General features: G+C 52.9%; 1 protein-coding gene across 1 annotated transcript; it reads left to right on the forward strand.

Moving 5' to 3' along the window:
• Positions 1–27,528: 27,528 nt before the first annotated feature.
• Positions 27,529–28,718, forward strand: LOC116624607 (G2/mitotic-specific cyclin-B2-like). The gene is given in 2 exon segments (XM_032392688.1): positions 27,529–28,408; positions 28,411–28,718. Coding segments are annotated over 2 exon segments (1,188 nt in total).
• The last annotated feature ends 42,406 nt before the right edge of the window (positions 28,719–71,124 follow it).

A 71,124-nucleotide genomic window follows, 5' to 3' on the forward strand; every position in this document is an offset into this window, starting at 1 on the left:
TTAAAAAAAAAAAAAAGACAGACCCAGGCTTCGGTGGTGGGACGTCTTTCCAGCACCGCTAAAGCCCCGTGGAGAACGGTTTGACCTTGCGATTAGATCTCAGTTCACAACTGCTCTCCCCAAATCTAAGGCTGGTGTTTCTGATCATTTCCGTGATGTTCTAAGAGGATAGGAAGGTGTGATTTTTAGCCTTTGTGATCGAACGACTGAAACCCCAAGGACAGACTAGGATCCCCAAAGCAGCTCAGGTGGCTTCCTTGTTTTCTCCGCTGAGACCTTGCTTCCCTTCCCAGTGAGATCCTCACCTTGCTTTCGTGCTGCTTCTTGGAGCTGACAACCAGGAGCTCATGCCGAACCACAGGAGCCGCGACGGGCTGCGCCCCAAGCCCACAAAGAATGAGCCGCAAGCTCCCTTCTTACCGCGTGCTGTCGCTGTCGGCCTGCCGGGCTGTTAGGGGTTCTGTCTCAGAGCTCACCCTTGGGGCTGTTGTTCACATTGTCCCCTCGCCCCCCAAGAGGATATGTTGAAGGCTGAACTCCTGGTATCTGTTAATGGGACCTCATTTGGAAATAGGGTCTTTGCAGATGAGGTCACACTGGGTGAGGGCCGGCCCATAGGAAGTGCCCTGTAAGAAGAGAGCAGTTCGGATAGCGATGCAGAAAGGAGCCACGTGAAGAGGGGGACAGGGAGGGCAGCGAGGCAGCTACACGCTGAGGGACAGCAGGGACCGCCGGCTGCCACCAGAGGCTGGAGGAGGCACCGAAGGACTCTCTCCTGCAGGTTTCAGAGGGCACACGGTCCTGAGGCCACCTTGATCTGGGGCTTCTGGCCTCCAGAGCCGTGAGACAGAGCATGTCCGTTGTTCTAAGCCCCCTGATTGGTGCTGCTTCGCCACGGCAGCCCTAGGGCACTGACAAGGACGGTAAAGAAGAGAAAAGGCGGGACAGCGTCTGTGATGGTGGCAGACCCTAACTAGCTTGTGGGAACCCAGACCCCGCCCTCTGGGCAAGCAGGTGCCTCCAGGAGCTCCACGGGGTGGGGGCGGGGCTCCTGCAGCATCCTTCCTCCCAAACCACAGCCTGGGGGTCACTGAGCCCCACGAGGCCCTCCTATTAGCAGCAACGAGCCTGTGTCAGCCCTGTGACTTACCTGCTTTCACTGTCATTTCTCCAGTGTCCGGGGCCGGCTGTGGAGGAAGCAGTCAGGGTAGCTGGATCTCAGGGTTTTGACCCCCTCCATGGGCCCCCAGGAGTGTGTGCTGGGGTGGGAACAATTCCCAGACAGGGGCGCCTGGGTGGCTCAGTCGGTTAAGCGTCTGCTTTCGGCTCAGGTCATGATCCCAGGGTCCGGGGATCGAGTCCCGCCTCGGCTCACCTTGCTCATGCTCTCTCTCGTTCTCTGTCTGAAATAAATAAATAAATAAATAAATAAATAAATAAATAAATAAAATCTTAAAACAAGAACAAGTCCCAGGTGAGCAGCTTTGGGGGAGGAGAAAGCAGCAGCCTGGGAGGGAGTGGCCTGCGACAGGCGGGCCTGACGGCACCATGAGCCTTGCAGGGCACGCCCCTCGTGGCCATGTCCTCAGGCCCTGGCTGACCTGCTTTCGTAGGCCACTGTAGGAACCACAGCCTGGAGAGCAGGACCCGGCCCAGGATGCAAAGGGCCCGAAATCACAGTCCTGATAGGATTCAAACTCACACTGAGCCTCGGGGTCAGCGTGCCAAGCTGGATTCCCATGCACGGGAAGCCGAACGTGGAGCACTCCGGGAAGGCAGCCCCAGACTCTCTGTGCCTTGGCTTGTTCTGGGTGGGGGTGGGCATGGTGGATGTCTTGATGCCGCACAGAGTATGCCAGGAGGAAGGGAGGAAATGGGTGCTCTCTGGGGTCCTCTGTGGATCCCAGCATGTGTCCTCACCTCTGCCAATCCACACCTGCTCCCCCGTGGGTGTCGAGGGGCCCGAGGTGCCCACCTGGAGTGGGGAGGCAGAGGTCAGAGGTGCCCCGAGCCTGGCAGCACAAGCAAGGGCAGCCCTCCACCCTGCAGTCACCGTCTGGGGAAGGCTGGACGGTGCCCCCCCCAAGGGACCCATGTCCTAGTTCCTGGAACCTATGAATGTGTCATGATAAGGCAGAAAAGGACCTTGCAGGTGTGATTAAGTTAAAGATCTTGAGATGGAGAGATTGTCCTGGATTATCCAGATAGGCCCTAAATGCCTTTTCAGCATCCTTCTGAAAGAAAGGCAGAGGGAGGTTTCTCTCACACACACACACATACACACACACACACACACACACACACACACACACAGGACATGGGGGAGGCCATGTGACCACAGGGACGGAGATCAGAGCGAAGCAGCCACCAGCCAGGGATTTCCGGCGGCCACCAAAAGCAGCAGGAGGCAAGGAACAGAGTGTCCCCTCACCAGCCCCATGACACTGATCTTGGATTTCAGTCTCCAGAACGCTGAGAGGGTACTTTTCTGTGCCTCCCAGCCAGCCATCTGTGGTGCTCTCCCGTAGCCGCTCCGGGGAGCTCACCCCCTCTCACGTCCTGCAGGCTCCGAGCCAGGACACTCCGCCGCACACACGGAGCCCCACCAAACGTGCAGCCCAGAAGAAAACTCTCTAGATGGGACCTTCACTGCCAAGGTCAGCCTCACGGTTTCCTGACCCCAAACACCGTCTCGTTGTTCCTGCATGTGATCCAGAGCAGTCTGTCTTCTAAGGGGATCTTCGTTCATCTGCAGCGTGCAGACCCTTTAACATGTAACAGTGGCAAGAAGGGTCCGCAGCGGGGAGAAGGACTCGCTGATGTGGGGCTGGTGGGCAGGTGCCGGCATTCACGTGTCTGGGAGTGACAATGCAGAGTTTCGGCGGCGAGGCCGCTCTGGCCCAGGGGAGGGCCCCTCGTGGGGTTAGCGTCTTTCCTCCCCATCCTTGCGCGATTCTTGGTCGTGCCTTTGTGGGGCTCATGCCTGTGTACAGAGGAGCCCGGCCAGCAGCGGACCTCGCGGTGATGCCTCTGGGAGGGCCCACGACAAGAGGATCCCTGGCATGTTGTCATAGTAGCTCGGGCACGGTTTGGTGTTCTGTCGCCCGTAAACCCAGGCTGCGGGTCCTTTTGCCAAGAGCAAACCCTGGCTGGTGGCAACAGGGTGTTCTCAGGAGTGTTAGGGCAGAAGCATGTTTCATACGGTAGAGCTTCCAGAACGTGCGGTGGAATTAGCAGCCTGAGGACATGCTTTTGCCTCCTCATCCCAGCACCGAAATCCTGCTGCTGAGGTCAGGGGAGCCCAGTCTTGGCATCTGGCATTTCCCCAGTGAGAACGTCCTTCATCCAAGTCATCAGGCCATAGTCTTTTCCCTCCTTCACGATTGCACCCGGTACCGCCTCCTCCAGGAAGCCTGCTTGGAGTAAATCATTCAACGCTGAGAAAGGCTGAGATCAGGACGCAGTAAGCTTGAACCCATGTAGCCAAGACAATCAGGGTGAGCACCAGGCTTAGTCCCCCGTGAATCATCATGGGAAAGTCACTCGCCGCCCCTGAGCCTCTACGTTATCAGATGATAGCGGAAGACAGCAAGGGGATGGGCCTCTGTGGTTGGAGGTATTTCGCGTAAGGCCCTGGGCCTGGGGCGGACACGTAATTAGCCGTGGTGAGTATCTGTTGTTGCTGCTGCTTCCGGTCAGGTCCACCCCATTGCTCAGGGCTGGGCAGCAGGCAGGCTCTGGGCGGGGCGGCCCTCGGTGATGCTGCCCTGGGGTGTTCACGTCCTGCACCATCCCTCCCCCTTGAGTGGGGGCTGGTGCTAGTGACTTGCTTTTTACGAACAGAATACAAGAGCGATGGAGTCTCACTTCCATGATTAGGTGTCAGGACTGGCTTGCATCTTGTGGGACTTTCTCCACCACCTTCTCCGCCTGCACGCTCCAATGAAGCGAGCAGCCCTGTTCGAGAGGCCCGAGCCGTCGTGCCAGGACCTGAGGGAAGCCTCTGACCAACAGCCCGGCTTCAAGCAGCCGAATCCTGCTGACACCTGCTGAGTGAGCTTGCAGGCAGACACGCCCGGCTGAACCCTGGGACAACCCGTGGCCCCAACCGACCTTGCTGCAACCTTGGGAGGGGCTCTGGAGACATGGACTCTCCCAAGCTGTTCCTGGATTCCCGCCCCACGGAAAGTGTGAGATAATAAATGTTCTGAGCATCCTGGGTAAATCTGTTACACAGCAACAGCTAACGATACAGAGCCACACCCTCTTCATGCACAGTTGTTTATTCAGTCGACAAACACATCTCTTCAAGTCATTCCTTGCTTATTAACCCCAGCCACGTACAAGGCACACGTGGAGATCCACAGACAAAAACAAGAGCCAGTCCTACTCTTTGAAGAAGCCCCCATGGTGTCTGCAGAAGGGGTGACGGGGACCACAAGGAACCGCAAAGTGCAGTGTCTGCCCGGGAGGGGCCGGCAACCTCGCAGACCGAGCTGACGGCGGAGACAGTGCTCTTGTCCTGGAAGCAGGTCTGGTCCTTATATAGCTGCTTCCCAAGACCCTCCAAGTGGGCACCTCCCTAGAGAGGTAAGCCCTGGCTCATGGAGTCCCCAGGGCCCTGGACAGTGTCCATCTCATGGGTCCATGCCTGGTGGCATACAACTGTAGGGGGGCCGAAATTTCTCTCGCCCTCAGGATCTCCAGCTGGGCCCCAGAATTCAGCAATGTAAGGCAGACGAATAGGAGAAAAGCACACAGTCATTTTAAAAAAATTTTTTTTTCAAGATTTTATTTATTTAAGAGAGAGAGGGGCGCCTGGGTGGCTCAGTCGGTTAAGTGGCTGCCTTCAGCTCAGGTCATGATCCTGCGGTCCTGGGATCGAGCCCCACGTCTGGCTCCCTGATCAGCGGGGAGTCTGCTTCTCCCTCTCCCTCTGCCTGCCACTCTGCCTACTTGTGCTCTCTCTCTGTCAAATAAATAAATAAAATCTTTAAAAAAAGAGAGAGAGAGAGAGACAAAGATAGCCACAGAGAGCAAGAGCGAGCACAAGCTGGGAGGAGAGGGAGAAGCAGGCTCCCTGTGAGCAAGGAGCCCGATGTGGGGCTCGATCTCAGGACCCTGGGATCATGACCTGAGCCGAAGGCAGACGCTTAACTGACTGAGCCACCCAGGCGCCCACATGCACTCGTTTAATGCAAGTTGCATGGGGCATGGGAGCCTTCATAAGGAAATGAAGACCCAAAGAACGGGCAACACCTACATGCATTTAAAGCAATTGGTTGAGCAAAGAGGCGAATGTGAACATAGCTACCGTATACGGGGAGGGAAAGGGAGGTCGGAGGTCTGTTTGTATAGAACTTCCTACCTCTGCTGATGGGAATGCGTCCTTCTTCCTGCCACAGAGAAGGGACCATCCCGTGGGACTTTCATCTCCTGCTTTTAGGAAGGAAGGGGACTCAAGAGAGCCTGTCTTTACACGCTGTTTTCAAGCACCTTTAGCTCAAAATCATCCGTATGCCAAAGTGGGGAGGCATATCCTGCCCCCCATCACAGCGGTGGGTTATTAGGAACCTCATCCTGGTTTCAGTGAGCCACACAGCCACCCAGAGGTCACCCCTGTCCTTGATGCACCGGATTTGAGATGATCTGGTGTGCAAAGACCCGGTCAGACTACCTTCTCCCCACTCCACCCACAGTCCCGAAAACCCGTTTGTCAAGTAAGAGAAGACAGCCCTCCCCAGTGCTAGGTCAACTGGTGAGGGGTGGTGGGAGGGATGGTGAGCGGGTGCTCCTGCCCCCCCCAGCCACGTGCTGGCTGCCCAGGCTCGGGCCTGGCATCTCGTTCTTGGCCCATCGGACACCCACCAAGCCTTCAGGAGACTGCACGGAGTCGCTGAATATTTGAAGAAAGAAAATCCTGGTTTCGGTGCCCGGTCTGCCTGGCACGAGGGTGCCTTGGGAGAGGCCCCGACCCACCGGGTGGCTCCTGAATGAGGACAGCTCCCGGTGACTCCGCTGGACCCCTGCTGGAAGCAGAGAAAGCTTGGGGCACATCCAAGCCATCTTTGGCCCTAAGTTCCCTCGCTGAAGGTCAACATGTCTGGGAAGACTTCTGTTTTATCTTTAAAGGCTGCAAAATATTGCTGTTCCATGACATAGACAGTCCCTGTTCGCTTTAAAATAAAAATAAAACTTTAGCTCTAAGGAACGTCCACTCTGAGATGCCCGGCTTGACCATGTGGTGGCAGGTGCCCCCCTCACCAGCCCCCGACTCTGCCCTAAAGCAGTTCCTGCCCTCTGTCCCTCCAGCCAGGAAGGGAGGCGAGGGAGGGTCAGGCACTTGTAAGCCTCCCATCCTCCCCCCACCAAGCTGAGGGGTCAGGGGCTGACGTCCTGGGCTGGAGTCCCAGCTCTGTCACTATTGGCCGTGTGACCTTGGGCAAGTCTCTTGACCTCTCTGTGCCTCCCTTTCCTACTCACAGGGCTGTTGGGAAGGTGAAGTGAGCTGTTACATGTGGTCTTAAAATGGCGCCCAGCAGCTGACAGCACGCCGTAGGCCAGGTTAGGGTTAGGGTTCAGGTTCAGGTTAGCTGGCGGTCCATTTCCTTTACCCCGAGAACCACTTTCCCTTCTTCCCACTCATCACCTTCACCTCTGCCTCCAGACTCAATAAATTTCTCTGCCGCTCTATCTTCTCTTTCCCCAGCTCTCTTCCCCGCTTATTCTCTCTCTCCCTCTTTTTATGTCCTATTTGTGACCCTAGGGTGACTTCAGGGGTTGGGCGCTTGGCATCAAAAGCCTCAGAGTCCCGCGGCCCCGACTGTTGGGCTTCCGGTCCAGGAACGTCTGCTCGCCGCGGCCGCAAGCACCCTCGGGCCCTGTGTGCAGGGAGGGGGCACGTCCGTGAGACGGATGGTGGCCTCCTCCTGCCAGCTTCTTTCTAGTGAGATGCATGAGGAGCTCCCTCCAAAGCACCCAGGGTCACCTGCGTCGGAAGTGATCAGTCACCAACATGTGTCACCGCGGGGCGGGTGGTGGTGCTGGAGCATCAGCCCACCCCGGTGCCCCCAGTAGCCGCCCACTCTGGCTCCCAGCCTCCTTGGGCTGAGGCTGCAGATGCATAGGAGATGCGGGGATGGCGCAGGGATGGTCCTGCTGTGCTACCCAGTGAAGGAAGCAGGACCCGAAACCTTACCCTTTCATCTTACACGTTAACACAAGGCACACTTACTGGCTCAGCCCCCAATACCACAGGCCGCGAGCTTGTGAACAATGGAAATGTGTCCCTCACACTTCTGCAGGGGGCCTGGTTGGCCGGGGGTGGGCACCGGCTCTCACTGTGTCCGCACTGGGGAAGGCAGGCGGGAGCTCTCCAGGGTCCCTTTTATAAGGAAGGACACTGAGCCCTTGGCCCCACCCTCCTCACCCAAGCACCTCCCAAGCGCCCCGCCTCCTAATGTCACATCGGACTTCAGGATTTCAAGATGTGAATTTGGGGGGCACACAAACATTCAGACCACAGCACTTACCTACAGAAAACACTGGAAAGACACCAACACGTTACAAGTGGTTTTTTTCTGGATGGTGAGAGTACAGGTGGTTTGAAGCTTTTGTTTTTCCCTTGGAATTAAAAAAAAAAAATCAGCATGAACATATATTCATTTTGTATTGAGAACAGACAATAAAAGTATGTCCAGGGATCGTGTGGGGATGACTGTAGCTGAGGGGAGTGCGAGGTGAGTGGGCTCCCCGGCAGGGGCTCTGGAGCTGGGGAGGGGGGTGGGGGGGCTCACACAGAGAGGGATGGACCGTCCCCTTGGGTACACTGGGGAGGATACATGGAATACTTAAGAGCCAGGATAGGAGGACCACTTAGAAGACCGGGATGACTGGGAACGACGGGATGGTGGTGGGACCAGCCGGGTGCATCGCCAGCCTGCATTCCACCGTGAGAGCCTTCCCGAGCCCCCCCTGCAGAGAGGATCTTCATGCACAGTCTGATCTGCATTTCCCTTTAAGGAGCCAGCAAAATGAGCGTGGTGACCACCCCAGGTTCAAGCACTCCCTTGCGCCATCCATGGAATTGGGACCCTGCAGCTTGCTCTCCTTCCAGGCGCTGGCAGGGAGGGGGTGGTACAGAAAGGGACAGGGCTGGGGAAAGGGGGTGGCCAAGCCGAGGTCAAGCGTGTGGAGGTGAAGACTGCTGAGCAGTGGGGGTTGGGGGAGGTGACCTCCTGGTGGGGTGGCTGGAGGAGGAGAGGAGGTCAGGGCGGGAGGCCAAGTCTCCAGGGAAGTCCTGGGGGCAGCAGGTGGAGAGGGATGGCATGTGGCAGTGCAGGGGTGAAGGGGTAGGGGGTAAACAAATAAGAGCCTGTGCTATCATTAAAGAGAAGCCGAGCCCTTCCCTCCCAGGTCCCCGTGTGCGGTGAATCGTGTCCTCCGAAAACACATGCTGATGTGCTAACCCCCAGTACCCATGAAAGTGACCTTCTTTGGAAATAGGGGTTTTGCAGGTGTCATCAAGTTCAGTGAGGCCCCCCTGAATTAGGGTGGGCTCTGAGCCCATGACTGGCGTCCTTACAAGGAACTGGAGACACACAGATGCACGAGGAGGCCACGTGACCCCCGAGGCTGGGGCGAGGCGCCTACAAGCCGAGGAAGGGGGCCAGGCAGCAACGACGCCCCCCCCCCCCACGGCCCTGCAAACACCCTGGTCTCAGACTCTGGCCTCCAGACCACGAGGGAACACATTCCTGTGTTTAGGCCCCGGTGCGTGGCCCTTCAATACGGCAGCCCCAGAAAATGAATGTGGGTCCTCACGGACACTGCCCACCGTAGGGGGCCCGCCCAGTCCCCGATGGACACGCAGCGAGCCCCTGGCCCCCAGAAAAGCCTCCCTGCAGAGCACCTGCACCCCCACCCCCGAGACCTGCCTGAATAAGGCAAGATCGCAAGGCACGGGTGGGGGAGGTGGGGTGAGGTTGGGATTTAGTTGTATCCATGTAAACCTCACGCTGTCCTGTCTCCGGGGGCAGGGTCAGGAGACCCTCGCTCCTCCTGGCCAAGTTCCTGCTCCAGGATGAGCCAAGCAGCCCAGTCCCCGTGGCCGATGCAACCAGAGAGTCCCCGATGAGATGCTTTGTCTCCTCCACCGCCGAGGGCTACTTCCTACCGCAGTGGGGGGTGGTGGGGGGAGACCTTTCCAGGCACATTGTTAGGCTCTTCAGTGAGGCCCAAGCCCCCAGGCATGGCCCTGCAGGGGGCCTAGAGACCCCCTCCCAGCAGCCACTGGGCGAGGCCAGGCCTCTCTTTGGGCGAGGTCATGTTGAGCATTCCAAGCTGTGACCTTCTGTCCTCCCGGGTCCCGGGTGCCCCTGCCACACCTGCCCCATCCCCTTTCCTTTCACGTCTTCCCTGTTCACCTCATAGTCCATGGCTGACAGCGCGTTTGCCTGCAGACCCCCAGTCCCCGGCCCCAGCCCCTCGCTCCTTCCCACCCACCTGGCAAAACCCTGCGCCCCCCGGGCCCCACAGGAAACCCACAGGCTCAGGCAGGAAGCACTGAAAGGTCACGCTTGCCGGCTCAGCTAGCCTCAAGTGGCCTCTGGGCTGACCCACGCCACCCTCCGTGCGGGACAGCAGGTGTCAACCCCGGTCCCTGGTGGCAGCCGTCTCCATGCTGGGTCTCTGTCCTGCACCACCTCCAGCCCACAGCAAGCGGCCTCCCTCTGCAGTGGGGCCAAGCAAAGGGGCCTCTCAGCTTTCTGCCTTCCAGGCTCAGCCCCACCCCCACAAGAGCAGAGAGGGGAGGGGAGCTCCTCGGTCACTGCCCCCTCCCCCCGCACTGCACTCCCCTGGCCTCGCTCTGGGAGTCAGTCTCTCCTGTGTCCTCCCCTCCGGTCCCTGCCGGCCCTTTACATGCTCAGTCCTACCCGTCTTTAGTGGGGACCCTCCTCCCTGTGCTCAGGAGCCCCCCGCCCCCACCCTGCAGCCAGGCCTCCTCAGATGAGATTTTTGCCCCTTCTTTCATGCCCAACCCCTCCCGTAAGCCCAGAACAGCCGCTCAGGGACTGGGGTCTGTGTTGTGTGAAGGTTTTCAGCCAGGTCTCCACATCTCCCTTCTCTTCCTGCAGGTACAGAGGTCACATACCTTCCCTGACGGGGCCTGAGTCTGACAGAGGGAAGCTCTCGGATCCCTTTAGAGGGGGCAGCGCGGCCCCATACTTCGGGGGGCCCGGGACAACATGAACATTCAAGTAGTAGTAAGACCTTCTGGATGGCAGCAGCAGAGTATGAGCCTGGCGCAGGGCCCTCTGGGGGCAGGCCCTTTTGAGCCCGGGGCCCTGTGACCTTGGGGCTCTGTGAGTTGGGGACCCTGTGACCTCAGGGTCTTTGGACCTCGGGGCCCTGTGAGTTCTACCCTGGGAGATGGTCGAGGTCACGGCCTGTGAGGTCGGCCTGGCCAGGGGCTTGCCCTAGAGAAATCACTTGGTCCTCACAGGGCAGAAGGGGGCAGGGTCACCTCGGGGACGGGGGTGTCCCAGAGCAGGTGTTAAATGAACACCGAGGTGGCTCCAAAGTTGTGGTGGCCTGCCTCTGCGAAATGAAACCCGAGTCTGGAAGTCCCTCACAGTCACCGAGCCAAAGGTCGAAGGACAATGCACCACAAGCGGCCAGTGGGGCTTTGAGCTACAGCAATCCCAAAACTTCGTTGTCGCTTCTGCAGTTTGTAAGTCTTGCCCCCGGCCTCTGTCGGGGAGCACTCCAAACACCTCTGCTTGGCACAGCCCGATCAGATTGATTTTCGATCAAATAAGTCGGCTCCTAAACGTGTTAATAGGTCTCCGTTTATCTTTTCAGGCAGGAGGTGAGAGTTCTGCCTGTCTGCAAGCGTGGGCACTGCCCTGACCCCTGGAAGGGGAGCGGGCGGGGCAGGGACCTGGAAGGGGCCCGGGGGGTTCGGTCACTCAATATGCAAATGAGGAAAGAAAGGCCCACAGTGACAAGGCTCCAGGGTCCCTCGGGGAGTGGCGCTAGGCTCCACCCTGGTGCATTACGGGCACAGTGCCGGCTGACCCCACACGGCCTTGGGGATGGTGCTCCTATTAGCCCACTTTACAGATGAGGAAAGTGAGGACCTTTGCCAAGTCCTTGAGGCTGCGGAGGCAGAGCTGGGCTGGAACCTGGGTGGAGGCGGATCCGAGGCAAGGGGTGTGGCTCTAGCTGAGCCTGGATGGGCCAGAACCCACCCCCTCCCTGCCACAAGCCCAGGGACAGGCCAGGACTGCGACTCACCAGCTCCTGACGCCAGCTCAGCCCCCTCCCGGGCTCAGAGCCGCTCCCCAGGCTGGTCAGGCCAGCCTGCCCTCCGGGTGCAGGAGGGCAAAGGCTCGAGGAACAGGCCCCAGGTGCTTGAGAAGGAGCTGTGTCACGAGAGCAGCCCCAGGCCGGCAGCCCTGGGCCAGGGTGGAGCTGGGCAGGTCGCTGCACACACAGAGCTGGAGCCCCCGGCCTGGTGACTTCGGGGAGGGGGGAGTCGGGGGAGCCGGAGAAGCTGGGGGCCCGGCGCACGCGGTGCTGGCAGGGGTTAAAAACAGCGCTGAGAACCTAAGCGTGTTGGGGCCTGACAGGAGACACCGCGGGCTCGGGGCATTGTTCTCAGGATGCTTTGATCTGGGACTCTCACTGTCTCAGGGCAAGGAAGTTTGGGGCTCTGCATTCTTGAGGTTTCTCAGCTATTCCCTTGGAGCAGCGGGCTGGGTTCTCACCACCCCACTGTTCCCTGGGGAACACTTCTGGTTTTGGCAGAAAGCTCCCGAAGGGCCGAGGGGCCAAGCGTGAGGCCCTGCTGCATGTGGGCTTCTCTCCCATTATGGTGGGTTCCCCGTGTCCCACAGAGAGCTCAGGCTCAGTCCCAGCCCCGAGCGCCCGTGCCTGTGCCCGGATTTGGAAATCAAAGTACAATGTGGTCAGTCTGGACAAGGCTGAGCCCCAAATCCAACAACGGGCGTCCTGGAATTAAAGAGACACACCAGGAGACAGGCAGAGACTGGGGTGATGCATCTGCAAGCCAAAGAACGCCGAGGGTCACCAGCCACCCCAGCAGCCAGGACAGAGGCCGGGAGGCATCCTGCCCTCGGGCCCTTGGAGAGAGGCGGCCCCGCAGACACCCCCCTCTCTGGCTTCCGGCCTCCAGCCTGGGAAAGGAACTTCCTGCTGTTCGAGCTGCCCAGTCTGTCCAGGGACTGATACCCTGATCCGGCCCCACCTCCACCAGGCTGTCTGCGGTGTTCCGCCCCCCTGTTACATTTCTGTGACCCCCCCTCGGAAAGAAAGTGGAATAGGGAAGGGAAAGCCACACGGAGTGGCAGGGCCTGGGACCCCCAGAGAAAGGCCCGTGGGTACAGGGGGAGGAGGGGAAGCCAACTCCGGATTATCTGGTCGGCCCGGCAGGCCATCCCCGTCCCGCCAATAGGCCCAGGAGACAATGTCCAAGCAGAAGGGCCGAGACCGGAGGCAGAGGCCAGGAAGAGAGTTGTGGGCTCTCCCCGGCCCTCCCATCAGCCCCCTGTCCTGCCAGGGCCTCCCTAGGTTCGGGTGTCCCGGCTCCACCCTGGGGGGGGACTCTCCGCTTGCCCAGAACTGCATCCTCTCCCCTCACCTGCTGGATATTTCCACCAGGCGTCTGTCCAGGCTCCCTTCTCCTCCCCAAACCCTGCCCAGCTTTGTTCTCCTCTGTCCTGGGGCATCTCCAAGGTCAGAAGGGAAGGGGCTTCTCTCCCGAGGCTCTGGAGCTGCCCACTCATTCCCGTAGCCCCTCCTGGCCAAGCCAGGCCTTTGTCCTCTGACCCCATGCTGCTACCCACCTCCCCACTCGGCCCCCCGCAGCCCTGCCCGTGGCCTCCAGGGTAAAGACCTGCTTCAACCATATGGGCCGGTGCAGTGTCAGCCTCCCTCTTTGCCCCGCCTCCCGCCACTCTCCCAGGGGACGCTGCCTGCCCGCCAGAGCCGTGCCCCCCTGCTAGCCTGTGCCCGCCCACTCCCTTTAGCCTGCTCTCCAGACCGGGAAACCCCCGTTTTTTCTGTTGCCTCCTCTAGGAAGCCTTCTGGGAAGCCCCCATGTTCAGAAGGGGCCCTCATGCAGGTGTTCACACACGGTAGGGTTAATCGCGGTTCGTGCACCTGTGTCCCCTGCTGTCCACAGTGGCCTCCCCGCACGCAGGGACTGCGGTTCCGCACACGAGCCCCTGCTCAGCACGGAGCTCGTTCTTGGCGGGGGAGGTCAGGCGAGGAGACAGAGGACTCAGCAATGGGCCAGGGGCTAATTCTCTGCTGTGGTCCATGTCCTATTTCCCCTGCCGTCAACCCAAGGCAGGGTCTTCCCTTGCCCCCGGGCTGCCGTGCATTAGGTAATGATGGCGAATTCGGTGACAATCACTAAACGCCTATCTTTGGGGTCTGAAACAGCAGATGGAGGAAAGCGGGCTGTCCCCAGAGACGGAGTCAGAAGGGCAAGGTGGGGAGGCGTGGGGGCCGGCATCGCTGGCTGGGATCAGGCCTGCAGGAAGGAGGAAGAAGGGAGGTAGCGGGCGGGCCAGAGCCTGGCGGGGCCAGCGGGCCTCCTTCCCAGAAGCTCGCCCACCATGCGGCCCCCTGGGGAGGGGCACCTGAGGGCCTGGGGAGCCCCAGGCCCCACAGGCAGTTTCGGCTCTGTCGTCCTATAGTGACTCGAGAATCATCGAGCTGCTCCTCGCTACCCGCTCTGGCTTGCTTTGTGGGGAGAGCCTGATGCAAGTCCTGTCCGCATCACTGCATGGCCACACGGGGATTGCGAACGCGGCGAGGAGCCCACAGTCCACGTGAGCTGCTCGGAGTTGGGTGCCGCCGAGCGCGGACAGCACCCACTTGCTGGGGTCCAAGCCCGACCTGCGTCCTGAGGATACGGGGAAGTGGCGCCTGTGTTCCCAGAACCTCAGGTACCTGCTGGCTTCTCTCTCCCGGCCAACGGCAGCCCTCCTCACTGGTCAGCAGCTCTCCCCTCAAGGTCCCTGCTGCGCCCCCCAGCCAGCTCCCACACTTCAGAAATATAGGCTAAGAAAAAATCTATTGCATTATTACCTTTCTAAAAAATGTGTGTGTGTAGGGGCGCCTGGGTGGCTCAGTTGGTTAAGCGACTGCCTTCGGCTCAGGTCATGATCCTGGAGTCTCGGGATCGAGTCCCGCATCGGACTCCCTGCTCAGCAGGGAGTCTGCTTCTCCCTCTGATCCTCCCCCCTCTCATGTTCTCTCTCTCTGTCTCATTCTCTCTCTCAAATAAATAAATAAAATCTTAAAAAAAAAAAATGTGTGTGTGTAAACATATATACGCAGATAGTTATGGGCTGAATTGTGTCCCCTTACAATTCATATGTTCAAGTCCTAACCCCCAGGAGCTCGGAGGGTCACCTTACTGGGAAAGATAGTCATTGCAAATGGACTTAGTTAAGATGAGGTCATCCTGGAGTAGAGTGGCCCTAAACCCAATGTGACTGGTGTCCTTAGAAAAGGGACATTTGGACAGAGAGAGAGACATGCACACAGAAGGCCATGTGATGCAGAAGGCAAACGATGCATCTACACGCCAAGGAACCCCAAAGATGCCGGCAAACCCCTAGAAGCCAGGGAAGGAGCTGGAGCTGAGTGCCCGTCACAGCCTCGGGAGGAGCCGGCCCGACCCACATGGCAGTCTTGGACTCCTGCCTCCAGACTTCAAGACGAGACGTTTCTGTTGTGTAAGCCCCCCAGTCTGTGGGACTTCGTCACAGCCGCGCCAGGACATTACTACATGTACATACATGCACAAAATGCATGCCTCTTGAATACATATGAAAAATATAAAAATTGTAAAGAAGAAAATAACCCTACCTCTCAGGGATGCACACTTTTTGGTATAGGCCCTTCCATTTTTTTGCCCCGTGTGTGGGTACCAAGCTTAGTTTATACTGCACACTTTTCCTGTAAAATATTATCACTATTTTCCCATGTAATTAAATGTTCCTTGAAATGGTTCTATAATATTCTATCAAATAGCTAAGCAATTTTATTTAGATTGGTTCCAACTGTTTGCAATTTAAAAGTAATCCAAAATGAACATTCCCTATGCATAAACAATTTCCTACATTTCTGGGCATTTCCTTAGGATCATTTCTAGAAATGAAGTCGGGTCTGATGTAACCTCCAGACAGGGTTTCTACAGAGACATACTTCCAGAATCCTGAACTCCCCCACGTCATGTAATGGTACAGGTTTGAGGATGATGACTTCAATTGTTTGAACCAGCCAGATGAGTCTAAGAGCCCAGGGATTAGTCAGTGACCTTGGCCTAAGGTTGTCAGTATACAGAATTCCCATGACCAGAGAGATGCTTCAGAAATGAGCCTGCAGCCTGCTTACTGCTATGAAGACTCGGGGGACATTTGTCCTCACAGAGGCCTAAGGGAACAAAAGGCTCTTTGCTCTTTGAGAGACATTCTGGAAGCCAACCTATTCTCCCAGATGGCACAGTATGAAGATGTGATACTTGGAACTGTGGCAGCCTTTTTGTCACCATGAGGGAGGCCCTTCGGGCAGAGCAGACAGAGTATGTCAGCAAGTTCTCAATGACACCGTTGAGCACGTTGGTCAAACCAACCCATTCCCAGACTTCACAGGAGTGAGAGCCCAGGAATCTCATATTAAAGCCAGGTTGAGTTAATACTTGCATCACATAGTCGTGAGATGCGGCCTCTGCCAGTGGCCACATACAGGGGAAAACGCTAATAAGGGCAAGCTAGCCCTTTCCGTTCTCATTGGGCCCTGCACGACCTGCTTTGTCAATGCTCGTCTCCACCATCCTGTACAAGTTGGTGATATTAGTAAAAGGAAAGAGCTCTGGGCACAGCCTGCATGCGACCTGGAATGTACTCATCCTGGATTATCCGGTGGGCCTTAACCCCAGTGACCGGCGTCCTTATTAGAGGGGGAAAGGTCCCAGAGAGACAGCCATGTGAAGGCAGGGGTGGAGGCTGGAGGGTTGGAGGGGTGCAGGGGTGCACTCACAATCCAAGGAATCCCAAGTATCCTTATAAGAGAGAGGAGAGACCTGAGACACACAGACACGGCAGGGGGTGGGGGGGCACACGGAAACAGGGGCAGGGGTCCTAGTGCCGCGTCCTCAAGCCAAGGAACTACTCCAAGGGTGGCCGGCAACACCAGGGCCCGGAGCGGGGCTTGAAGCAGATTCTCCCCCGGGGCCTCCAGAAGGAACCAGCCCTGCCCACACCCTGATTTCAGAATTCTGGCCTCCAGAGGGGTGAGAATACCTTTCTGTTGTTTCCAGCATTTTTTGTCTTTTGTTATAGCATCCCCAGCACCTGATATGTCTGGGCATTCTCTTTGGCTCTGAATCTAAAGCAGCCCCCCAACAGAAAGCCCCACGGCTATAGCCACAGGGACAGCGTGTCTGTGGGACTTCCCGTCCAGCGCCCCTCATGCATGTTCCGTGGCACCCAGTGCCCCTTAAGACGGGAAGTGGGGCTTGAGAGAAAAAGTGTCAGGCCCGGCAAAGCTGGGGACCCCCTCGTAACACTCCATAGTCCCCTGTTGTAGGGACAGTCATAGGAGCGGGTCACCGGATCTGAGATGCCCCAGAGCAAACAGAAAAGTTAAAGCCGGAGTTTTTAATGGGTCGAATTTCTGTCAGTAGGATCTTCTCTTTCATTAACACTTACCAATATGTCAAAGAAGAGGGGGTGCAGACACATGCAGGCCATCCTGGGCTAGTCCGCTGTGCTCAGCTTCTAGACGTTGAGACTAGCGGGTGGGCATGAAGTCCCGTGGTGGGCGCTGGCCCGTGGGTCCCAAGGCCGGTCTGCCTGGTGCCACACTGTCTTCCTGGGAAGGGAAGGGGACGCTGGAATTTCTGGCAGATCCGAGCTACGTTCTCAGACAAAGGAAAGTCACACCTCTTTTTCCCTGCACAAAGCTGAGCTGGATGCAATGGTGTAGAGTTTATTTTGTGGGGAGGGGTGTGCTGGTGGGGTCTGCAGTCTTTTCTGTCTAGAACGCTGTGTCCCCACACGCGGCCCTCCTCGCTGCTCCCAGGCCGGGAGGGAGAGCTGCGCCCTCGGACCCGGACCCGGGGCCGGCGAGCGGCTGCTCGGAGCTCACGCCCCGTCGTGGAGCACTCAGCAGTCTCCCAAGACGGCGCAAAGCGGAGAATGTAACATGGGTCATTAATGGTTTTTTATCGTTACATGTTGAAATGATAGTATTTTGGATATATGGGGTTAAATTATACTATTAGAATAAATTTTACCTGTTTCATTTAACTTTTACAAATGTGGCTACAGGCAAGCCTCACACTACATCCGTGGCTCCCTCTCGTGGCCGGCATTAGATTTCCGACAGTTTCCTGACGTGCTTGACCGAGGCAGGAAGGGAGGCCTCACCTTGGCCGCCCCCCTTCCCCTGGCTTCCTTGGAGGCGAGATGTCAGCTTGCTGGGCCTGAGACTCACAGCGTACGCTCCCAGAGCCTTCCCGGTGTTCACTCTTTGGGTCCAGAGTCGAGATTGGGGCCATGTGAGGAGGGGCCGTTCATCAAAGTGTCTTTGGTTTTGATGGCTCACGGGGTGGGTGGGGAGCCTTCGCCCCTTGCCAAGGAAGACAATGCCCACGTTTTCCCTCTTTCCACTCACTCTGCTTTATGGAGGGTGGCGGTAAGAGTCCACACAGTCTTTGGGTGGACCATATGGGGGGAGCAAGGTGTGTTGGGCTCATTATCCTCCAGCCTCTGGTAGAAACAGGTCCGTGTCTGCACTTGGTACGTGGAAGGCCAGGAGTCATCTGTGGGTTCTGGAAGGACAAGGGCTGGATTCGGGCTTTCCAGGACCCCACGTGGCCCAGCACAATGCTGAGCACCAGGTAGTGGGTGTAAAAATGCCTGCTGATAGAAGACAGGGGGCCCTGGTGGCTTTTTTCCCAGAACAGGTCCCCCTTACAGCCTCTGCAAGCTCACTCGCTTCCCAGAGGCCTGGGGATGTGTTGAGGGCCCGCTGTGATTATGTCCCACCCACGCATGCTGCAAAACACGTTTCCTTTAGCTGCTAAAGGGCTATAAGGAGGTAGAGAAGACACCGGGCAGAAGTGGGGTGACTTGGTGCGCTCTGGCCAGCAGGGGGCAGGGTGGCTCGCGCCTTCTCCCCTGCGCACTCCCAGAGCAAGGATGTTCGGCAGGGTCCCCGGACCTGTGGCCGTGAACCCTTGCTGAGGAAGGTCAGGCTGTACTTGGGGCTTCATTTCTGCTATTCGTTGGAGGCCACCATGGATGGACTGGAGGGCTCTCAGGGACTTGAGATGATGTAAATTCATTTTCTTAAAAAGATTGCTTCCTTGTTTCAAAATGGACGGAGCCATGCTCAAATAATAGGAACGCATTGAGAAATGGCCATGGAGAGACACCGCGGCGTTAGCTCAATATTAGAAAGGAGAGGTAAGCCAGGAGCCGCAAGAAACCACCAGCCCTGGGGCATGCGATCCAGAGAATTAAGGTACATGCGATACATTATAAATCAGATACTGATAAATATCATGTGTGCGTCTCTTCAAGGACTGAGGTCTAAGAGTCATTCCACGTCGTGGAAGCAAAGGCCCGTGACTGCTCCTCTTCCTCTGCCAGGACATTCCAGAAACTTCCCTGGGGTTTGTCTGCTTCCTTTTATTGACACCTGTTTGTGTGCTTTCAATTTCTCAAGTCAGTGTTGCAAATGCCTGCTTTGGAAGATGCCCTCCTTGCCTCCCTGGTGTTTCCCTGCAGGGTTCATGAGCAGCCCCAAGGCTCAGTGGGCCGGAACGGGGACAGCTCCCACCCCCCTGAGGAATGAATCCCCTGGGCACAAGGGTGCAAATGTCGGACCCTAGGTCCAGAGAGTTAAACAATATTAAAATTCCTGCCCACCTTTAGGGATGACTGTCTCAGACGCATTCGTCTCATCCTGAGCCTCTTCTTCCATTCTGGCTTCCCTTCCTTCCAGCGCGGGCGGCCCTGGGGTCCAGGGGTCCTCCTCTCGAGGGGGCGGGGTCTGCTTCCTCCGGCCAAGCAGCTTCCACTCTCACCTCACATGGGTTGCATCTAGAAGACATTGTGGTTTATTGCATTGTGTTTTATATTACCTAGATTGTTCAATTGCCTCTAATTTTTATGAGAAGGGGAGTGCAGTAAAATGCTTGCATCACTGAACAGCACTGAAGCTCGCTGCTCAGAGACGGCGAGCTCTCGCACTAAGCTGCCGGCAGCACAGCTGGATCCTGTGCCAAAGGCTCTCGGGGGAAGGTGGACGGCGTGGCGTCCCGGGGCCAGAAAGGCCATCCTCGGTGCGGCACTAGCATCCGCCCCTGGGACCCGGGACGCAGCCTGGCTGCTGGGGCTCCACCCCACACGTGTTGTGCACAGACGGGTCGGTTCTCTGAGCCAAAGGCTGTCTGTGATTCCTGTTGGCTGGACCGCAGCAGGACAGACGCCTGGGTTCAGAGAGGCAGCTTCCAGACGAGGGAGCTCCAGCCCTTGCCTTGACTGCAGGCTAAGCGGGCAGCCACCCAGCTCTCTCCCAGACGCCTCAGCTCACACGGACCCAGGAACACAGGGTGCTAGAGACACCGAGAAGCACCCGTATCCAGGAGATGGGGGTGGGGAGGCAGTAGAAAGCCTGAAGCCCACCTCTCGTCCCTTTGCTAACAACTGCTCTGTATTCTTGGGTATTCAGGAAGGTGATGTGAATGTCCCCTGCCCTTGTGTTGAGCACTGCAACAATGAAAAAGGCATTTTCTTTTCTTTTTCTTTTTCTTTCTTTCCTTTTTTTTTTTTTAGTAAAACCGGTTCCTGCTAAATGCCCTGAATCCTGCTGTGGGAGTCCTAGCCTTCCCATCCTTGCTGAAGCTTCCCTGAGCCCGAGCAAACGAAGGTTGGCAGGCTGAGTTCGCGCATTTGGGAGCAGAGGGTCTGGCTGAGTGATGGGACCCCACACACGGGCACAGGCCGGAAGGATGGGGAGCCTCACGCAGAACTGACCGCAGGGCGCTGTGGCAGTATGGCCTTACACCCTTCCCGGACCCCAGTGTGGCCCACAGCCCCAGCACCCGGGCTATCCGGCCAGGCCAGGCCTCAGCCTCTAGGAGGGCATCTGCGCATCTGGGTTCAGGATGCATCGTCCTCAAAACAAAGGCAGCGCCTCCCAGATTCCTTTCCTGCCTTCTGCCAGAAAGCCCCACTGCCAAGACACACAGGAATGTGTGCCCGCCTCCAGCAACTCTAGCCGAAGGGCCTGGCCGGGGCTTTGATCTGGGTCCTGGAGCGCAGTGTGGGAAGCTCGCTGCAGCTCGGGCCTGGGAACAAGCCCAGGCATCCCAGCTCGCTCCCTCCCCTGCAGCGCTGGGTGCAGGGGCCCAGAGGACAGCCAGAGGTACCAGGACGAAATGCCAGTCTCACTGGAGGAAGGCTCCAGACAGCCAGGTGCAAACCGTGTCCCAGCTTCTGGCCTGGATGCTCGAGAGTGCCCATGCTTTCCCACGAGGTCACAAAACGCACGCTCCTGGCTCTCTGTCACCTGTCGTAAATCAACCCGTGCCTGCTGGCTTCTCCTTCAGTCACCCATCCACCAAACACACTGAATCCTCACCCCCCCGGCGGCATGCTTCATGCTGGGAAGGAAAATGCATCCATCAGAGCCTCTGGCTGGCTGAATATTCCAAGCCTCACCCAGAAGACACGTGAGAAACGGAGGCTCAGAGGTGAGACTTCCCTAGCTTCTGCAGTTGCTAGACGAGAGAGACACAACATCCTTGGGAATGGAATTTTTTTTTTTTAATTTAAGATTTTATTTTTTGGAGCAATTTTAGGGTTATAGTAAAATTGAGAGCAAGGCAGAGGAATTTTCCATGGACCCTCTGCCCCCACATTTGCACAGACTCCCTATTACCAACATCACTCACCGAACGGTAAGTTTTTCACCAAGGAGGACCCTACATTGACACATCATCATCGCCCAGAGTCCGTAGTTTGCATATGGCTGCCTGTTGGTGCTGTATGTTCTATGGGTTTGTACAAGCATATCGTGGCACGTATTCACCACTATAGCATCGTATAGAGGGTTTTCACTGCCCGAAAAATCCTGTGCTTTGCCTGTTTATCTTCCCCACCCTCGACCCCTGATCTTTTGACTGTCTCCATGGTTTTGCCTTTCCCATAATGTCATATAGGTAGAATCCTACAGCATGCAGCCTTCTCAGACTGGCTTCTGTCATTCAGTGATCCGCACTCACGGTCCCTCCGTGTCTTCTCATGGCGTGATGGCTCATTTCCTTTTAGCACTGAGTAGTCTCCCATTGACTGGATGGACCAGTTTATTTATCCATTCACCCGCTGGAAGGACAGCTTGGTTGCTTCCAAGGTTTGGCGGTTATGAATAAACCTGCTATAAACATCCATGGGCAGGTTTTCATACGGACATAGTTTTTTCACTCCTTTGGGTAAATACCATGGAGCATGAATCCTGGATCATATGGTAAGAGTATGTTTCATTTTGTAAGAAACCGCCCAATGGTCTTCCAAGGTGGCTGCACCATTTTGCTTTCCCACCAGCAGTGAATGAGCGCGCCTGTCGCTCAATGGCCCTGTCAGCATTTGGTGCTGTGTTCTGGATTTCGGCTATGCTAGTAGGTTTGCAGTGGCATCTGGATTGTTGTTTTAATTTGCTTTTTCCTGATAACATATGATGTGGAGGGAGATGAACATTTATTAGCCTATGACTAGTGTCCTCCACGGGCGTCAAAAAAGTCATCCTTCTAGGATATGCTGAATGTCAACTATGGTCCTGGGTTCTATTTAAAGAGTGTATGCACATATGTTAAATAAAGAGAGTACTTGATCTGTAACAAAGTATATTTTTATAAATAAAAAGAATTAAAAATTTAGAAAAGGAGGTGTATCACTTCAAAAAAAAGATCGGAATAGAACTTTGCATTATACATTCTCTTAAACGCGCTTTGAAAGAACTACCCCTGGGCGTTCTCGAAAATGCTCCGAAACCAGTATTGCAAGTCTGAATAGTGTTACACTAGAAAACAAAAGGAAATATTGATAGAAAGCCTATAAATTTAAAGATGTTTCCCTGGGACGATAAAGAGGCAAAGGCACCGTGTGGACCCAGCAGAGGGCTTAGCACTTCCTGCTGGGCATCGTACCTTGGATACTCTTGTGGGTCCTTTGCTGCTGGTAGTAAATTTCTTTTTCTTACTGACGGACAGACAGACTTATCTTGGGGTGGATGGTAAGAGTACATTTTGTCTTGTGAGAAAGTAGAAGGTAATGGAAAAAAAGAATGTAAGGGAATGATTTAATTGTGAGATGATATATAAGATCTGCAGACAGTTAAGGAAATAATAGGAATCGTGTGCTCTATAGCAAAATTATTTATTTAAATAAATAAACTTTTTATTTCTTTAAATTACTTTTATAAATAAAAAATAAGTTTAAAACAAAGTTTATTATTTTGCTTAAAAGTTTGTAATTTTCAGGGTACCTGGTGGCTCAGTCGGTTAAGCGTCTGCCTTCTGCTCAGGTCATGATCCCAGGGTCCTGGGATTGAGTCCTGCATCGGGCTCCCTGCTCAGCGGGGAGTCTGCTTCTCCCTCTACCCTTCCCCCTGCTCCTGCTCTCTCTCTCTCACTTTTTCTCTCTCTCTCAAATAATAAATAAAATCTTTAAAAGTAAGACTAAAATAAAATTTTGTAATTTTCAGCTCTGATCTCATGACTAATAACATAAGGGGGAAAAGGGCACGTGGTAAGATAAATCCCAGGAAGACAGAGTCCAGTTGAGACAGAAGCATGCCAGCAGGTGTGGGAGAGGGTGGGATGAAGAGCTGCCCGGCCTCCAAGGTTGGATGATACTAGGATGGCCTAATGCACTGGAAATGACGTAGTGGGTGATGCTGGGCTAAGTTCCGATGCGCTGTGTGAATGTGGGGTCTGGTGTCAGTTTTGCTGACCAGGTGGCCTATTCAGGGCTAGATGGGTCAGGGTCTGTGCTGGACGTGGTCACCACTTCTGGAGCACATGGGCCAGCAAGAGAGACAATGGACAAGTGCCAGGAGGTGCAACGGGAGACTTGAAGGACAAGCAGCGGGGAGCATCCCCCACCCCTCGGGCCAGACAGAGGGGACAGCACCTGTGTGAGCCTGGCATAGGAGAAGGAGCAATGCAGGGAATGGAGATGCTGTCCTGGCTGAGGACAACAGAGACCCCGAGGGGAAGCGTCTGGTTTCTCCCAGTCCCTAAGCAGCAGTAGGAAGCTGATTCACACTGACAAAGCACTTCCTCCTTACTATGCTCTAGCACAGGACCAGGAAATAATAACACGCGTGCTTATGGGCAAGGACATTCTGACAATCCTCAGGACCTGCGGTCTGTGGGTGAGGGTGAGGAAGGAGGATGTGATGTGCAGTCACCTTCTCTCGGGGCAGGGTGGAGTGAGGAGGGGCAGGGCAGGGCCTCAGCTGGTGTCTGGATGTCTGGTGTTGAGGGCAGTCACCCTCTCCAGCCAGGCCCTGGGCTGCAGGAGTGGGCAGAGGGCTTTGCAGTCAGGCAGACCTCGCTGCGAATCCCAGCTCTCTGCTCACCAACTGTGCCACTCGGGGTGGCGACTCAGCCTGGCCTGGCCTCAGTTTCCCCTTCTGCCAAATGGGCATAAGAATCGCAAGGTTAGGATTGTCAGGACGATTACAGAGGGTGAGCATAAGGCATCTCACACCGTCTGGCTGTTAATAGGAGCTCGAGAAATTAAAGTTGTTGTTAGTATTTGCAATTTATTTATTTATTTATTTAAAATAGAATGTCTGTCAGGGCGCCTGGGGGGCTCAGTCAGTTAAACGTCTGCCTTCAGCTCAGGTCATGATTTCAGGGTCCTGGGATCGAGTCCTGCATCGGTCTCCTTGCTGGGAGGGGAGCTTGTTTCTCCCTCTCCTTCTGCTGCTCCCCCTGCTTGTGCTCTCTCTCTCTGTCAAATAAATAAAATCTTAAAAAATAAAAATAAAAAATAAAATAAAATAAAATAGAATGTCTGTCCTCTGCCCTAAAAGATTTTGAACCACAGTATATAAATCAGGACAATTCCCTTAAAGTTATAAAGTGAGAGCAGAGACGCCTCATGGGGACATCTACGGTGAGCTCATTCCTGCAGAGAGCTGCCTTGAGCTCATGCTTCCCAGGTACTGCGCGCAAGCCTGGTGAGGGGTCCTCCTCACCCCCAGGATGCCTGCCCACCAGAAGGCTGCCTCCCTCCAGCAGAGAAGTTCTCGAGGGCCTTAAAGATACACGTGCATTTATATGTGTGTGTTTGCATAGGTAACACATTCACATGGCTTAAATACAGATTCAAAAACATGCACATAGTATAACATGCATGTGCATATATTTAGCGCATATTTCACATACAGTCAAAAATCCCTCCACCCCCCTCCTTCAGCCCTTTGCCCTTACACAACCCTTTATTGGTTTCGAACGTATCCTTCAAGCATTTCTTTAGGTAAATACAAGCAAATGAAAACCAGACATGCTTATTTCCCATTCTTTTTGCCCAGCAGACAGGGCGCCCTTGTGTGTTGGCTAGCTAGTATTTACAGTGGGCGGTAAATAAATTATTGACTCCGTTTAGCAGAGGAAGAATCCAGGCACCCAGGCACAAGGAGGTTAAGTTACCGGCCCCGGTCAGCCGTGTGCTCAGGAAATGATCCGGAGTCTGGATGCCGCCCTGCTACCCGATCCTCTCTCCACCAGTGCTGCACTTGCCTTATCTCTCCCTGTCCTCTCTCTCCCTCCCTTCCTTTCCCCCCTTCTCTCCCCCCTCTCCTTCCCTCCCTTCTTCTCTTTCTTTCATTTCTTTTTAAAATTAACAATGTTTTGGGGCACCTGGGTGGCTCAGTCCATTAAGCATCTGCCTTTGGCTCAGGTCATGATCTCAGGGTCCTGGGATCGAGTCCTGCATCAGGCTCTCCGCTCAGTGGGGGAGTCTGCGTCTCCCTCTCCCTCTGCCCCTGTGCGCTCTCTCTCTCTCTCTCTCTTTCTCTCAAATAAATAAATAAATAAATAATCTTAAAAAAATAACAATGTTTCATTGCTTCCCACTGTTTCATTCCTTCCTATATTTGTTTGCTCTGGCAGCTGTAACCAACTACGACAAACTTAGTGGCTTAAAACGATACAAAGTTACCACCTTGGTGTCCTGGAGGCCGGAAGTCCATCGTGGGTCTCACTGGGCTGAAATCAGTATGTCGGCAGGGCCGGTTCCTTCTGGAGCCCCATGGAAGAATCCATTTCCTTGTCTTTTCCTGTGTCCAGGGGCTGCCCGCAGCCCTCGGCTGACCGCCTTCACCGTCTTGCATCTTCACGGCGGCAGCCACTTTATTCAGACCTGCTTCCGGGTCCTTTTCCCCTCCCTCTGCCTCAGACATCAGTCAAGGACCCTTGTGATGACACTGGGCCCACCTGGATCAGCTGGGATAATCTCGTCTCCAGGTCTCTGATCTAATCACAGGTGCCCAGTCCCCCTGCTGGGCAAAGTGACACAGTCACAGGGTCCAGGGATCAGGATGTGCACATTTTGGGGGACCACTATTCTGCCTATCGTACCCGGAGAGCTCCCTCATTCTTTTTTACAGATAAGAGGACTTCCCTAGCAAGGAAATTCTGTAAATGTACTCACTCTTCTGTTCTAATGCATATGCGGCTCTTTTCCAACGTTTCATCATTATTTAAAACGCTGTGATGAATGATCTGGTACATAATATCCCTTTGCACACACACAAGGAGGGGTGTAGCATAGACTCTAGAAGTTAGATTATTGGGTCAAGAGATACATACGCACTTGTAGTTCTGAGCACGGCTTCAGTTTATTCCTGAGTGAAGTGTTTCATTCACGGGGAGGGCCAAGCTAGGAAGAGTCTGCTGCTTTCTGATGATTCTTCACTTGGAACAGTGTGAAACTTGAAGACTAAACACGGCTGGTAGGTCATCTAAACAATGGGGATCCAGGATTGGGTATTTCAAGTATGTTTTTGGCCAGAACTGGAAATCCGTCAACTTAGCCCAAGAATGCCAGTTCCATATTTTGTGTTGCTTATTGAAGAGAAAACCAAATGATCCGGTGGACAGATGACAAGCCTGCATGGGCTTCCAGACCGCACCCCGAAGAGCCAGAGCCGGCCTCACGCACATGCAGGCCACCCTCCCACGCGGTGGGCAGCTTGCCCGTGGGAAAGGCCGAAAGATTCCCTCAACAGACTTGAATCTGTCTAAGTGCCAGGGTGAGCATTTAATTAGGAGCTCAAAGGTCTGCTCCCCAATGAGTAGAGAGAATTTTCTGGGCCTGGAGAATTCCAAGAGCTCATATGTTATTCCAGGTCATGACAAGTGAAAACAACCCTCATGTCCAGCCAGGGCAGCATTGCCAATGACCGTCCCATGTGGGACAGTCCTGCCTCCCAGGCTTCAGGGACAGTCTGTTGTTGCTCACGCAACATCCCCGGCCTGAGCTCTGCAGACCAAGGCGGCGAGCTCGCAGGTCGGCTCTGAGGGCTGGAATGACCCCCGAGTCACTGCCCTCCCCCTCTGACAGCATCTTCCCACCCCAACGGTGTGTTCCGGGGTCCTGCTTCAGTTTCTCTTTAGAGTCGTTCTGTGGTCAGGCAGCGTAATTCCAGGAGCCCACGGCCCCCTGGCTGGCTCTTGTGAGCCTCTGGTCTCCCCGTCCCTCTTTTGAGTTTTGTTTGTTAAAATGATTGCCTCTCTTTCTAAACAAAGAACTCGGTCTAATCTCCAATCCACTACTTTGATGATCCTAAACACCTATGAGTCTACCTCAAAACATAATAAAAATTAACTTGTAATGAGAAAGTGTACACTGTGGTTTTCATTTGTTTGTTTTTTCTACTACCCTGACTGCTAGTGAACTGCTGGGGTTTCTACAAAGAGAGAGCCCCACGATCTGCCGACCCCCAGCAGGAGGACCGTCCTCGATGCAAGAGGGCAGGGCAGGCTCTGGGCGGGGAGCATCCCTCCACGGGTCTGCATCAGGGTTACTTGGGTTTGCTCTGCTTGGTAAGCTAGAAAGCCTTCATTCGTCCATCGGGACCAGATGTCAACGCGATTGCAGGGAACAAGGTCGTGTGGTGGCGGACAATTTAGTGGTCATTCAGATAATCCAGTGTGTGTGCAACACAACACGTGGAAACACACAAGCACACGTGCACACACCACATGCACACACACACACGGGTGCACACACCCATGCTTGAAACATCAGAATGAATGCACGCCATTAAGATGGCACCACGAGAAGGTCTTAAGCGGTGCGGGCCGGAGTGCGGAGCTAACGGCATGGCGGAAGTTTGTGTCCTCCCTCTCCGGTCCGCGTCCCTCCCTGGGCTGGGCTGGTGTTCTTGCCTGCCCCTTCCCACATGGCGCTGCTCCGACGCCCGACGGTGTCCACCGATTTGGAGAATGCTGACACTGGAGTTAATTCTAAAGCTAAGAGTCATGTGACAATCAGACGGGCAGTTTTAGAAGAAATTGCAAATAGAGTTGCAACCAGAGCTACACAAGTAGCCAAGAAAGCTCAGAACACCCAAATAGCTGTTCAACCCACCAAAACAAATGTCAACAAACAACTGAAACCTACTGCTTCTGTGAAACCAGTACAGATGGAAGTGCTGGCTCCAAAGGGTCCTTCCCCCCCACAGGAGGATATCTCCACGAAGGAAGAGAATCTCTGCCAAGCTTTCTCTGATGCCTTGCTCTGCAAAATCGAGGACATTGATCGTGAGGACTGGGAGAACCCTCAGCTCTGCAGCGACTACGTTAAGGATATCTACCAGTATCTACGGCAGCTTGAGGTTCTGCAATCCATAAATCCACACTTCTTAGATGGAAGAGAGATAAACGGACGCATGTGCGCCATCCTGGTGGACTGGCTGGTGCAAGTCCACTCCAAGTTTAGGCTGCTTCAGGAGACTCTGTACACGTGCGTCGCCATCATGGACCGATTTTTACAGGTTCAGCCGGTTTCTCGTAAGAAGCTTCAACTGGTTGGGATTACAGCTCTGCTCTCGGCTTCCAAATATGAGGAGATGTTTTCTCCAAATATTGAAGACTTCGTTTACATCACAGACAATGCTTATACCAGTTCCCAAATCCGAGAGATGGAAACACTGATTTTGAAAGAACTGAAATTTGAGTTGGGTCGACCTTTGCCACTACATTTCTTAAGGCGGGCATCAAAAGGCGGTGACGTCCATGTGGAACAGCACACTTTAGCCAAATATCTGATGGAGCTGACTCTCACTATGACATGGTGCATTATCACCCTTCAAAGGTGGCAGCGGCTGCATCCTGCCTGTCCCAGAAGTTTCTGGGCCAAGGAAAATGGAACTTATAGCAGCAGTATTATACTGGATACACAGAAAATGAAGTATTGGAAGTCATGCAGCACATGGCCAAAAATGTAGTGAAAGTTAATGAAAACTTCACAAAATTCATCGCCATCAAGAATAAGTATGCAAGCAGCAAACTCCTGAAGATCAGCACAATTCCTCAGCTGAACTCAAAAGCCATCCAAAAGCTTGCCTCCCCTCTGATGGGACGGTCCTAGGCTGCTGTGGCCCTCGGGGAAGAGTGCTCCGTCCGTGAAGTTGGTCTCGCTGATTTGGAGCTCTTCACTTTGTATATAGTCCTCTGGTCTGTTTCATGAAACCTTTCCTTAGACCTATTTTCTAAAATGTATATTGAGGAAAAATAAAGCTGTTAATTTTTCTTAAAAAAAAAAAAAAAAAGATGGCACCATGAGATCAAACGGTTTCTAAAACTGTGTGCTGAACGCCATGTAAATAAAGATTTGAAAGCATTCCTGGTGCGTATGTGAGCACAGTCACACTCTCGAACATTGTTGGAGGGAATGTAACCCAGTACAGCCTTCAGAAGAGCCATTGGGCAAAGTCTAACAAGATGGAAACCTTTCATACACATTGACCCAGCTCCTAAAGTGTGTCTGTCACTTACCCAAGGGCACAAAAGTATGCATGTTGGATATTTATTGCAACATGTGGATAAGAGCCAAATCTGAAAATGGCCTACATTTTTATCAGCAAAGGTTTAATTGCATAAATTATGACATGTCTACAATGGAATAGGACACAACCCCCCAAAGAATGAGGTTAATTTGTACACATGGGAAAAAATGTCCCAGATCTTTCTGCTTTGTGTGATAAGAAAGCATAATTGTTTTGTTTTCTTTTTAAATAGTGCACACAGGGTGCGAGGCATTATTCCAAGGGCTGGTGACATGGGTGCCGCCCCCACAGGTGGGTACTCTCCCGGACACACGGACAATAAGCACAGACAATGAGGGGTGCATGGAACCCCGTGAGCTGTGGTGGAAAGCTGTTGGTCCTGGTGCTGAAGAGTGAGGTTGGGGTTGCTAGTGAAATGGGGGTGAACGGTTTCAGAGTTAGCATCACCCTCGTCCACCCTTCCCACCTGAGAGAAGGACCGAGAGGCAGGACTCTTCCCGCTGGTGGGACGGGAGGTCTGCCCACCCCCAAGTGGGACGTTAGCTGCAGGTTAGGGTCATGGGCCAAGGGTAGGCGGTGGCCAACGGGGGGCGGCCACAGTGAAGGCATCTCTGAGGGGGAGCACCTGAGCAGAAACCCAAAAAAGTGTGGGAGGGAGAATGTGGCCATCCAGGAGGAGATAATTCCAGGCAGAGGGAAAAATGAATGAGTGAATGAATGAATGAATGCATGCATGAATGAACCAACACATGAGTGAGTGGAAGCCATTCTTGACAAGAGAGCACACCCACGAATTACTCTTTGGATGCTGCCATGATGTTATTCTGCATCCAGCCTCATTTCTCTCCCTGTCTAGACATCAGTGAAGGTCCTGGTGTCTACCCTGCCTGTTCTGCCAGGGGGCCTTGGTCCGGCGACCTGAGTCCTCAGCCTGCCGTTCTGCCCGTCTGAGCCTTCACTGCTTGCACAGAGGGCAAGGATGGTGTGCACACATGCCTTTGAAGGGCTAGTGTCCCCAGGGCATGTGTGATGCCCACGTTCAGGGCTCCTCTTGGAACCTGGGAGGGGGGTACTGCAAGCATGGTGGTTTCCACGGTAGTTTCCAAGTCAGAAGAACATATCTCTCCAGCCTGTCTGGCTGGCCCCCCAGTGCTCCCTAACACAAGGCCAACTGGGGGAGGGGGGCAGTGCTCCAGGAGCTTTGCTCTGGAGGGAGGTCTTAGGAAATCCACCAGCTGTGGCAGCCCTAAGACAGACCCCAACCCCCAGCACATGTCCCAGGAGAGGATGGGCAGAGGGGCATCTGAGCAAGAAGACCTGCTCCTCTGCCTTCCTGCTGGGGTTGACGCCTTCTGTCCTGCCATGGGGAAGAATCACCCTCTCTGTCCTTTTCTGGGGAACACCAGGTGGAAGGGTGGAGAACTGATTCTGACCCTGACACTGAGCTTCTGCAAACATTAGTGCAAGTGACATGATGGGAAGAGCCCCGTGTTGGGCATTCACATCCCAGTGCTGCCATTTCTGAGTTGGGCACACGGGGCAAATCTCTGAAGTTCCGTGATCATCAGCTTCCAGGGCGCCAAGGCTACTGATGGCTCACTCTGCCAATATCTGGGGCCTTTCTACTTCCTTTAAGCGCTTGAGATGTCTGTAGGGCCCACCTGAGGAGATGGGGTAGGAGAGGAAGCAGCTCGAGATCGGTGGTCTGTCTACTCAAATATCCACGTGTATGTTTACCAAAGTAATAAGGAAATGTTAACCTGAGGGAAATTTCAGCATGCAAGGAACAAAGTGACTTGCTTCCCTCATCTCTGTCCTGCAACCTTGCTTCCAAATTCCTTTAAGAAATTCACCATGAAATTATGAAAAAGAGGATTTTTAAATTATTGCCCAAATCAAAATCTGTGGCTTCCTGAAGAATCTTCTGAAAATGGTCTTTCACTCAGGGGTGCTCCCCTGGGTACCTGTGAGCCTTACAGCACAGGGAAGGCGACTGTCCTTGTCGCTTTGTCACAAGAGCCAATGACAGGTGGTGGTGGGATTGGACCCAGGTCTCCTCCGGTGATCAATCCGTGTGTACAACCCCAACCTGTCTCTCCCCACTGGACTCTTGCCCCAGAGCTGCTGCCCCTGGAGGCTTGTTCAGACACTCTTAGAAATCCAGAGCCCAGACACATCACCTTCAGGGGTCCGGGGCTGACGCTGTTTTCACAAGCACACAAGGACGTTCAGAGGGAGGAATTTCTCCTGAACATTACTGGCTGGCCTTCCGTGCCAACAGATCTTTCCCCCTGTGGCAGCAAAGACTGCCACTGTGGCCTAGACCCTTCAATTTATCCTAGGACCAGGAGGGCTGTGGGCCGTTATTCATCACCACCATCATCACCATCATCACCATCATCATCACAACCACCATCATCATCATCACCATCACCACCATCATCATCACTCATCACAACCATCACCACCATCACCATCATCACTATCATCATCACAACCATCACCACCAACACCATCATCACCATCATCATCACAACCACCATCATCGTCACCACCATCATCATCATCACCATCATCACCACCATCATCATCACTATCACACATCATCACCTCCATCACCAGCATCATCACCATCATCACCATCATCACCATCATCATCACCATCATCACCATCATCATCACCATCATCACCATCATCATCACCATTACCACCATTATCATCATCACCACCATCACCATCATCACCATCACCATCTGAGCACTGTGTGGAGTGATATGCTCCATGTCAGGGGGCTGCCATCCACTCTGCCTACCTGGGATGGGCATTGCCACCCCGGGCCCAGTGCTCTCAGAGGGTGGCCGTGTGAGAGATGGCACTCGAGGGTTGAGTTGACACAGGTGACAATGAAACTTTCACCACCACCCCTCACCAGGGCTCCCTTACGAGCGGCCCTTTCCTGCACATCGGGTCTGAGTCAGGCCTGGGGAAAATTCCTCTGGTCTTCCTTGAAGCTCAGCGGGTGTGGGTGCTGAGTCAGGCCCTCCCGTGGGGTGGTGACATGCACATGTACATCGTAAGTCACAGCTGGAGTAACACGTACATGGACTCTGGCAGAGCCTCCAGGAGAGGAAGAGGAAGGAGACAGAGATGGGTAGACTTTGCTCACGTCACCCTGGAGCTCTGCCAAAACCCCCACCCCAAAACATTACCTGGAGACCTTGACCAATGTCACTTGGTCTGACACAGGTTAGACCTGAGTCTGGCAAAACTGTAAACACACCTGCCCAAGACTGATAGAATGTGACGGCAGACACAATCTCACAGGGCTTGGGGCTCAAAGTCAGGACACGTAGGGGTCAGGTGGACAGGCTGTGTCTTCAGTCAGCTCCAGCTTTCAGCAATTTTGAAGCTATCATTTCTTGAAAGAAGTTACTCGATTTCTCTAAGCCTCGTGTCCTTCTTCTGCAAAATGGGAATATTATCCTAACAGACAGGGTGACACAGAGGACTACACAGGGTCGGTGGCGGGACCTTCACGCATCAAGTCCTTCTGATCAGAGGGGACGAATTCCCTGCGTGGCCAGGTCTGTTCAGGCTCAGTCATGCTCTGGTGCAGAGCTGTAGCTCGGGGCTAGAACACCCACCATCCTCCTTCCTGCCCCCCACGACCTCACTGTTTGCTGAAAGTATCTTGTGTAATTTCTCTTTTTCATCTTTCTTGTGAAATGAGAGCCATGGTTGTTTTAGCTGACCTTCACAACCACATTTCCAGGTTCCTCAGAGAAAGAAAGCAGGGGCAGAGCTAGGGGTGTATGGGGGCCCCGGAAGCCTGGGGCTACGTGTGCAGAAGGAGAGGCCCGGGCAGGCTTGTGTCCTGCCTGAGGAGGCAAGGCAGTCGTTGTTGGAGAAACCATTCCAGCTACGTGGTCCGCCCTTGCTCTCCCCGTGTCTGCAGCTATCAGCGACCCTCTGTTCTCGGGGTCAGACTGTGTGAAACTGAGCTTACAGTAAATCAATCTTTAGAATCCATGTCGATGCTGGTACAAGCCACGTGCAAAGGCAAGAAAAGAACCACACTGTTTTCTGGCTTTGCTGGCCCATCTGGGGCTCACTTCTCAGCTTTCTCCTCCATTGGCGGGAGGATCCTTCTGGTGCTTCTGCACCGGGGGGCCGGCAGACAGCTCTGGACCTACTGCCTACTTTTATAAACAAAGTTTTTCTGGAACACACCTGCTTGCTCACTCACTTATTGCCCATGGCCGCTTTTGCCTCGTAATAGCAAACCTGAGTAGCCATGATGGAGACCAGATGGTCTTCAGAGATGATTCACTCTTGGTGTTGTACCTTCTAGGAGTCTTGACAACTTGTCTTATTTCTTCATTTAAAAATGTATTATTGGGCACCTGGGTGGCTCAGTCGGTAAAGCGCCTGCCTTCGGCTCAGGTCGTGATCTCGGGGTCCTGGGATCGAGTGCCGCATCGGGCTCTCTGCTCGGTGGGGAGCCTGCTTCTCCCTCTGCCTCTGCTGCCACTGCCCCTGCTTGTGCTCTCTCTCTCTCTGTCAAATAAATAAAATATTTTTTAGACATGTATTATTATTTTTCTTAATTACAAAAGTAACTGCAGGCTTCACACCAAGTTGGAACGTTACAGAACATATGAGGGAAGCAGTGGGAGGCCCCCCAGCCGCCATCTTGCTTTCCCAGGACAATGTGAACACAGCTGATGCGCCTCCCGGGTTATTCCCGTGTGCACAGCACTTGCACATGTGCATGTCTGGAGTTTTCTAAACATAATGCCGTCCTAGACACGCTGCCTTGAAACTGGCTTTCCCCACCTACCTATATTCCCTGGGCATTTTCCCTGCATTTGTAATGACCCCTGGAGATTCTACTGGATGTACGTACCATTGCTCCCTTGCCCGTGGGTCTTCAGATGATTTCCAGGGCTGTGAGCTTAGGATCAGCCCTGGAATGAATATTCTCGTCCATTCATCCCGAAGTACTTTGGGTAGCATTTCTATAGAAGAGTTTCTAGGAATGCGACAGTCCAGCCAGGGAGCATATTATCTATGAGGGAAATAGAACAAAATGCCATCCAGAAAGCTTGAGGTATTTACATGCCATTCTTCCACACACAGAGTAGAGACCAAGAGTCAAGATATGAATCTCAGGGCATTGGGAACACAAGAGAGAGGATTCACAGGTCAAGAGTGAGGGGTTGGTCATCCAGATAAGAACGTGCCCAAGCAAAGACTGGGCCCTTTATGGACCCTGAGATCATAGGCTGCTCCCTACAAATTGCATCAAGCAATTCCGGGGCCCCCATGCACCCGTAGCTCGGCCCCTGCTTTCTTTCTCTGAGGAACCTGGAAATGTGATTATGAAGATCAGCTGTGACTTCTTGGCGGGGGGGGGGATGATCTGGTAGCTAGGGCTGGAAATTGGGTATAAAGTATACCCTCCCGAGGGTGAAGAGAAAGCACTGAGCAAGGGGCACCATCAAGGGCATTCATAAGGACAAGCACAGCCTTGGCAGAGGGCCCCATCCAGAGGAGACAGGTCTTCGCCCTGGTAGCCATCCTGGGTGCCCTGAGTGGGGGAAGGGAAAAGGGAGACAGAAAGCAAGAGAGAGAGAAAAAGTGGAGGGAGGGTGGAGAGGAAAGAAGAAAGGGAAAAGGCCGCATTGGCCTTCATGTAGTCCCCGGTGAGACAAGGATAGAATAGAAGGATAGAATGTTCTCAGCCATCTATTTGTAATACTGCAAAACTTCAAGTCACCCAGAAGTGCATTAACAGAACAGATACACTGTGGTACATTCATGCAGTGGAATACTATACAGCCATGAAAAGGAACACCGTACTGTTACACATAACACCACGGAGAGATTGGGGGGGCACAGGGGCAATTCTGGGGGCTGGCAAAGTCCTAGCTGCTTATGTCCCTCCCCCACCCTGAGCTCTCCACCACCGCCCAACCCTTTCCTCCTTCCTACCACCCATCTTTGGCAGTAACAACTTCCTACTCATAATTACCACATAAGCACACCTCCCTAAATAGCAGGTGTTTCTTTCCAAAGGCACTGTGGATGGATTCCCGTAGGAGCCGCTTGGGAGGGTCACATTTCTTCTCTCTACTTTGTGATCTTTCATGGAGCTGTGCTTTTGTTTTTGTTTTTGTTTTTTGTACATTCTTCTATGTATGCCATGTTTCTCAATGAAGAAGTTTCTCTAGCTTTAAAAAATCTGAAAGCCACTGGGTTATTCCCACTCATTATACTATGTCTAGAGTATATGCAATGTATCGTATACCCACGTTATTATGCGCATGTGTGTAGACATAGAGAGAGAGACAGAGACAGAGAGACAGAAATATACACTGATATATACCTGCATAGAGAACATCCCTATTTATATAGTCTATTCTTTATACAACAATGGAAAGAAAGGACCGGATGGAGAAATGCCCCCCACCCATGGGAAGACAGCGGACTGGTGGGTGGCCTTCCGAGCTCTGTCAGGCTGTCTCCCTGCTTCCTGGCCCCCGTGAATCAGTTCTGCAGCAGCCGAGCCCGACAAGCACAGCCATGACTTAGGGCTAATCTTCCTGAGAAGCCGGCTCACCAGCCATTCATCTTTAAAAACCCTCGAGTGACTCACATAGCTCTGCACGGGCCTCCTGAGAACGTCATGAGGCAACGTGTTTGCTCCCTTTGCAGACCATGTAAGAAAGGATGAGCAAGCCGGGCTTGCTACGATTAAAAAGAAAAAAACAAACTTCTCCAGCCTGCGCGGCTCCTGGCGAAGCCAAAGCACGAAGGGCTGGAGGCTGGGTTGACGGGATCTTAGCGGTCCCCTCCTGGGGACGGCAACTGCCGTACGGTCGTTAGCAAAAATCAGGCTGATCACCATTTACGACCACGGTCTGAGGGTCAAAATGATCAACCCCAATCGCTAGCCACACTGTCAGTTGTCTTCTTCCTTACCTTATCCCTGAGAGCTGGGATTTTATTTCCTTTTTATAGATCCCTCCCTCCCCTAAAAAGGTGGTTGATTCCTCCGGCTGCTGGAGTGAAACAAAACACCACAAACGGGGCTGGGTGGGGGGCTTAAAGGAGCAGAAGTGTGCGTTCTCCCAGTTCTGGAGGCCAGAAGTCTGAAATCCAGGTGTCTGCCGAGTCGCTCCTTCCTGCGTCCCAGGCCTCTCCCAGCTTCTGGTATGTGCTGGCCGTCCCTGGCGCTCCCCGCCTCTGCCCTTACACGGCCTTCTCCCTCGTGTCTGCGCCCACGTTTCCCTCTTCCCATGGGGACCCCGGCCATTGGACATAGGGCCACCCTACCCCACCTCTAGGTTTTGTAGGACTGAAGTTTATACAGATTGGGGGCGCTCTTTAAGGAAAAGCCTACAGAATTATTGAATCAGAATTAGGTGCAATTGTGAAATCGTATTTAGAAGGCAAACAAATCGCAAGAAATTACTATGGCTGCGGACGTTCGGACGCCTTCCCTCTGTAATCTCTTCGGGCAATTCGCAGAAGTGCCTGCCTAGAATGCATGGGGTCTCTCTCTCGATCAGATGAGGGCCCCTAAATGGGGGGGCGATGATTGGGTGGGGGCTGGTGGTATGGGCAGGCAGTGAAAGGATTCACCCAAGGCAGAATAAAGGAGAGTTTATTGACTACACCGCAAGGGGGCGGGGGCAGGACAGCAGGGGAGAGACTGTCCGCCATGAGGCAGCAGGTGAGGGCTGTATTTAAAGGGGGGAGATGAGGAGGTATGGGAACATGGGGAACTTTCCCTTTTTTGGTAACTGTGCCTGGTTGTAAGTAGCCCATTGGTCAGTTACGGCTTATGGGTATTTTGAGGTGGGTCTCCTGATGGGCTCAGCTTTATTCAGCCAGGGGGTCACCGTGGGCCCATTTGCTTTGATCAAGTTTCCATTGCTCAAGCCTGTTGTCTAAAAGCGGCCTCTACAGAATGCATCCTGGTCTTCCCTCCCTGCCTACAACACTCTATGGCTCCCAGAAGCCCTGCACACTCCCAGGGGCTGTGGGGACGAGACCCCCAGGGCTCAAGCTCATTCGATTGCAGCTAAAGCCCCTCTACCTACAAAAAGATGCTTTTAGGCCAGGCGGTCAGGAAAGGGGATGGGGGGAAGGTATGCGTATCAGAGCCTCAGCAGGATCGCTTCTCGGACTTTTGGCTAAGAACAAGTGCAGAGCCTCAACAGGAAGGAAGGAGTAGCACCCGGCACCGCCCATAGTTGGAGGTCACCTGGCCTGGGAGCCTGGCCCAGCTGGACAGTGGTCACCATGCTCCCCTTTCACCTCTCAGCCTTCTGCTCCCCGTGCACCCCACAGAGAACCAACAACCAGAAAGGGGGCTCCCTCCAGCAGCAGCATGCAATTATGCCCCCTTCTCCCCAGCTCTGAGAGCTTGTCAAGTCAGGCCACAGCTTGAAAGGCATGTTCTCAATGCTCCGGTTTTATGTCCCTTGTAAGATGGAAATGTAATCACAGCCCTCTGCTATGATTCAGCCAGAAGAAAGATGTCAGTATAAGGACAAGTGTAATGGGGCCACCTGGAGCCCCACAAAAGGGAAGAGCCAGGCCCCAGAGCCAGGCCCCTCTCCCAGGGACTGCAAACCTGGGTGGGGCCAGTTGGCCTGATTTGGGGGGAAGGGTGAAGCAGAGCTTCCCCTTTAGCCCTTGGTCATTCCTCTCCCCAGCTCTGCACCTGTCTGTCCACACCCTATGACTCCTGAAAGTACAGGGTTGGCCCAAGAGTCCTGGGTGGACTGCTTGTGTAGGGCACCCAGGGTGGCTCCCCCCCTAATCACCACACATTTAAGCGTGGCCCTTTTAAGCATGCTGTTGAACAGCCTGCTACAATGGGGAGTTTGGCAGGATCCCAAATCTCGTCCTTATATCCCAGAATCCTGTTCCTTTTTCTATCCATCCATCCATCCATCCATCCACTAAACATTCATCATTCAGCATTCATCCCCCATTATCCATCATCCATTCATCATCCGTCTACTTTTCATCATTCATCCATCATCCGTCTGTCTATCCTTCCATTCATTGTCCACCATCCATCATCACCCTTGTCCTAGAAAAGTCTCGAGCGCCTGCTAATGTGCCAGGAGCTGCACTTGCCCTTGGAGTTACAAAGGTTTCAAGAACAGAGTCCTACTGTCACGGAGCCTTGGGTACTAAGACAGCATGTGGGACAGGTGTCGACTGCCGTCATAGGGCAAGGGTGGTTCGCAGCAGGGCGCAGCTGGTGCCTTGCCCCCTCCACCTTCATTCCAGGGCTCTTAGTCCTGTTCTCAGTAGCTCCGCATTCAAAGTAGGGCGGCCCTCTCCCTCCTCCAAAGCCTGGGAACCTGCAGGAGGAGGACTCATTGCCCCAGGCAACGGTGATTAGCAGCCTCACCCCTGCCAGTCTGCACAGGACTTCCCCGGAGGCCACAGCAGCTCCAGAATGCTCTGCATTTTTCTCATTTCAATAACAATATAAAGGGTACTTCTGGAGGGAGGCTGCCAAGAAATCACACCCTTTCAGGTACATTCTTGGCTGCCGTGCTAGAGATTGTTTTTTTGAGGGAGGGGGCTGCTTTATTTGACAATTTACCGCATTGACTCAAGCCTGAGGAATGCCGCCCCGCCCACCTCCTGCTCTGCGGACCCCTGGGCCCTGCCTGGTGAGCACAGGGGCTGGTTTAAGCCCTGGGGCATCGAGGGCTGTGGAAGGGTGGGGGGTAGGGGGGAAGCCCACCACCACCACGGCAGAGGGAGGGACGAGACAAGGACGCCCCAAGTAGTGAGAAGTGCAGAGAGAGGAGGAGACAGCCGACCCCACGGTTCTTCTGGGGCACTGCATTTCCTGGTGTGGTTTTCTCCTGCCCAAGGATAAAGCTTGGCCTCCAAATCCTGAGATTTACTCCTTCCCAGTACAACCTGGAGGGACTTGGATGAGGTCCCTGCTCCCCACCGAGTCAGGGCACCCTCCACCTAGAAGCGAGGCTGGCGGCCCCTGGGACCTCACCGTGTATTGTGAGAGCCGGTGACTTACTACTTCTTATGAACGTAAGGCTGGACTCTCTTCTGAGAGCTTGGGCAAGGCAGAGAACACCACACACCTCTCCAGGAAAGCAGATGCAAGAGAGGGAATTTTGCCCTGTGTGCGCGGGCTCCGCCCCACAAGGGCTGCCTGTGACCTTGGGCCCTCGCTCCGCTTCTCTGGGTCTGACCATCCTGCCTCTGAAGCGGCGATGAAGATAATAATAGCATCTCCCTCGATGGCCTGTGTGCAGCTTCACTGTGTCAGTAAAAGTCTTTGAGCTCCCAGGAGAAAGGCGCCAAGGAACCACAAGGTGTTATTAGAAGTAATTGGGCCTGCAGTTGGGTAAACCTTCAAAGCTACCAGACTCAGTTTACTTCACCTAGTTTCTCTGCCCCCCTCCCAATCTCTTCACTCTCTCCACCTGGCTATTGCTCTCCCTTCTCACCCCCACAATCCCTTTCTCTTTCTTGTCTTGCCTGCAACTTATGCTCACACTTTCCTTCCTAGCTTAGCAGTCGCCACAATGAGTGTTCTGCCTCTAAAATGATGGAAACCAGACAAGTAGAACTGGCAAGGTCCCCGGGGAGTATTGAATCCAAACCTCAAACCAGAGAAATAGAGGTTGTTCATCTATCCATCCACGCATCCATCCATCTATTCACTCATCCATCCATCCATTTATCTACCCATCCATCCATTCACTCATCCATCCATCCATTCATCCATCCATTCACTTATCCATCCATCCATCCATCCATCCATCCACCCATTTATCTACCACCCACCCATTCACCCTTCCACCCACCCATGCATTCACCCTTCTACCCACCCATCCATTCACTCATCCATCCATCCACTCACCCACCCATCCATTCATTCATCTATCCATCTATCCCTCAAAGCCCCCACCCAGTGCTGACTTTTCGAGGCCCATGTTAAGTCCTGGGGTCACTCAGATGAACTCAGACCTAATCCAGTTCCCAGCCAAGAGGCAGAGCTCAGGACCCACCTGGTAAAATAAATGTGGGACAGTGCCCTGGCTTCTCACAGGGAGCTCCCTATCCTGCCCTACACGTCTCCAAGAGGACTTTCTCCATTTCCATTGCTTTGATCCACACTCGATTTGCTCCTCGGCAAGGCTGAGGGTGTTGGGGGACAAGGAGATGACCCCAAGGCCCCTCTCTGCACCCCTCTGATTTTTGTCTAGTCTCTGCTGGGGAGACCGTCGTGCAGACAGCTATGTGTGGGCCCTGGAGGAAGAATCCAAACCTAGGGTCAGTTTCATAAAGGGAGGTCAAGCCAGTAGAGGACGAGCAGAGGATCTGGAAGGCCTGCTGGCCCTTTGCCTGCTGCATGCTGTGGGTTCTGAAGGACTCCCTGAGCTCAAAGGGTGGGCCAGAGAACAGAACACCAGCTTCTGAATCCCCCAGAAGCTTGTTTAGAGTACGCACAAACCTGGGCCCAGGCCTTCGGAATGAGGATCCGAGAGAGCCCAGGCCTCTGTGTGTGTACAAATTCTCAGAGGTTCCTTGTGCACGTGTTCGAGAACCGCAGCTCCGAAGTCGAGTGTGTGCGTGACACTCTCCTGGGAAGTCCCAAACCCCCTGAACCCACAGGGCTGAGCCTCGTCTGCACGGCAGAAATCTGTGGGCTGTGAGGGGCTAAAGCTCCCCAGGTGCTGAGGTCACCCGATCTAACAAGTAGAGTTTGAACGGGGTGAATATTGGACTTTGACTGTCCCAGTATCGTGTATAGATTTAGCAAAATGCTCTTATGCTTTTCCAATGAAATCACACATCTAAAACCAATTACTTAATGACACAGTTTAAGCCCAAATAACAAGGCCAATCTGACAGTTACTATAATGTGCCAAATCCTCTTAATATTCCAAACACTTTAAATACCAAGCGTGCCCAGTATTTTTGTTGTGAACTTAATCCCCCAATACTAATATGTGCGGTTGATTCACTCCATCAGTTTCATATTTAATTCTAAGACTTCCTAGTATTAAAAAATGCTTGTTAAATTAAAAAAACAAAAACAAAAAAACCCCCCAAAAACTACCTTCCTGGGCAGACTGAGGTTCTCCTCCAAGAGGACAAAGTTGATTATTAACCACAGACTTTCAGCTTGGACTCCAGGTCTGATTTTCCGGATTCACAGGCAGCCACGCTGAGTCATACCATGGCACCCAGCGCCTGGGGAATGGAGACCCATTTCTGTCCGGATGGAGTGCACACCTCCCCTGAGCCAGTGCCGAACACCCCTGTCCCTTCTCTTCCTCCTCTGGGCATACAGCCATGCAGAGCAAAGACGCCGTTGCCCCCACCTCGGCTCCCTGCAACTAAGGTCTGGCTGTGGATGTCAGGGGCAGGCCATGATGTGTGGGGTATTCAAATGGTCTCCCCTCGGATCCGCACATTCTGATAGCTTTGTCCCGCGGAACATTAACAACACTGAAGTCATGTTGTCAGCAAGATCAGTGGGTAAAAATTGAAGGTAAAATGATCCAACTTAGGGTGATGTCTCCATGAATGTTTGCGGCCAAGAGATGGGGAACAGCAGTAACAATGGTAGAGCAGAACAGCCGAGGACCAGGGGAAGAAGGAGGGAATCAGAAGGTTGATGGTGGTGTCAAGGAGAGAGACCCCAATGCCAGGGCTTCCCTGTCTCTCCTTCAACCAGACTGCTTCCCAGATGCAAGTGGATAGGGAGCCATGATGTCCCAAGACCAACCTGTACTGTGGGCACCTGACTACTCATACATGGGACTCTTCGTTATGATGTAATCCCATGTCCAATTCTACCAAAATATTACCTTTTTTCCTAAAATTTTTCTATTTTGCAGAAGTTCCAAGTTAAACAATTCCTCATTCAGGAATTATTAAAATAAAACCATTTACAATAAAAAAAGTTATAAAGAATTGAAAACCACCAACAATTAGACACTGATTAAATAAATTATGGTAAATCCATATAATAGAGTAGTTTGTAGCCATCAAAAATGATGCAGAAGAATATTTATTTTTTCTTCCAAATTTTTATTTAAATTCTGGTTAGTTTAGGGCGCCTGGGTGGCTCAGTTGGTTAAGCGACTGCCTTCAGCTCAGGTCATGATCCTGGAGTCCCTGGATCGAGTCCCGCATCGGGCTCCCTGCTCGGCAGGGAGCCTGCTTCTCCCTCTGACCCTCCCCCATCTCATGTGCTCTCATTCTCTCTGTCTCAAATAAATAAATAAAATCTTTAAAAAAAAAAAAATAAATAAATAAATTCTGGTTAGTTTAAAAGAATGATGCAGAAGAATATTTAATACGGGAAGATTTTCACGGTCTGTGAAAAAAGCTTTATATACAGCATGATCCAAATTTTCTGTAAACACTTATTTGTAGTTTTTAAAAGCTAAATTTTGTTTTGTTGGTTTTCTCATTTTTTTGATTTAAATTCAATTAATTAATATGTAGTATATTATTAGTTTCAGAGGTAGAGTTCAGTGATTCGTCTTATGTAACACCCAGAGCTCATTACATCACGTATGCCCATCACCCAGTTACCCCATCTCCCATCCCCCCCTCCTCCAGCGCTCCTCACTTTGTTTCCTAGAGTTAAGAGTCTCTTATGGTTTGTCTCCCTCTCTCATTTCATCTTGTTTTATTTTTTCCTCCCTTCTCTTATGCTCTTCTATTTTGTTTCTTAAATTCCACATATGAGTGAAATCATATAATAATTGTCTTTCTCTGATTAACTTATTTCGCTTAGCATAATACCCTCTAGTTCCATCCACGTTGTTGCAAATGGCGAGATTTCAATTTTTTGATGGCTGAGTAGTATTCCGTTGTATATATGAACCACATCTTCTTTATCCATTCATCTGTCAATGGACATCTTGGCTCTTTCCAAATCTTGGCTATTGTGGACATTGCTGCTATAAATACTGGGGTGCAGGTGCCCCTTTAGATCACTACATCTGTGTCTTTGGGTAAATACCCAGTAGTGCAATTCCTGGGTCGTAGGGTAGCTCTATTTTCAACTTTTTGAGGAACCTCCATATTGTTTTCCAGAGTGGCTGCACCAGCTTGCATTCCCACCGAGAGTGTGGGAGGGTTCCCCTTTTTTCCACATCCTCCCCAACATCTGTTGTTTCCTGAGTTGTTAATTTTAGTCATTCTGACTGGTGTGAGGTGGTATCTCATTGTGGTTTTGATTTGGTTTCCCTGATGCTGACTGATGTTGAGCATTTTTTCGTGTATCTGTTGGCCATTTGTATGTCTTCTTTGGGGAAATGTCTGTACGTGTCTTCTGCCCATTTCTTCATTGGATTATTTGTTCTTTGGGTGTTGAATTGGTTAAGTTCTTTATAGATTTTGGATACTAGCCCTTTATCTGATAAGACATTTGCAAATATCTTCTCCTATTCTGTCTGTTGTCTTTTGGTTTTGTCAACTGTTTCCTTTGCTATGCAAAAGCTTTTTATCTTGATGAAGTCCCAATAGTTCATTTTTGCCTTTGTTTCTCTTGCCTTTGGCAATGTTTCTAGGAAGAAGTTCCTGCGGCTGAGGTCAAAGAGGTTGCTGCCTGTGTTCTCCTCTAGGATTTTGATGGATTCCTGTCTCACATTTAGGTCTTTCATCCATTTTGAGTCTATTTTTGTGTGTGGTGTAAGGAAATGGTCCAGTTTCATTCTTCTGCATGTGGCTGTCCAATTTTCCCAACACCATTTGTTGAAGAGACTGTCTTTTTTCCATTGGACATTCTTTCCTGCTTTGTGGAAGATTAGTTGACCATACAGTTGAGGGTCCATTTCTGGGCTCTCTATTCTGTTCCATTGATCTATGTGTCTGTTTTTGTGCCAGTACCATACTGTCTTGATGATGACAGCTTTGTAGTAGAGCTGGAAGTCTGGCATGGTGTTGTCACCAGCTTTGGTTTTCTTTGTCAACATTCCTCTGCCTATTCGGGGTCTTTTCTGTTGCCCTACAAATGTTAGGATTATTTTTTCCAGCTCTGTGAAAAAAAGTTGATGATACTTTGATAGGGATTGCATTGAATGTGTAGATTGCTCTGGGTAGCATAGACATTTTCACAATATTTGTTTTTCCAATCCAGCAGCATGGAACGTTTTTCCATTTCTTTGTGACTTCCTAAATTTCTTTCATGAGTGTTCTATTGTTTTCAGAGTACAGATCCTTTGCCTCTTTGGTTAGGTATCTTACGGTTTTGGGTGCAGTTGTAAATAGGATCAACTCCTTAATTTCTCTTTCTTCTGTCTTGTTGTTGGTGTATAGGAATGCCACTGATTTCTGAGCATTGATTTTATATCCTGCCACTTGGCTGAATTCCTGTATGAGTTCTAGCAATTTTGCAATGGAGTCTTTTGGGTTTTCCACAGAGAGTATCATGTCGTCTGCAAAGAATGAGAGTTTGACTTCTTTGCCTATTTGGATGCATTTTATTTCTTTTTTGATTGGTGAGGCGGGGACTTCCAGTTCTATGTTGAACAGCAGTGGTGATAATGGACATCCCTGTCTGTGTTCCTGACCTTAGGGGAAAAGTTCTCAGTTTTTCCCCATTGAGAATGATATTTGCTGTGGGCTTTTCATATATGATTAAAAGCTAAATTTTAAGCAACAATAACAAAAAAGATTCATCAATGAAGATTAATCAAAAAAATCATTAAAAAAAACCCTGTTTGAACTGAGGTTCACCCACTTATTTCCCCTGGACACAGTCTCAACCGAGTCTGTTAGAAACCAGCGGAGCCCAGAGAGCTTTGTTCAGCTGGAGAATGAGATTGCATAGCCATACGAGGGGTACGCGGCTTAAGGCTCCTGATTCTGGAATTTACAAGAAGCATGGGGTTTCCACTGTCTAGCACTTGCAGGATGAAAGAAAGTCTGGTACGGATTTAGGAGACCTGGATATTTTCCCCTAACTCAGCCATTAACTATGCCTTTGACCTTGAACACGGCCCTCAATGTCAGTTTAATAAAATGGGATGATAGACTCTCCTCCTCACTCACTGGGCCTCTCTGTAGGGGGAAGGATTAGTGGTGAGTGAGCATAGCCAGCAGGTGCAGGGAGCCCGGAGGGAAGCTCTCTTCCATAGCCCCTTGGGGACGGGGGATTGGGGTTTCACTTCTGGGAACATTTGGTTTGGGGCTTTTTGTTTGTTTGTGTTAATTGAAGTATAGTTGACATACAATATTACATAGTTTTGGAAGTACAACATAGTGATTCACAGTTATATACATTACAAAATTGTCGCCATGCTGAGTCTAGTTACCACCTGTCACCATGCAAACTTGTGACGATATTATCAACTCTATTCCCCATGCTGTACTTTACATCTCCTTGTCAGATTTATTTTATAAGTGGAAGATGCATTCTTTTTTTTGTAAAGATTTTATTTATTTATCTGACAGAGAGAGAGAGAGAACAAGTAGGCAGAGAGACAGGCAGAGGGAGAGGGAGAAGCAGGCTTCCCGCTGAGCAGGGAGCCCGACGCGGGGCTCGATCCCAGGACCCTGGGATCATGACCTGAGCCGAAGGGCAGCCGCTTAACTGGCTGAGCCACCCAGGTGCCCCGGAAGATTGCATTCTTAATCTTCGTCACCCATTTCACCCATGCCCCCAGCCCCTCCCCTCTGCAACCACCAGTTTGTTCTCTACATCTATGAGTCTGTTTCTGGTTTATTTTGTTTGATTGTTTTGATTTTTAGATTCTACATATGAGTGTAATTACATGGTATTTGTCTTTCTCTGTCTGACTTATTTCGCTTAGCATAATACTGTCTAGGTCTATCCATGTTGTCACAAATGCAAGAATTCATTATTTTTGACAAATGCAAGAATTCGTTATTTGTTATTCAACCATTCACTAATGGTTGAGTAATATTCCATTGTACATATTCTTATATATATGTGTGTGTGTGTGTACATATATATATTTCACACCTTCTCTATCCACTCATCCATGGATGGACACTTGGGCTGCTTCCATATCTTGGCTGTTATAAACAATGTTGCAATGAACACCAGGGTACAATGTCTTTTTGAATTAGTGTTTTTGTAAATACCCAGCAGTAGAATTGCTAGATCCCATGGTAGTTTTATTTTTAATTTTTTGAGGACTCTCCATACTGTTTTCTGCAGTGGCCGCCCCAGTTTGCATTCCCACCCACAGTGCCCGAGGGTTCCCCTTTCTCTGCATCCTCACCAAGGCTTGCTAGTTCTTGTCCTTTTAATACGAGCCATTCTGATGGGTGAGAGGTGATTGTGGTTTTGATTTGCATTTCCCTGATGATCAGTGCTGTTGAGCATCTTTTCATGTGTCTGTTGGCCACCGTCTGCCTTCTTTGGAAAAATGTCTACTCAGGTCCTCTGCCCATTTTTTAATTGATTTGTTTGTGGAACATTTTGGACCCACTTTGTCTCCACTCCTCATACTTCAGGGTTGCCTTATTAGAAAAAAAAAAATCTGGGGCGCCTGGGTGGCTCAGTCGTTAAGCATCTGCCTTTGGCCCAGGTCATGATCCCAGGGTCCTGGGATCGAGCCCCGCATCGGGCTCCCTTCTCAGCTGGAAGCCTGCTTCTCCCACTCCCACTCCCCCTGCTTGTGTTCCCTCTCTCGCTGTGTCTTTCTCTGTCAAATAAATAAATAAAATCTTAAAAAAAAAAAGAAAAAAAAAGAAAAAAATCTGTTTTTATTTTGTTTTCTTTTTTTAAAATTTTTTTAAAGATTTTATTTATTTATTTGATAGACAGAGAATGAGAGACAGAGAGCATGAGAGGGAGGAGGGTCAGAGGGAGAAGCAGACTCCCTGCCGAGCAGGGAGCCCGATGCGGGACTCGATCCTGGGACTCCAGGATCATGACCTGAGCCGAAGGCAGTCGCTTAACCAACTGAGCCACCCAGGCGCCCTATTTTGTTTTCTAAAACCTGTTTATCACATTGAAGCCAAGCAGGAAAGGTTGGTAACTCCATCTAAGGCTCATTAATTGACTTTGACTCATGCCCCCAGCCCAGCTCTATTTTAACTCCCAATGAGGTTTGTCCTGAGCTCTTCAGGTGTGGTGTGGCTTTGTGCGGTCCACACAGCCCGGGAGGAGTGTCTGCGCCTTCCCCATGGGGCGAGCATCGGCGAGAAGGTGGACGGCAAATATTATGAGTGCATGTCCCTGCGGTAAGAGCCACACACACACACACACACACACACACACACACACACACACACCTTCCTCTGTTCTCTTCCCTCTGCTCCTAACGCTGACAGAACTTACAACCTGCCCCCAGGACGTGCGTACCCAGGCCCCAGGCTTGGTTTAAAGCTCTGCTATCCACATTTTGAAGTTCTTAATATGTTTTGAACAAGGAACACGGCATTTTTATTTTTTGCCGCGCTCTGCAAAGTCCGTAGCCGGCCTCGCCCGCCACCCTCTTCAGCCTGGCTCCCTGTGCATTAATTTTGTCATAAATTCTTCAAGGGTGAGGTGTGTCAAAAGGAAACAGCCTTGGAGAAGCCGAAGGAGGTAAGAGGGAAACAATCGAGCAGGTAGAGGAACAGGTCTGGCTCGCGTAGAGGGTGTCTCCCTTCATCCCTGCATCCTGCCTTCCAGCTCCAGAAAGGGAGGGGGCATTGTATTCTATTTAGCAAAACACAAAGGAGAAACTGCTTTCTGCTCCTCGGATTCATCCCTCGGTGGGTGGCTGTATTTCTGAAACGCAAGGGATAAACACGATCATTCCATGCTGACTTCAAAATACTTTCCCACAATGTCCAACTTTCTTCTCCTCTCCCTCTGTGAGCGCTCTGGGGCTTGCAGTGGGGTGGGAATGGGGTGAGCAGGCAGGGCTGCATCCTCGAGGCCCCTCCCCAGCCCAGGGCTCAGGCTCCCCGCACTCACAAGCACTGTCCCTTTCTGGAGACTGAGGGTGTCAGGGAAGTCGTCCAGTTGAAAGCTGCTCATGGACACAGCCCATTTCTTCAGTGTGGTCCTTGAGAATCACTCCCAGTCGTCCAAAGTTGAGAGACCGGAGCTGGTAAATATCTTATTCATTTATAAGCCAGAAATTCTAGAAGCAAAGAGAAATGGAATTTTCATAACCACGTTCTCATGATTTCTTAGCAGACCCACAGACAAAGCACACATGTATAAATGGCTAAAGCCCTCAAGTCCAATGTGATGGTCTTAGACCTCGGGCTCTGCCAATAATTTGTGGTGAAGAAAGACAGGACAGACCAGAGAGGTGGAGTAACTGGCCCAAGGTCACACAGCTGGCAGCGGAACCGGGGCTGGAATCCTGTCCTTCTGGTTCCCAGGCCTGACGCAGAGCAGTCAGTGGGATGGAGAGAGAAAGGTCAGAGCCAGGCCCTGCCGGAGATCCAGCTGGGGGTCATTCCCAGGCCCGGGTCCCCGTCCGTGGGGATCCTGGCCCTCTGGCACTGCAGAGTCGAGAGGGGAACCTGTCAGGGACAGAATACAAGCCATATAACATGCCGTACAATTGACCCATGCAATATGTTTTTTGGTATATTCACAGTTTCAGTATATTTAGTGTGTGCACCCAGGCCACTTTAGAACGTTTCCACCACCTCAAAGAGAAACGTGCACCCCCCACCCCGTCCCACTTGCCCTCCCCACAGACCAAGGCGACCAGCAGGCTACTTTCTCTCCACGTGGATTTATACATTCTGCACAGTGCTTACACATGGAATCATGCGGTATGTGGCCTTTTCTTTCTGGTTGCTTTCCAGGAGCACCGTGTCCTCCAGGATCATGGATGGCCACGTCGTGGCAGGTGTCAGAACTTCATTCTGTGGCTGGACAATAGCCCACTGGAGGGCTCTCCCATCAGCTGGCTGCATCCCATGGGCCCGTCCTGACCCTCCCGAGGCCCCGCAGCATGCCCGGGCTTCCCGCCCCACTGCCGCCCTTTGAGCGATGGGCAGCTCTCGGCTGCAGCTGGAGTGGCCTGGCTCGAGGGCTCTGGGGTCTGCCCTGGACTCACCTGTTGGGTCTTGCTGGAGGCTCGCCTGACGTCTTTCGCTCCCTCAGATGCCTGGAGTAAAAGGGAATTTGCCGAGTCCCCTGACCCGAGCAGGACTGTGGCACCGCGATCTAGCCTGCTATGGCACGTTCTCTCCCCGGGACTTGCTCCGACCTGGCAGCGTCCACCCCCGGTAGGTGGGTCAGAGTCGTGTTCCAAGGTGCCCAATACACTGCCTCCAAAACCCAGAGAGGTCTACCAAGCCTGGTGCTTTTGACTTCATGGCGGGAGGGGCAGGGTGCAAGAGCTGGTCCTTTGCTTTGTGGGGGAGGGGGTGGGATGCGGCAGGTCCCAGGTCATTCTTTTTTTTTTTTTTTTTTTAAAGATTTTATTTATTTATTTGACAGACAGAGACACAACGAGAGAGGGAACACAAGCAGGGGGAGTGGGAGAGGGAGAAGCAGGCTTCCCGCTGAGCAGGGAGCCCGATGCGGGGCTCGATCCCAGGACCCTGAGATCATGACCTGAGCCGAAGGCAGACACTCAACGACCGAGCCACCCAGGCGCCCCAGGTCCCAGGTCATTCTAAAAGATGCACCAACGTGACACGGGTTCCGGAATCTTTGTAGGGCTTGGCTCCGACCCTTGAAAGGCATGCGTCCTGCCAAGGCATCCAGAGAACCAGTCACTTCTTGCTCCCCAGGTCCAATCCACCTTAAGTCCCAGGTCCGGTGCCCCAGCTCCGCCTGTTGTAGGCAATAGGGCGCTCTTCCAAGCCGTCACTCTAAGTGGCTGATGACTAGATCCGAGACGGTCAGCTCTCCTCTTCGAAGCTGTTGTCACCCACGTGCGGTCCTTATGACGGCCATTCTGCCCCCCCACCGTACTCCTTTCGGGCGTGGTGACCTTTTACCTACGCTGCACCCCCTCCACCTCACCCCTCCCAGCTTGCTGGGCAAAGACCCTCCATGTGCAAGGGCCATCATCAGTCTTCTGTGCGGCACGTGCGGGGGTCCTCACTGCCATCCCGTGGGGGACCTCGCTCCAGACTCTCATCTTTGCAGTCTGCCCTGGACCACTCCCCTAGACGCAGAGCTGAGGCCGGGCCGGCGCACATGCTCTAAGGAGGGAGGGCGCCCTGGGAAAAGGACAGTGAGTGAGCAGATGGAGGAACAGACCAGACAACTCAGGCTTGTCGCTCGTCGAGGCAAGGGGCTGGCAATTTTAGGGTCAGTAAATCCCTGGCTATGCACTGCTGGGAATGAGGGTCACTTCTGGAAGCTGTAGAGAAGGGACATCTGGGAGCGATTGGCAGCCGGTGCAGCAGGGACCTGGACAGGGAGCAAGGGACCGCACCGTGCCCTGCTTGTGGGTGACACGGTGTTGGTGAGAGCTCAGAGGTTTCCCTGTGTCCAGGAGGATGGAGCTGCCCCCCCTGCCTACCCCAGCTGCTGCAGGGCCAAAGGCTTGTAGGGCCAGGCAAGCATGTAAGGTGCACTGGCCGTGGGACAAGACTTGTGGTGGAGTGGAGTGTGAGTGCTCCCGTTCTGGCTGCCAGGGAGAACTGAGCTGCCGGGGAGGACGGGGCTGCCGGGGAGGACTGGGCTGCTGGGGAGGACCGGGCTGCTGGGGAGGACCGGGCTGCTGGGACCCAGGCTGGGCAGATCCAGCTCCCAGACCTCCAGTCTGCAAACCTGGCCACATGCCCTCCCTCCGTCCTCCTGCCTGACAGCCCCGTGGCCTCCCCTGGACCAGGCCCCAACTCTGGGGTATAAGGTGGTCATTTCTAAACCGGGTGGATGGGTCTGTCTGTTTCGCAACTTAAAAAATATTCAGAAATGACACATATTTGTTTTTAGAAGTTCAAGCAGTCCAAAAGCATGTAAAACCACAGAACTGCAGTCCTTGCTCCCACTCCCCCCGTAAGCTGTCTACAGGCGACCCCCACCCCTGGAGGCACAGGCATGGGGGGGACCGTGAACGCTGGGGCGCTTCTGGGAGTCCTTCCTAATCGTGGAGCACATCCTCTGCCTACCGCTCTGCCATTTGCTTTCCTGCTTTGCTTGCTCAAGGCCCAGATGTTCTTCCGTGTGGGGTCCACGTAGCGACTGCCTTCCCTCGAGCAGCTGCTGGGGGGGCTGCGCGGCTGATGCTCCAGATCAACGGCTGGGGTCTCCGGGGAGCACTACCTTGCCTCCCCAGGTCCTCTCTCACCCCCACCAGCATAGGACAAATGTCCTAACAGCCAGGCTTTTGCCCCGGGTCTGTGGACCTGCTGGGAGGGCGTCCTACAGAGGGTGAAGCAGGCGGCCGGAGCCCGGCAGCCCTGGCCAGGAGCCGCCCGCAGAGCCGGGTGCACGGAGGCGGATCGGCACCTCCCTGCCACCGGCCAGGGCTTTTGTCGGGGGATGGGGCGCCCCGTGGCACGAGGCTTGGTGTTCTCCGAAGAGTAACGCAAGGAGGGAAGCCAGCCCACAGGCAGGCAGGGAGCTGGGTCCCGGGTGTGAGCCGGGGACAGACGGTGGCAGCTCTGGTCTTCCTCAGCTTCTGAAAGCACAGCTGCTCTGGGGAGGCGTGCAGGGAACTGGGGGGAGATCTACTGCGCCCCCCGGATCACGCGACTCTCAACAAAACCTCACCCTGCTCTTTGGGGCCCCCCTCAGCACCCAATGGGCTTCTTTTAAACTCTCTCTCTCCTCCCAAGGAGAAAAACAAAGCACAGAGAGGGACCTGAAGTGTCTCCTTATCGGAAGCCTGATACGGGACTGGAATGTTGGCTAGAGCCAAGGAATTCAATAAAAGGAGCTTTATATGGGGCGTGACATCAGCGTTCACCCCGTTCCCGGGCTGTCAGGTCTCGGGAGCTCTGCTCTGTGGAACCCCCTCTCTGGGTCAGCTCCAAGTCCCCCCCGTCCAGAGCTAGGGTGGCCACGTGCAGGTGGGCCCCTTGGCCAGGTGCTTGGGGGCGGGGAGCAGAGCGTCGTGGTCAGGGAGGCAGCTCCTGGCATCCCACGGGCCTGAGTTTGAATCCACACAGCCACGGGTGGGGATTTCGTATCTCCAAAACTCCTTATCTGTCATGTGGAATCATAATGGAAACTTTTAAAAAGGTAGCTTTGAGAATTAGGAGAGGGGATATTTGTAAAAGCAGTGAGTACAGCGCCCAGAAAATGGGAGGAAAGATGGAAGGAAGGAAGGCAGGAAGGAAGGCAGGCAGGAAGGAATCTCATCTGAGGCAAGCTTACCAGAAGGAAGGAACAGCTCCCTGGTAGTTCTGTGGCTAAAAGCCCCCCAGGCCTGTCCCCTGACATTCTGTGTCCCCCTCTGTCCAAAGTGGCCTGGAAGCCTCACACATGTCACCAGGAGACGTGAGGGATTTGTCTGCATTCTTTAACTCTTCTCCCCGCGCTCCCTAGTGATGACGGCTGGCTGTCACTGGCTGCGGTGAAGGAGCAGTGGGGCCCCGAGCCTGGGAGGACGAGCCGCGTCCAGAGCAGGGGTCTCAGGGAGGGAGCAGGAGGTGAGCGGAGTGGGCGCCGGGCGGGCTGCATCCGGGCGCCGGGCGGTGCAGAGGGACGGTGGCCTGGTGGGGACCATGACACCACTCTTTGATTTAAAAACCGAGGCTCCCCGAGTCCCACAGCGGATTCCAACCCCCACCGGGCCTTTGCAGCGGGAGGTGGTTTAGGAATGAGTCCCCCGAGGCAGCTGTGCAGACCCTGACTTGGACCCCTACCCCAAGTTCTTCGGTTGTGCCAGATGACCTTCCGGAGATGGATGCCCAGCAACGTGAGTACACCTGGCTCAACTGCTCCCTTAGGAACGGTGTAGACGACTTGTTAATTGGGTGTTTGATGAAGGCGGAGTACTCCCTGTATCGCAGGCGTGGGAAGGGGCGAGGGAGCTCTCTGGGGTCTCCTCCAAGGGCACTGATCCTATTCACAGGGCTCCATCCTTGTGACCTAATCACCTCCCAAGGCCCTGCGTCCTAATACCCTCATCTTGGGGGTTAGGATTTCAACACATGAATCTGGGGGGACGAAAACATTCAGATGGTAAATATTATTTAGGTGTGTTTTACCACAGTTTTTAAAAAGTTCCTTGGGGCAAGGGGCTGGGGCGTCCCCACCCCGTCTTAGCACCATCCTCTCTTTCAGGCACCTCAATCCCAACCCATAAACCCAGTTGGAGGGAAGCGTGGCCTGCACACTTGTGCTCTGCCCTGCAAAGCGGGAGGACGGAGCCCCTAACGCAGGGTCCCGGGCTCCTCCAAAAGGCCCCTATCCCCAAGAGCTGCCTCTACTCCTGTCCTCACGGGGCCGTGGGGGGCTGCTGGGTGACGCCCCCCACGATCAGTGTTTGTAGAACCGGTTTCAGCCCTGCGCGGTCCCAGCCGTTTGCTGGCTGACAGCGCGCAGGTCTGCTTCCTCACGGAGGCCTGTGATTTAGTCTCTGGGTTCAGCGGCCCTGGCTTCGAGCGGGGCTCACGGCAACGGAGGGGGGCTAGCGCAGCGGCAGCGGGAGGAGAAAAAGCTGCACGAATAGAATGAACAGTCTCCATGTCAGCAAAATGACTGGGTGACGGCGCTGAATAGGGAAGAGTCTCTATTACTTCATTTATTCCTTTGTTCCTGTCCTTCATCCCACAGATACTTCTGGAAGGCTCAGTCGGAGGGTGGTGAGCAGCCTGGACTCGCCTCCCGCAAAGGGTCCGGCGGTCCCTCCACTAGCAGTCCAGACGTGGACATACTTCATCAAAGGGAAGCTTCTGGGTCCAGGCCACGCATGAGGCCCAATGAGTTTGGCTGCCTAAGAAATGGCCCAGACAAGAGATTTTCTCAGAACACTTGTATCTGCCCGGGCCAAGGAGCTGTCAACCCCCTGCCCCCAAACAAGCCACCGCTTCTTTGCTCGTTTCGAGAACGTTGTGGATGAGGAGGAATGGATGGGTGTGGCTGGGTTCCAATAAAACTTAAGTATAAAACGGGCAGTGGCCGGCCCCCAGGTAATGGAAGTAAAGGGATTCGTTTGGAATCTGTGCGCAGGGACTTGGCGTGAGAGAGGGTCCTGCCACCATCCTGGGCCTCCGCGTCCTCACGTGTCCCTGAGACGGCCGGGGAACGGGGGCCCCTCCGTGGATTCAGCATCCCCACGGATTCCTCTAAAGGGAGAGTTGAAACTGCTGAAAATGAACCTGTAGCCTCTGGCTTCAGGGCTCTTTAAAGGTCCCCTAAGGACCCTAAGGACCCAAGAGTTAGGGCTGTTATGAGCAGGACCTCCGCCATAGGGCCGGGCGGGAGGCATCACTGGAGGCAGACTTTGCCCCAAGTGGTCCCCCGTCTTTTGAGTAAGAACCCCCAGACTCCTTGCCAGCCCCTGGGGAGGTTCCTTCCCCGTCCTGCCTTGGATCCAGGCACGCAGGTGCTGCGAGGCCTGTGTGGTTCCTTCTGGTGTGTTAACATCTGAGGACCACCTGCTCCAGGGGCCTCTTGGAGCTTGACCTGCAGGGTCACAGGGAGGCTGTTGTAGCAACAAGCCTGCCCTTGCCCATGAGTGGGGCCCCAAACTCCCTCTGGGGCTGGGGAGCCCCCTTAGACAGTCACGGAAGGCCCCCCATGGCGGGGAGGTGTCTTGTGCTTACAAATAGTGCTGATGATCTCAGGGACCCATTACCACGCAGGCTCATTTCCAGGGACAGAGGGCTGACTGTCCCGAGTCCTGGGGGCCCCAGTGGCCGGCCCGGACCCTGTTGGCCAGGGATTACAGCACCAGCGTGAGCAGGACTGATCCGCTGGGGTCCTGTGTGTCCCTGGCCAGGACCGCCCAGGAGGCCTCACACGGCTGGCCAGTCTCAGCACCCTTCCTGTAAGGTGGAGGGAACTGCCTCCACACTAACCGTCACCCTGGGCCAACTGCATGGGCTCAGGGCTTCCCGTGGCCTTGCATTTGTACCCCCACTGGAAAGCCGTACCCCCAGCTTACATATACAGGGACTGCTAGTCAACAAGGCCAAGGAAATGGCCATCCCAAGGCTGGGGGGTGGAGATCTACAGACCCCAAAGCTTTGCTTTGCTCCCTGTGGTCCGTGCTCCACCCCCTCCCCCAGCTGGAACCCCCTGGGACGCCTGTGCTCACCTCTGACTCCCCTCACATCGGAAGGAGCCAACAGAGCAGACCATTGACGGGAAGGCCACCTCCCAAGAGGACCTGGAGGACATCCCTCACTGCTGGGGCTGTCCCTGGGAGTTGGAGGGGACGAATGCTCTTAGCTGCCCCCTCCCCCTCCCACTGATCCCTTGCAGGCGGTTGGGAGGTGGGACTCCGGCATGGGTGGGGCCTGGTAGATTCCTTCCAGCACCCCAACAGAAAGGATCTGATAAGGTTATAATAGCACCTTCTCCATCCTCTCCTTGGGGAGCTCCAAGGATGACCTCACCTCTGCCACTACCTATGAGCCAAGAAAACAGGGCTGGGCCTCCCATTCTAGAAGGGGAAAGGGAATCCCTGTGGGGAAAGAATAAGACCAGCCTCCCAGCCCCTCCCAGAACCTCCCTGGTTCTGGCTGTTGGTAGCTAAGCACTCATGAGACACCATCTGTATGAAGTGGGCCTTGCTCAGGGATTGATCCCGCACCAGATAGTCAGATCGGGGTCCGGGTGGGGGCGGGGCGGGGCAGCTTGCAGAAGGCCTGGATTTCCAGGGTGGGGGTTTGAGCCGTTGTCGGTGAAGAACGGTGCTCTGTGGAAACGTGTGGCCAGAGCTGGGCCCAGGCAGACAGGTGGGTCCCCTGAAGCTGTGGGACAGGCCGGCCGGGAGCGGGGAGGGCGGCCTCCACCAGAAGAGGCTGTGCAGGGGGGCGGGGAGGGGGACAGACCTTTTTTACGCCACAGATGTTCTTCAGATTGTTCTGCTGAGATGACATGTAGGACGCCAAAGGAAACCAATGATGTTAAAATAAATAAGTAAATAAAAACGCTATCTTCCTGAACGAAAGAAAGAAAAAACAAACGAGCAAAAAAAACCCAACCCTATTACAGTTATCAGAAAGGAAACAAACCCAGTCACGCCGTGGCGGTGTTACCAGATCCCGAGGCCTGGGCTTTCGATCAAATGTGCTCACAAACGGGCAGGTGCCATGATGTCTGACTTGGTTTGTTTCCTTTGTTTACATTCTAAATTTCATTTAGAGGTTAGCAAAAATAGGACTTCATTATTTTCTCTTGAAAAAAATTTTTTTTCTAAAATTAAGAGCGTCTTAATTTTAAGTGGGGGATCAATAGGCCTTATCAAAGGTCAGGGGCGTGAGAAGCACGGAGATTATCCCACACCCTGAAGCCTGGCTGTTGGGGTGCATGGTGGGAGTGGCCCTAACAGAAGAGGGTTGGAAGACAGGGTGGGGGAAACTCCTGAGATCGTTCAGTACCTTCCCCCTTGTCCCAACGGGGAACCCAAGGCCCAGAATAAAAAAGTGACAGTTTGGGGCCAGAATTTAGACTTGAACCCAGAACCTTCGACTCCTTAATCCCTCCCATTCTTGTCCTGAGCGGGCCTACTGGGGTCAGCTCCCTGCGTGAATGAGTCCAGAGCGACGGGGAGGAGTGGGTCAGCCCGGCAGGTGTTTCGGACAGGAATACACATTGTCTACCAAAGCCGACCAAAGCCGGGCAGGGGCGGGGCCCACACTCAGGCCAGGAGGCCCTGTGTCTGAAGCTGGCTCCATCTTGGGGCGGCAACCTCCGGCTTCAGAAGAACATCTTCTCCATGGGGGACCAAGGTGTCTTCAAAGGCATCAGGCTCTTTTTCAAAGGAAAATGCCCCAGGCAAGGTGTGGCTGCCATCTGCCCCGTAAGCCCTGGTGGCCAGCTGCGGGGCCCACCCAGGCCCCACTCAAAGACCCCAGAGTCTATCCCGTTTCACTGTGTCTTCAAACCCCACCAACCCTGACCAGTGAGTGCTGCTTCTAACACCCCATGCCCCCCAGGGCAGCCCCCAAGCTCCCAGCCACACACGGGGTCTTTGGGGCATGGGGTGAAGGGAGGGGGAAGCTCGCTGGGGGGGGGCTCTGCTGTCCCCCAGACTCCATCCTCCACCCCCCACCGGCTTGCCCCGGGCAGGCAGCCCGTGGTCTGGTTTATGAGAGCTTCCAGCCTGTCTTGTCTTGTTGGATCTGGAAACCAGGCATAATAACACTTACCTCACAAAGAAGGTGTGGGGATCTGTGACTTAATGTGGCCACACGCCCCTCCCCCAGCCCCCACTTGTGGCCGCGGAGGTTTGCAGCCCTGAGAGTCCGCTGGGCGCTGGCTCTGGCTTTGGGGGCTTTCAGACAGGCCTTCTCTGCAGCCCCGACCAGAACATTCCCAATGCTAGCAGCAAATGCTGAGAAGGGTGGCCCGGGCCTGGGGAGCACTGAGCTCGGTGGGACCACCACCCACCCAGCAGAGCGGCAAGGGTCGGACATGGCGAGGTTCTGGGGAACGGGCTGGGCACCCCCCTTCCCAGGGAACAACCTGCCGCACCAGGGGCCCCCCATGTGCGGGAGGAGCAGGGCGGATCCAGCCCTCTCACCAGGACAGCCCTCTGTGGGGGATTGGACCGTCTTCAGGGAAAGAGTTGGTCCCACTTGGGCGCCATAAGACCACATGAGAGTAGGGGTCCCGGTGGCCCCGAGACTCTGAGAGGCCACGTGTTCACTTCTGTCACTCCCAGGCACTTCTCAGATCAAAGAACAATGGGGGTACTGGGAGAGAAGAGCAAGGCTTCCCAGAGCTCTCCCCTGCCCTCGGGTCCATCTGCAGGACGCCCCAGCGCACCTCCAGACAAGGGCCCCCAGCCCCTCTCCAGAATGCAGCTTTGCTTTGTATTTGGGCTGCATAACAAAGGAGCGCAGGCTGGGCAGCTTTACCAACAGAAGCCTATTCCCTCCCAGGGCTGGAGGCTGGAGGTCCCGAGATCCAGGCGTGGGCGGGGCTGGCTCCTCCTGAGGCCCCTCATGGGCCGTGCAGCCGGCCGTCCTCCATCTTCGCCCTGTGTCCTCACCTGGTCCTCCCTCTGTGCCTACCTGTGTCCTATCTCCTTTTCTTCTTAGGACACCAGTCAGGTTGTATCAGGCCCACCCCAAGGACCTCATTTTACCTTAATTACCTCTTTAAAGACCTTATGTCCAAATACAGTCACATTCTGAGTCACATTCAACATAAGAATTTGGGGCAGAAGGACACAATGCATCCCTTAACAGTCCCCGAGCAGAGCGCTACACATCCTTCCAGAGGAGACTTCCCTCACTTCCTCCAGGAAGCCCTCCAGGCCTGCAGTCCATGGGGAGAACTTCTGTGTCAGCTTCAGCAAATGTCTGTTAAGGCCTGCTGGGTGGGAAGAGGGTGGTCCTGGGGCCTGAAGCCCTGGAGATGAACGGGGCGGGACGCCTGCCCTGGGGACCTCCACTCTGACTGCGTCCCTCACCCAGCACCCCTTCATTCCTGGCACGCGTGCTGAGCTGCCAGCACTGGGCACCGCGGATGGTGCAGGGTCCGTGGCCACCGCGCTGGGCAGCCCACCCTCTCCCTCCTGAGCTCTCCTTCCCTGGGTGCCCTCTCTGCGTCCCCGATTAGCCTGCAAGTTCGGGGGGCGTGGGCGGCACCTCACAGTTCACAGAACCCCCACCAACAGCCAGCACCCAGTGTGGGCACAGCGGCTTTTGCCGACCGTCGGGCGAGCACGAGGCAGGGGAGTGCCCAGCACCGATGACAAGGGCCATCTGCCAGGTTAGGACGGCCACAAACAGGAGGTCCCTGTCCCCCTCTGTGCCCCACGGTCACGTGTGCTCCGGCTCCTGGAAACGCTGCCGTCCGGGGGGAGCGCTGTGCATTTCCCCAGCGCCGGCACAGCGTCCCACTGAACCCCACGCCACCCCCTGTGAGGCACGCGGGAGAGCTGTCCTTCCTCTCATTTTACTAAAGGGGAAACTAAGGCTCAGGCAGAGCCGGTGATTTCTCCATCACAGCTGTTCTCAAGTGGGGGCGAGTCCAGCCCCCTGGGACACGTGTCCGGTGTCCAAGCATCTTTGGTTGTCACACGTCGGTGGGGGACTGCTCCCAGCCTCTAGCGGGTAGAGCCCGGGATGCAAGGCACGAGGCAGCCCCAAACAAAGAGTTCTCCGACCACACGGGGTCACGGCCTTGAACTGGCAGCCTCTCTATCAGGTGTCGGCGGGGCTTGGGGCTGGGAGCCAGATGCTTTCACCCAGTCGTGAGGCTATGTTATGTAGCGGGGCTGCGTGGTATTTGTGACCCTCACCGCGTGTACTGGTAGCGATCTGCCCGTCCCCCGGGGTGGGGGGGGGGGGGCTAAATATCCTTCACAGGTGCATCAACTTCCTCTTTTGTATTCGGAGAGATGGACCTGGGCTGAGCTTCTGCTCCGTCCTTGGCCTTCAGCCTGCATTTCCCAACCAGGTGCACAGCCCTGAGCCTGAGACCGCTGGAGGCCCAGGGACACCCAGCACCTCTTCCCTGCACGGGAAGTTCCTAAGGAAGCTGGAGGAAGTGCAAATGTGTCGCTGCGTGCTGGTGTCAGTGTGGATGGCCCTCCTTCCGAGCCCCCTAAGGCAGCAGGGGATGGGGGGCGGCGAGGAAGAGCCTTTCTCCTGCCGAGTGAGGACACGCGGGGTCGGTTTGCTCCTCAGCTCAGAACGCCTGCAGGGACCCCTCCGGATGGGGACCAAGCCTGGCTGCGGAGGGAGGGGGACGGACAGAGAAGGTGCGGGACAGTGGTGGGGGGCGCTGGCATTCCGGAAAGCCCCAGGCTGGGAGCTGGGAGTCAGCTCTGTGGTTCTCCTTGTCTTTCTTGCCTTTCTTTTTTGAGAAACATGATTGAAATTGCCCTTAAATGAGAGCCGGTCATTCCCAGAAGGTCCAGTTCCTTTTGAGATTTTTTTTCTTTTTAGGAAAAGGACCAGCATTTACCCCAAGCGCAAGTCCTGTCGGAATCAGAGCTGCCACCACACTGAGCTTCGGGACACCCTGGGCTAGGCCGCGAGTCAGGGACAGCTGGGCAGCGGACAGAGGACAGCTCTGACCCCACTCAGCGGAAGGAACATTCTCCCCACCCCCACTTCGAGACCATTTTGGGGGATGGGAAGGCATCAGCTCAACACCCCCCCCAAACTGGGGAGGCACCAGGACGGCAGGCCGGGTCCGTGGGGCATCGGGGCCTGGATTCACGCGCAGAGGGACGGGCTGTGCCCCCAGCGAAGCCACAGCAAGGCCAGAACAGCCTCGAAAGCACCCCAGGCCAGCCAAGCCAGGCAAGAGGGAGGCTGGCCCTGCCGGTGGCGGCCCGCGGTCTCTCCGAGGTACAGCCCCGCCTCTGTCTGTCGGGAGGCCCGCTCTCACCGTTCTGATGATCTTATAATTAGGCCCCTGCTGTGGAGGCCAGTGTTTTATTATAATGACAGCCTGGATTTATAGAGCATCCACCTGCAAGCCACGCAAGACACCGCGCACACCTCACCCTCGTTCTCAGCCAAATCCTTCTGAGGTCTGGACAGGAGCAGGCCGGGTTTAATTGGCCATTAGCATCGAGGAAACTGAGGCACGGGCGGGTTACAAGACTTGCCCAGGGCAGGAAGGGGTTAAAGGCAAAGACCAGAGCAGTCAGGCTAAGCCCAGCCTGACCCCCTCCTAAGCACGAGCCCAAGGACATCACCTCATAAGCGCCAGGCTGCCAGGGGCCACCTCAGGGCATAGGCCCACGGGACCCCACACTGCCCACGTGGAACCCACACGGACCACGTGGGGTGGGGCAAAGGACACTGAACAGATGAGGTCAGGGTCCCAGGCTGGCCACAAGCTGATGGGAGACCTCAGGTGAGTGGCCAGCAGAGTGAGGGGGTGATGCCCTGACTGGGGGTCTCACCTACCACACCCCACTACGCGCTCCTAGAGGGATGCAACTCTAGGTCCAGAGCAAGAACCACACCAGATGGACCTGGGGCATCCTTTGAGGCCAGAAAGCAAGGGCCAAGTCAGGAGGACACAGAGGCCAACGGGAAAGGGCTTCATCTGCCAAAGAGGGGCAACTGGTCATCCAAAGAAAAGCAAATGCTATTGACCAAGACATTCTGAATATAAAACACCCATGAGTTCCAAACGATACCCCCCAAAAACCCAACGTACTGGAAACCTAACCTCTTACTCTGAAAATAGCAGTTATGTTACTTTTCCCAGATGAGCTGTATGTCAGGGTTGAACTAGAGCCCTAGCTGATGCTGGTGAGTTCCTTCCTAAGGGAATTCGAGCTGATAGAAGTAACGGAACAGAACTAGAAAACCCCATTCTGCAGCCCTTGAGCCCTTGAGGAAGTAATGGAAAGGCGGCGAGCCTTGGTAGGTGACATCCGAGCGGGATGTGGGAAGCTGGGCTCCCCCGTGTGCTCACTGGGCCCTGGCATCCACTTGTGCGAACTGTCCGCTTTGCACTTGGGCTCTGTGGGTCTCCCGCCAGCCAGGGTGAGATGTGGCCAGTGAGTGGAGCTCTCGCTTTAACACAGGGCTGGACCCGTAAGAGGACCAGCCGGGAACCATTTCCCTGCTTTCTGTAAATAAAACTTCTTTTTCAGGGACAACAGGAAGAGCTCCCCGATAAAACTCATGCAGGCTAAGCTGGCTGGGGGCGGGTAGCCCCTTCCAGCCTTGAGGGTGGGGTGGGTGACCCCATTTATTCACCCCGCATGGCCCCTGTGGCTTTCGCGTGTGCAGTATGGGGTCCCGTGGGCCTATGCCCTGAGGTGGCCCCTGGCAGCCTGGCACTTGTGAAGTGATGTCCTTGGGCTCGTGCTTAGGAGACAGTCAGGCTGGGCTTAGAGGACACAAGCCCAGTGGCCACAGCCCCTCCTTGAAAAGGAAGGGAAACACAAGCAGATGTGCACATTCGACCCTGCAGCTCCTGGGCCCGGTGTGTGGCCTGAGCTGGGACGGAAGGATGCAGAGGCCACAGGACCCCCAGTTAGCAAGGTCAGTGGGAAGCAGCAGGAAACGATAGGTCCGGTGCTGGGACGGGGGTTCAGGAAATGGAGGTGTAGTTCTGCACGCCCCTGCAGACGATGGTCAGATCCCTGCCACAATGGGTTCACATGCATCTTATGGTGTAAGCCGCAACCATCGATTTCATGGTTTGGCAACGCAGTTTTAAGTTTGTAATAAGCCCTTTGGGCCACAATGAGCTTTAACAAAATCAACGTGCACGTTAAATCAAAAAGCTAAGTTACCGGATTTGTGTTTCTCGAGAAAGCTGATGTGAATGCCTGACTCACACAAATTGTTGGTCCAAACTCATCCGCTGCAAGAGCCGTGACGCTGCAGACCGTGTGAAAGCCGAGGACCCAGATCTGCTAAGTAAACCAGCACTCACCTCGAAGGTAGAAATCCTTTCACAACTGGCAACGGACCAAGACTCAGGACGTGCTGTCTGGGAGGCCTGGCGTGTGTTTAATGCAAATGACAATTCTGACCAATTTCATTCGTTTTCTGGGCTTCTCGTGCACTTAGAAGAGGTGATAGCTGTGATCGTGTTAGCTCCACGAGCAGAGTTTCGCAGAATTACGTGATGACAGCTTAATATATGTGTGTTATCAGATGCTTCAAATAGAAAAGCCAATTAAGTTCATTTGAAATAATTGCTTAATTTTTATTTAAATCATTAAATAAAAGTCAAGCTCCGAACATCTATTCTGTTGAAGATGTGTCATTCGATGTTTTTCAAAGGGTAAGATGTGAATGTAAATTCAGTTAAATATTCGCTATTGATGATACCATTTGTTTGTGTTGTGCTAATATAAATACAAATGTAGATGTCACACATAGGGAAACAGGTGCTATTATTAAATGAAGAAAGCACGGAGCAGAAATGCAGCTGGAATTATTTGTAGTAAACACATAATTCATAAATGAGTCTCAGCAAGCTGCAATTTACCTTTAATTGCAATAAACCCAGCAGATATCAAAACTTACCAGTCTTCATCCGTCTCCAGAGTTATAGTGACTGAACTCTAAATTTGCGGTGACACAGCTAATATGGATCGCAAACAGGAAGTCCTTTATCCCGCGGTGCGTGCTTTCTCCCGACACCCATCATCCGCCAGATGTTAGAAACGTGGCGCCTCTGAGAAGCTGTTCACAAGTCACCGTGAACGGGTTACGGCGACGCTAGATTTGCGTGTGCGTGTAACTGGGTCTGCTAGGTTCTGGTTGCGTCTTGTTCAGAATCGGTTGGAGATCTTTAATCAAACTATCCAACAAACAGATCATCAAAAACGACTTCTTCTGCAACGGTTGGCAAGTTGTTGCAATTATCGAAAAAAAGACGGCAAACAGAAGGACTATTTAAATTTATCGCCACAAAAGGAGAGGAAACGAACACATTGCGCGATGCTTCCCTACGTGCTGCGTGAGAATGAGTTTGGAATTCTGAAACCGCTCTTGGGAAGATCTCCGTTTATGAGGTGGATTTTTGATAGAGCTCTTTTTAATTAGAGACACACACACAAATCTGTATATGTATATATAGCCTCATAGTGGAATAAAATTGAACAGGTCTATGATTATCAGTATATACATTTGACAAAATATTTTTTTTTAAAAAAGACCTTTGACACATTTTGCCTTACGAAAATATTTATGAAAGATTCTCTGGGTGTGAGCCAAAACCCAGAGCCTATGAAAGCATCTGGGCTGAAATACTGATCAGCTTCTCCTAGAAGCGCTGAGACGGTTCTTCCTCCTGCAGAACTCGCTCAGACAGCCCGTGCACAGGTTGCTCACGTCTGACCACATCAGGGTTTGCAGGGAAGAGTCCGTGTAACTCAGCAGCAAATTCAACTCTATCAGCCACAAAATGTCTTTTTTTTTTTTGAAGATTTTATTTATTTATTTGACAGAGGGAGACACAGCAAGAGAGGGAACACAAGCAGGGGGAGTGGGAGAGGGAGGAGCAGGCTTCCTGCTGAGCAGGGAGCCCGATGCGGGGCTCGATCCCAGGACCCTGGGATCATGACCTGAGCTGAAGGCAGACCCTTAACGACTGAGCCACCCAGGCGCCCCACAAAATGTCTTTTTGAAGAAGATTCCAGGCCATTTTATGAAAAATTAAAAGTAATGAGGCAAGGGGCACCCGGGTGGCTCAGTCAGTGAAGCGTCTGCCTGCAGATCAGGTCATGATCCTGGGGTCCTGGGATCGAGCTCTACCTCAGGCTCCCTGCTCAGTGGGGAGCCTGCTTCTCTCTCCCTCTACTGCTCCCCCCACTTGTGATTTCTCTCTTTCTCTCAAATAAATAAATAAAATCTTAAAAAAAAAGTAATGAGCAATTTTGAAACTAATAGGTCCTTCGGAAAAAAAGCCGCTAACATGGCATTAAATCACATAAAGTTAAAAACCAAAGAATGCGAACATTTATCAAGAATAATTATTTGGCTGGTAGTTGCTTTCTAATATCCAGATAATCGGTGCAAAGAAGGTATTTGTTTTTGGCTTTAATATAACAAATGTTATCTTTATTTTTCAGAAAGTATATTTTTTCTCTGTAAATGCAATTTTCACTTTATTAGAAACGATTCCATGAAATCATTGTATTTTTTTCTTTATAAGCTAAGAATTTTGGCAGAGCAAATTTGTTTTTCCCCGGCTTTATCAAATGATAATTTATATCCAATAAAATCCACTCCTTTTAAGTGTGCAATTTGCTGAATTTGGCAATTGTTAACAATCGTGTAACCATTACCACAATGGAGGTAGAGAACATTTCCATCACTCCAAAAAGTTTCCTTGTGCCTCTCCTGCGGATCCCTGCCCCTAAAGACCGCCTATCTTGAATGCATTTTTAAAAAAAATTTAAGCAACATTATTGAGATATAATTGCCATATAATAACTATATATATTTAAAGTGTACAGTTTGATTGGTTTTCACATACGTACGCACCAATGAAACCGTCACCGCAATCAAGAGGATGATCATCTCACATCCGTCCTTCCACAGAGTGGATAGACCACAATTTGCCCATCACCTGTTGATCCACATTCAAGTTGTTTCCATTTGGGGTGAGTTACAAGTAAAACTGTAGTGAATTTTTGTGCGACAGTCTTCACACGGACACCTGCTTTCGTTTCTTTGGTAAATACCTAGGAGCGGAGTGCCTGGGTCATATGGTAGGTGTATGCTTAACTTTTAAAGAAACTATCCAACAGTTTTCCAAAGTGGTTGTGCCATTTGGCCTTGCTAAGATGGGTGCATAAGAGCTCAGGTCCTGCACACTCTTGCCAGCACTCAGGGTGGGGGGGCTCTCTGATCGCGTCATTCTGAGCTGGATGTAGTCATAGCCCATGGTACTCTTAAGTTTCATTTCCTTGGTGACGAATGCTGTTGAACATCTTTCGTGCAGTAATTTGCCATCCCTGTATCCTCCTTGGCAAAGTACCTATTCAAATGATTTGTTCTTTTAAGACACAAAAACAAGTCCTTGGCTTTCTTATTATTGAGTTTTGCCAGTTGTTCATATATGCTGGATACAAGTCCTTTCTCAGACATGTGATTTGTGAGTGTTTTCTCTAGTCTGTGGCTTGTCTATTTTATGCACCTCACTGTGCCTTTCAAAGAGCAGACGTTCTCAACTTGGTGACGTCTAGTTGGTCGACATTTCTCACATAGGTTGTACCTAAGAAATCTTTGCCTAACCCCGAGTCACTAAGATGTCTTCTCGCTTTTCAATAGTTTTAGGTTTTGCATTCAGAGGCATGATCCCTCTGAGTTAAACTGGTGTGTAATTCGAGATATGGTCTTGCAGTGGGACCTTACAAAGTCACTCCATTTCTGGATTCTCGCCTCTGTTCCATGACTTGTTTTCCTCCATGCCAGCACCACACGGCCCTTGCTACTGCAGCTCGGGACCAAACCCTGGAGTCGGGCAGTGGACACCCTCCAGCTGATCATTGTTTTCAAAGTTGTGTCGACTGCCCTCCAGCCTCTGGTTTTCATATGGACTTTAGATGTGGCTTGTCAATTTCCACCCAAAAGTCCTGCTGAGATTCTGGGAATGCATTGAATATATAGATTAATTTGAATAAAATTATCTTGTTGGTTCACAAATGTAAAATTAACATTTCAGTCTATGAGTAAGAATTTCAAAATACACTGTTTCAATTATTTTAAGCCCCTTTTTATTCCTGAAAAAAAAAAAAAGTCCTGATTTGGAAACAATACATTTGGAAATTTAGAAACAATAAATTTGATGGCTACTGGCCCTGAGTTTGAGGTGACCATGGAGGGATCAAGCTGTCACTTCTTGAATCCAGTGATCTGGCTTAACACTGGGAAAACTGGGACAGGGCAGTCTATGCTTTTCATGCGACACGGTATGAAGAAAAATCATCACCTGTGAAGCATTGCCAAAAGCTGGAACTTGGATTTAATTCCGTTTGTAGGAAATGTGAGGGCAAGAGGAAGAATTTAAATGGCATAACAAGGAAGGTAAGAGATAATTCCAGAATGTAGGACATTCTGCAGGATGAGCCACTTGGTTTCTTCAAGTCAATGGGATTTTTTTTAAGCAAGAGGAGATTCTCTATGTTAAAAGAGATCTAAGATATCTTACAAACAAATGTAATAAGCATGACCCAGTAGGATCTCCACCCCAAACAACCAACTGGAAAAGGACATTTTTTGAGACAACTGAGGAAATTTGGATATGAACTCATCTTTCAATAATACCCAGGGATTAGCATTGACTTAGTTAGATGTGGAAATGGCATTGTGGTTATATAAGAAATGTTCGTAATTTTTTGTATCTTTGTGAATCCTGAATTATGTGGGGGTCAAATGGCACGATGTCTGGGATTTGCTTTAAAGTACTTCATCAAAGAAGAGAGCTAAGAAAAAAAGATGACCAAAGGCAAGGTGCAGAGTCTTGGTAAACGCTGAATCTGGAGGACAGGGTCAGGCCTACTGCATTTACTTGTCTGTCCGCTTTTGAATGGGTTTGAAATTTCTTCCAGAAGAAAAACAAAAGGAGGGAAGAACAGGGGATTTTAGGGCAGTGAAACTCCTCCGTGATAGTGTGGGGGTCACTGCACGGCATTACACACTCGTCCAGACCCACAGAGTGAGCGACACCGCGTGAACCCCACTGTCAGCTGTGGGCTCCGGGTGCCGATGGCTCGTCAATGCAGCTTCCCGCCCTGTAACAGGTGCACGGCTCCGGCGGGGGCGGGGGGATGCTGACGGCGGGGGAGGCTGTGCGTGTGCGGGGGCTGGGGGGGTATGGGAGCTCTCTGAACGTTCCCCTCAATTTTGCTATGATCCTAAAACTGCCTGAAAAGTTTGTCTATTTTTTTGAAAAACTAAAACAAAATTAATAAACAGAGGCACGAGTAGGTGATCAGTTCTGGCCAAGGAGACATAAAGAGAGACCCGCTGGGGACTTCTGGGAGAATATTTTTCCTCACTCTTTTTTGTTTTTTAATATTTTATTTATTTATTTAACAGAGAGTGAGAGCGCACAAGCCAGGGGAGCAGCAGGCTTCCCGCGGAGCAGGGAGCCCGATGTGGGACTCGATCCCAGGACCCTGGGATCATGACCTGAGCTGAAGGCAGACGCTTAACTGACTGAGCCACCCAGGCACCCCTATTTTTCCTCATTCTTGAAAAGGAACACAAGAAGGGGAATTCCTCTTCTACTCTGAATATTATGGTCTGCATCCAATGCTCAGAGTGGTGGACGCTATCTTGGCATCGGTTGGGGGGATCCTGACAAAAACGACAAGCCAACCACAGGGCGGGGGAGCAGGAATGGAGTGAACCTGGTCCTGTGGACGCTGCTGAGCCACTGAAGTGACCACAGTCCCTGCAAGACTGAATTGTGGCAGATGACAATTTTTCCTGCTTGTATAAGCAGTAAGTTTTTCCTATGAAGCTAGTTCTGGCTGGGTTTTCTTATCGACATATCCCCTCTTTTGGCACTGGATAAATCTAGTGTGTATGCAGGTCTCTGGGGCGCTTGGTCCAACTAATTTGTAAATGGCTAAGCGGCTTCTTGGCTTCTTCTTTTTCTCATCCTTCCAGCTCCTCCAAGATGCTAAACTTACATTCATCCAACCAGCATCCATTTAAACTTGTTTATTCAAGTCTACATCCAAAGGCTTAAGGGAGGGGACAAGATGAGCAAGTGACAGTCCCAGCCCCTCCCCAGCATTCACTCTAGGAGTGGGGGGAAACATGCACACAGATGTGACCACCGAGAACCCTGGAGGGAGCTGTCTCTCCCTGGAAACGGAGTGCTGAGTTTAGAGCCTCACGGAAGCCTTCCTGGAGGAGGCAGTCTACAAATTGGGCTTATTGTGCTTCAGTGGGTGAGATAAGAATGAAGGTGGGTGTTGCAAAGTCCTGAGTAACTGAAGCAAAACAAAGGCTTAAAGGAGAGAAATGCAGTTCCCTTCAGGGCGTCTCGGCTTGGGTACAGAGTTCATTGACCTCGAAGTCTGGAAATACGGACCCAGATCACATCGGGGCCTGTGGGCCTGTGTGGGGAGGTACGTGGTCCTCATGAGCCAGGTGAGGAAAGACAATGTGGTGATTAAGGATATCAAGTCCTTCGTTTTAGGAATAACACAACTGTACTCCAGGTCACAGGCGGGACTCCCGGCTGCCCACGCAGGGCTCCAAGTCATCGGCTCATGAAGCAGGTGGGCGCGGAGGTGACACCTCCCACAACCCAGAGCTGAGAAGGGGGAGGGGATGCCTCCGGAGGAACATGAGGGTGCTCGTGTTCTGGTGACAAACAACTGAGGTCCCCTTCACCTTCTGTCAAGTGGAAATAATCTCCAGCCTAAATAGGGATTTAAAAGATTGAGTGATTAAAAATTTTTAAAAAATAATTAACTCCAATAATAGCTCCGTAAATGGTCATTTTTCTTCCTGGGAGATCTGACCAGCTGATGGAGGCAAACTGAAAAGGCACCTCTTTCTGGGAAAAGGACTAATCACTCACTTATTAAATCCCATTAAAAAATCACCTCTGCCCCCTGCCCCCCCAACAAGTGAGCTGCTGAACACATTCACTTGCCCACTGGCCCGTTTGAAGGCTATTTTCGGGGCACCTGAGTGGCTCAGTCGGTTAAGTGTCTGACTCTCCATTTCGGCTCAGGTCCTGATCTCGGGGTCCTGGGATCGAGCTCCAAGTCTGGCTCCACGCTCAGCAGGGAATCTGCTTGAGAGTCTCTCTCTCCCTTTCCTTCTGCCCCCCCAATAAATAAATCTGAAAAAAGAATGTTAAAAAAAATAAAGGCTATTTTATAATTTACTGTAATTAACTCGCTGTGCCAACCTCAAGCATTCACCGTGCCCCCGAAGGAGCAAACATCATCGGCAAGGCTGTGAGGTGTGACAGGAATAAGCCCCAGACCCTGGCTGGGGCAGAGGAGGTCACTGGGTCACAGACGGAGCAGCTGCAATCTGTCTGGGGGGCAAGCTGGGGGGCACCACTCCGTGTGGAGAATCTGGTCCCCAAGCCTGTGAGTACCCCACGAACAGAGTGAGGACTGCGGGATCACAGCCACGCTGACTGTCGTCATGGTGTGCAGGGCACCTTCTTGGGGCAACCCCGTGGGGCCTCTGCCTCCCCTTTGAAGCAACAGGCTCAAAGCAAGAAGTTCAAAGGGGTGGCGTTCTGTCTTCGGGGACATGTGGTTGTGTCTGATGGTCGTCCAGAAGGAGCGCCACGTACCGTGTGTCATGGGACGGCACAGATCCAAGTTCACCCGTCCTTCAGAGGAGGCTGCAGGACACAAACAGAGTCCTGGAGTCCTCCAGGCTGGGGGTGGTGATGGGGAGCGGCAGATCAATCGCTTGCGGCACGGGGGTCCCTTTGATCCGCAGGTGCTGGATTATGAACCAGGTACACGAACTGTTCGAAGGCGAGCTCATCTTTGTTCCTGCTGGTTAGTCTCAGGCAGTCTGGCAAAGACTAAAATGACTCTTCCTAATGCAATCTGGGGACAGGAGTCTGGATGGGGGAGTTCTAGATCAAAGGTAGCAGCTTTCCTGGCACAGAGAAGGAGTCTGACAAACATGATGTATGCACGTACAGCTGCAGAAATGAATGAATGAGTAAGCCGGAGAGGGAAGCGGGAAGCAGGAGGGAGGAGGTCCACGCCCACGGAGCGCCTCTCTCTTCTGGCCGTTCACTGAGTGCAAGAACCCTGCTCTTAATCAAGTGCCTGCCACTAGAAGAGAAGAAAAATGGTCTACGTATATATAATGCAAGCAAAGGATTGTGGCTGTCCCAGGGGAAGGCAGAGATGGGGGCTGTGACATCCTAAAAGGAAAGCATATGGTGTTTAGTAACAGCTGACTGTCATGCTGTCTAGGCTCTGGGCCAATGAACACACCTCCCCACGCCCTCATCGGGTAAGCACCTTCCTTAGAGATGCGGGAGCAGGTGAGTGAGGCCAGCTAACACACCCAGAGGCACACCGCATCCGCGTGGCGGCACCCTGCGCCCCGCCCCCCGTCTGCATCCCCCACGGCACCCGGAGCTCCTGCGAGGCAGGGAGGGTGCCAGGCGGGCAGGCACACAGCGGCTGGGAGAAGCTGTCACCTCCGCCAGGTACTCCCCGGCCAGTGGAAGACGTAGATTCTGAATTGGGCTTGAGGATGAGAAAGACTTGCACAGAGCTTCACATCGCGTGCCCAGAGCTGTAGGGACACGAAAGTCTACAGAATACAGTCCGCGATGCACGGCTTGCTCACGTGCCATGCGTGAGACCGGGCTCTTGCACAGACTTCCTTTCTTTTTGTTCTTTCCCCATTTTCCTTAAAGCTGCCGGTGGCCAGTGGGAGGGAGGCCTTCTAGATGGGACCGAGACAGGACATGGCAGAGGTGGGAGCCAGGG

This window comes from Phoca vitulina, unplaced genomic scaffold, assembly GCF_004348235.1.
Source record: "Phoca vitulina isolate PV1807 unplaced genomic scaffold, GSC_HSeal_1.0 scaffold68, whole genome shotgun sequence".
In the NCBI taxonomy this organism is placed as follows: Eukaryota; Metazoa; Chordata; class Mammalia; order Carnivora; family Phocidae; genus Phoca; species Phoca vitulina.